The sequence below is a fragment of the Echiichthys vipera genome, assembly GCF_963691815.1.
Source record: "Echiichthys vipera genome assembly, chromosome: 16".
Classification (NCBI taxonomy): Eukaryota; Metazoa; Chordata; class Actinopteri; order Perciformes; family Trachinidae; genus Echiichthys; species Echiichthys vipera.
In genome coordinates this window covers 26,210,906-26,282,386 of record NC_139841.1, presented here as the reverse complement: position 1 = coordinate 26,282,386, position 71,481 = coordinate 26,210,906, and the positions used below count along the sequence as shown (strand labels likewise).

General features: G+C 44.3%; 5 protein-coding genes across 5 annotated transcripts; 4 read left to right on the top strand and 1 right to left on the bottom strand.

Annotated features, from left to right (window-relative positions):
* Positions 1-12,582: 12,582 nt before the first annotated feature.
* Positions 12,583-16,965, top strand: LOC310959064 (proteinase-activated receptor 1-like). The gene is made up of 2 exons (XM_083930274.1): positions 12,583-12,743; positions 13,936-16,965. The coding sequence occupies exons 1-2, from the start codon at positions 12,674-12,676 to the stop codon at positions 15,189-15,191; spliced, it is 1,326 nt and encodes a 441-aa protein (XP_083786400.1). The 5' UTR covers positions 12,583-12,673; the 3' UTR covers positions 15,192-16,965.
* A 1,939-nt stretch (positions 16,966-18,904) lies between these two features.
* On the top strand, positions 18,905-22,414 carry f2rl1.1 (coagulation factor II (thrombin) receptor-like 1, tandem duplicate 1). Its single transcript, XM_083929632.1, has 2 exons — positions 18,905-19,035; positions 21,015-22,414. The coding sequence occupies exons 1-2, from the start codon at positions 18,957-18,959 to the stop codon at positions 22,070-22,072; spliced, it is 1,137 nt and encodes a 378-aa protein (XP_083785758.1). The 5' UTR covers positions 18,905-18,956; the 3' UTR covers positions 22,073-22,414.
* Positions 22,415-28,188: 5,774 nt separating this feature from the next.
* On the top strand, positions 28,189-32,339 carry f2rl1.2 (coagulation factor II (thrombin) receptor-like 1, tandem duplicate 2). Its single transcript, XM_083929631.1, has 2 exons — positions 28,189-28,305; positions 29,598-32,339. The coding sequence occupies exons 1-2, from the start codon at positions 28,239-28,241 to the stop codon at positions 30,686-30,688; spliced, it is 1,158 nt and encodes a 385-aa protein (XP_083785757.1). The 5' UTR covers positions 28,189-28,238; the 3' UTR covers positions 30,689-32,339.
* A 4,875-nt stretch (positions 32,340-37,214) lies between these two features.
* Positions 37,215-38,111, bottom strand: ch25hl2 (cholesterol 25-hydroxylase like 2; the record flags this gene model as incomplete). Its single annotated transcript, XM_083929525.1, has 1 exon — positions 37,215-38,111. The coding sequence occupies one exon, from the start codon at positions 38,109-38,111 to the stop codon at positions 37,215-37,217; it is 897 nt and encodes a 298-aa protein (XP_083785651.1).
* Positions 38,112-54,928: 16,817 nt separating this feature from the next.
* Positions 54,929-59,922, top strand: s100z (S100 calcium binding protein Z; the record flags this gene model as incomplete). Its single annotated transcript, XM_083929256.1, has 2 exons — positions 54,929-55,072; positions 59,767-59,922. Exons 1-2 carry the CDS (start codon positions 54,932-54,934, stop codon positions 59,920-59,922), a joined length of 297 nt encoding a protein of 98 aa, XP_083785382.1. The 5' UTR covers positions 54,929-54,931.
* Positions 59,923-71,481: the final 11,559 nt, after the last annotated feature.

The window sequence follows — 71,481 nt, the reverse complement described above, 5'->3', positions numbered from 1 at the left end:
AAGCTTGTCCGAACACGAGCGGTTTTGTTGAGTCTTCACTTCCCCCGCTTTTTAAATGTCATATTTTGGTTCATGACCCCCTTCAGAAGTCGCACGCTGTTGCATCAGTTGCCAAAAATTCCCTGCTAACAGGTTTATTTTTATATTCCTCTGCAGCTGCATGCGGGTAGATGTCTTCGTTCTGATGTAGATATGTTCTCATACAGGTTTTCTGCTTCTCTTCATCTTGGTTTTATATTTACGGGGAAACTTCGTGTGCTTGAAAAACGGCGCGACCTTCGGGACAAACACAGTTTAAAGTGTTATTTAAAGGTCTCATACTGGAAAAGGTGAGATTTCCGTGTCTTTTTTTGATTGTAAAGCAGAATAAACTGTGAAAGTAGGAAAACACATCAATCCATAGAGAAGTCCACACAGCCCGTGTTCTGAAACCGTGTCTTTAAACGAGCCGTCAGGACTTCCTGTACACTTGTGATGTCACAACTACACTATATAAAGGCAGTGTCGCGGGGAATAGCAGGAGCGAGCAGGTCATGGAAAACACCGACGGACATCCAGAAGTACTGAAAGCTACGTTCATCGTCAACTACGTTATTTCAGAAAACCAATGTCTGGAATTCCCCGTCCACACTCCCGCCGCCGTCCACAACACTGCCCGCCATTTTGCCTCCTTCTCAGTAGATGCATGATCGTTATCGCCTCCGTCGTCGCCATGTTTGCTCTTGTCATAACCTTTTTTTTTTCAAACTTTTTGGAGAAACTTTTCAATCTGAATGACGTTTTTTTCACGTTTTTGGGGTGTATTCATCCGTTTTTAGTCGTTTCTTCATGTTTTTGTGGTGTTTTTCATTCGTTTTTTCAGGTTTTTGTGGTGTTTTTATCTGTTAGTAGTCATTTTCTCACTTTTTGTGGTGTTTTGCGTCTGTTTGTAGTGTTTTTTTCACGTCTTTGTGGTGTTTCCATCTTTCTTTACTAAAAACAAAAAAAGACGGCAAATGTGCACGTGTTCCCTTCTCTCCAGATGTGTAACGTTGAACCTTTCCAGTGCAGGTCCTTGTTCTTGTCGTGGTGTTTCTTCTGTTTGATTCTTTGGTTACAGCCACGGTGACAAACAGCTCTTTACCTTCACACACAGATCATCTGCTGAAAGCTCCTGTCCTCCATCTTTCTTTGGGTCGTTTTTGGGGAGGGGTGGATTCAGTGTGTCTGCAGAGACTGGTAGCATGGATGCTCATGTTTGCTAACAGAAAAGTAGACGTGTATGTGATTTATACTCACGGGCCAGCTCTCACAGAACCTTGATATGATCTTGCGGGCCAAATATAATTACACCCCGGGCCAGATTTGGCCCACGGGCCTGAGTTTGACGCCCCTGCTCTAGAGGATGTTTTGCTCAGCGTCCATTGATGTTTAGAACGTCGATTACGTACGTCTCTATTTACACACGAAATGGGAGCAGAATTGAGCCTTTACAGGTATATTCAAACACACAGTATGAGAAACTACTCACACTGCTCAGCCTCCCTGGTAAAGTCTACTCCAAGGTGCTGGAAAGGAGGGTCCGTCCTATAGTCGAACCTCAGATTGAAGAGGAACAATGTGGATTCCGTCCTGGACGCGGAACAACGGACCAGCTCTTCACTCTCGCAAGGATCCTTGAGGGGGCTTGGGTGTATGCTCATCCAGTCTACATGTGTTTTGTGGATCTGGAGAAGGCATATGAACTCAGAGTAGAGCCGCTGCTCCTTTGCGTTGAAAGGAGCCAGTTGAGGTGGTTCAGGATCATCTAGTAAGGATGAACCCTGGGCGCCTCCCTAGGGAGGTGTTCCAGGCACGTCCAGCTGGGAGGAGGCCTCGGGGAAGACCCAGGACCAGGTGGAGAGATTAGATCTCCACACTGGCCTGGGAACGCCTCAGGATCCCCCAGTTAGAGCTGGTTAATGTGGCCCGGGAAAGGGAAGTTTGGGGTCCCCTGCTAAAGCTGCTGCCCCCGAGACCCGACCCCGGATAAGAGGCTGAAGATGAGATGAGATGAGGTAAGTATGAGAAAAGGAATGTGTTTTTGTTTTTTAACGTTACAGCATCTAAACATGTTCTGGTAGAAACCCCCAAAAACAAGTATGAACCTGAAAATGAGCGTGGCCTTTTGAGTATTTTTATTTACACATTCCAGAGACCTTTTTCATATTTCTGTTTTAATCTGAGCATCCAGCTGATCACAGATGTGACCTTTTACTTTGTTTTTTATCTGATCTGTTTATTGTGGGAAGAGACGTTTTCAGTCCCCGTGTCTGTTTGACCCCCCACCGCAGACGATCCCTTACGTGGAATCCTCTTCCCACCCGCGACGCCACTGCTACATGAAACTAAAAACATCAGATGACTCAAACTGAGATCAAATAAACGCGTCTGCTCCACGGTGCAGTTCACCATCACCCCAAACCACAGAACAAGAGAGGCTACATAAAGTCAGAGAGGTTAGTTTTGTTTACCGTAAGACACAAAAAGGAGCCATCCATGTTCGACACAAGTTAACGTATTTAACGCAACTCTGGTTAATGAACCTGCACACAATTTAAAGGTGCAATGTGTAAGACATGGCCAGCTTTAGGTTCATCTCATCTCATCTCATCTTCAGCCTCTTATCTGGGGTCGGGTCGCGGGGGCAGCAGATTTAGCAGGGGACCCCAAACTTCCCTTTCCCGGGCCACATTAACCAGCTCTAACTTTCAGTAAATGCAAAAAACATTATCAACACAATGGGAAGAAGCAACAGTTTTGATGTTGCACCAAAGACGTGTATGCATTGTGTTGCAGAGCTGCTGTATCTACTGAAAGGAGCATCGCGTACAGACGCAGTGACTGTTGCTATGATCATCACTCAGGTCAGGAGAGCATCAGAGACATTGATGGTAATGTTTAAAGCTAGAAACAGACAGAGTTTTAGCTTCAGTGAGTGAAAAAACATCAACAGAACAGGAAGGAGCAACAGTTTTGATGTTGCACCAAAGACGTGTGTGCATTGTGTTGCAGAGGTGCTGTATCTACTGAAACGAGCGTCCCGTACAGACGCAGGGACTGTTGCTATGACCATCTCTCCGGTCAGGAGAGCATCAGAGAGCCAGCACAGAGAAAGCACAGGCCTGAACTAGACTCTCCACGGATTCATCCATCGCAACACCCACAATCTCAGTTTGGTTCTCTCACTTTCTCACTCGGCGGGAAACCAGAGGGTCGCCGGCTCGAGTCCCTGTGTGAAATATAAGTGGAGCGTGGACTGGTGGCTGGAGAGGTGTCAGTTCATCTCCTGGGCACTGCGGAGGTGCTGCTGAGCAAGGCACCGAACCCCCAACTGCTCGGGGCGCCGATCCATTGTCAGCCCCCTCACTCTGACATCTCTCCATTAATTGCATGAATATAGGTCCTGTTTGTGCATGTGTGTGTATTTCTTCTTCTTCTTCTTCTTCTTCTTCTTCTTCTTCTTCTTCTGCCTGTGTGTGTGTGTGTGTGTGTGTGTGTGTGTGTGTGTGTGTTTGTGTGAGGTGCTGTTGAGCAAGGCACCGAACCCCCAACTGCTGGGGGCTCCGGTCCACTGGCAGACCTCTCGCTCTGACATTGTGTGTGTGTGTGTGTGTGTGTGTGTGTGTGTGTGTGTGTGTGTGTGTGTGTGTGTGTGTGTGTGTGTGTGTGTGTGTGTGTGTGTGTGTGTGTGTGTGTGTGTGACATGAATAATAACAGAGTGAAAAATTTCCCCTTGCAGGATTAATAAAGTAATTCTTCTTCTTCTTCTTCTTTTTGTCTTAGTTTAATCACATTCGACACATGATGTTTGAAAGTAAGTTTGTCATCGACCCAAGTTCAAAGGCATTTGTCCTCAGAGACTCGTTAAAGACGAGTATCTCATGTAAGGATCCTTTAAATCTCCCATAACACTTTTCAGGTTAGTTTGTATGCTGGTCTTCTTTTAGCTAAAAATGTAAGAAATGTTTTCCCCACAAGAGGGCGACATTTCCCATCATTAGAGGACCTTTTCCTTCCCCTGCTTTTCGTCCATTTTAGAAAAGTATAAACCACTTCACGTCATCTTTCCACCAGGTGCCAGAGTCTTTAGACCGCCATGTGAGAGGGATCCTTCACGTCTCCCTACACTCCCTCAGGACGCAGTCGTCTTTCCTGATCCTCACAGATGGCTCAGATAATTTGTGGATGATTTGGGCGGTTTCCTGTTCTGCTCTTTCATGCTTTCTGCAGCGCTTCTATAAACACCATTAATCTCTGCTGTGAATGGAGGACGCATGTGACTTCTTCTCTGAAATCAGTCATTTTGGGTTGCACAAACAATCCCTGTCTACAGATGCATGGACATCAATTCAGACGATTTTAAGTGGCGAATGGACTTATACATATATATATATACTTATAAAGCACCTTTCTAGTCTTCTGACTACTCAAGGTGCTTTCACAGTGTTTGTCACATTCACACTGATGGCAGTGGACATCTACAGACCATCTAATCCATGGGTGTCAAAGTGATCCAGTAAAGGGCCGTGTGGCTGCAGGTTTTCATTCCAACCAAGCAAGAACACACCTGACTCGACTTACTCAATCACCTGAACTGTCTTCACACAGTTGATTTGTTGGACCAGGTGTGTTTTTGATTGGTTGGAATGAAAACCTGCAGCCACACGGCCCTTTACTGGATCACTTTGACACCCCTGAGCTAATGTAACCATTCACACCACATATACACACCCATGCGCAGCACGGGGAGCAATTCGGGGCTCAGTGTCTTGCCCAAGGACACTTCGACATGTGGACCCAGGGGAGGTTGGGATCGCACCTCTCGAATGGAGGATGACCCACTCCTCCACTGAGCTACAGTCGCCCCACAGTTGATTTCAACATGAAGTGTCTCTCTAGACTGACTCGTCTCTATCCGTACCCACTAACCTCGGTTTAACCTTGTTTACTGTTGTCCTACTGCTTCTCTCACACCGCTTAATCTCTAATTGTGATTCATTGCATAAGTGTGCGGTGACTGTCGTGAGAGGGGAAGGAAAAGTGATCAACGTTGCAAAGCACTTCGTCATCCCCGCGTTGTGTCACCGCGGTCGTGTCGTGACTCTTCGAGGTGTCCCAACTTTGTCTTTCGGCTGAGACTTTTAACCGTAGAGCGAGTCAAAGAGAGAAATAGAGATTCAACGTCTGAAAACTCAAGATCATAAATGAAAAAGTGCACGTTCCTCTAGAGAAGTTTCCCTGAGGTCAGCGCTCTTTTGATTTCCTTTAAGACGCCAAACATTTCCGGCATAGTTTAATATATATTCATGATCGCTGTCATGACAGGAAATTAATAACATTCAGCAGAAGCTTAAAGCAGAACAGATGCAGACATGGCTTTACGATGACTCTGCAAAACAGAACGGGGCACAACTGTCTGTCAGCGATGTAAGAAAGTATCATTTACACAACAACTGCGCACGTTTTTTAGATCGAATGCTGTTTTACACGACACAAAGTTCCAGACGACAAAACACAAGTGACTGATGGGTTCATGGACAAGAGCAGAGTCGTATGAAGGGTTTCTCCTCCTGGGATGTTCATTATTTCTACACTCACTGTCACTGTTTAGTGAATAACGACTTGTTTGGGACTTGCTTGACTTGCTAGACATTCTACTTCCTGTTTACATCCCAAAAGCCTCACTGTAACTACAGTTCATGAAGGTCAGAGCACGATTACCCCCTCAATAATAACAGGAGTGACAAAACCTTTAATATTCACTCTTTACCTTGTATCTATATTTGCAGCATGCACGGGGTCCCCTGCTAAAGCTGCTGCCCCCGCGACCCGACCCCGGATAAGAGGCTGAAGATGAGATGAGATCTAAATACTTCTTTTCTTTCTCCACTCTGTTTCTAAATAAGATACTAACTCCAGTACGGCTGCACCCTCTCAGTGGATTAGTCGACTTATCTGTGGTTTTAGTCGCTTAGTCATTTTTTAATGCTTTTTTCATGTGGAGCGACTTATTTCCAAGGAACTTGTTAGCACATCTCTGGCAAACACGAGAAACATGTGCTGTTGCATCATTTGTATCTTTGTGGAGAAGCTCAGTTTTAAAGTCCAGCCATTCATCTTCAACAGCTTGTCCTTGTCGGGGGCCCCAGGGAGGCTGGAGCCGATCCCAGCTGACATCAGGGCGGTGTCCACCCCGGACAGGACACCAGTCTATCACAGGACACATAGAGACAAACAGAGACAGACAACCATTCACACCTACGGGTGATTTAGAGTCATCAATGAACCGAACACCTGCACGTCTTTGGACTGTGGGAGGAAACCGGAGAACCCGGAGAAAACCCACGCAGACACGGGGACAACATGCAAACTCCACACAGAAGGGCCCCAGCTGGGATTCGAACCAGGAACCCTCTCACTGTGAGGCGACAGTGCTAACCACAACAAAATCATATCTGTGTGTTAGTTAACTAATCGTTTCTTTAATCAAGGCATGACATTAAATGTATCTCCATGGTTACAGCATGTGTGACTGTTGCATTTCCCCCACTGTCGTTGAAGAAGTGGTTTAAAACGTGCCTATTTTTATCAGCAGACACCTCTGTCTGTCTGATGCACTGAAATACATAAAGTTCCTCTTTCAGAAGAGGTTTCATTCTACACACACACACACACACACACACACACACACACACACACCTATACACACAATGATGCATCCTATACCTGACCGCTGGTTTTCGTTTCACAGTTGTAGGTGTGAATCATACACCAGATGGTAATATCTGAGATTCTGTGTTTGCGTGTTGAGTCAGTCTCTCTCTCTCTCTCTCTCTCTCTCTCTCTCTCTCTCTCTCTCTCTCTCTCTCTCTCTCTCTCAGCTGAAACACTGTCTAAACTTTGCCTGAGAACAGAGCAGTCCTCTGTGCCTGCCTCATTCTTAACAGTTTAACACCCTATTGTTGAATCCCCTGCACCGTCCTGATTGGACGATGCCCAGAGAACGATAAAATGTGCTAAAGTGGATACAGACAACAACAGGAATTAAACTGGCCTGGATCTGTGCCACTGTCTTCGCTCTGGAGCTAATCTCCCACAGTCTGTATCCTGCCTCCCCCCTAAGAGCAGGAATGGGCTCGTGTTAGTTTAATGACGCTCAAACTCAGCGCGCTGCAGGAACAACACAACCTCTGCTGTGGACACCGTGTCCAGCTGCACTTTCTCAGGACACAGTTTAACGCAGCTATAAGCAATAATTCTAACTTCATAGTATCTTCCTGCTCTTTGATTTGGTTTTACGGCCCTGCAGCTTTACTGTTTTGGTTCACTCTCACTACCCTCAGAGGCTACGCTCACACTGCAGTAACAAGTGACCTGTATCCGATATTTTGCTCTTATCTGACCCATGTCTGACCCATATCTGACCCGTATCTGACCCATATCTGACCCATATCTGACCCATATCTGACCCATATCTGGCCCATATCTGACCCATGTCTGACCCATTTCTGACCCATAACTGACCCATGTCTGGCCCATATCTGACCCCTATCTGACCCATATCTGACCCATATCTGACCCATATCTGACCCATATCTGACCCATATCTGACCCATATCTGACCCGTATCTGACCCATATCTGACCCATATCTGACCCGTATCTGACCCATATCTGACCCATATCTGACCCATATCTGGCCCATATCTGACCCATATCTGACCCCTATCTGACCCATATCTGGCCCATATCTGACCCGTATCTGACCCATATCTGGCCCATATCTGACCCATATCTGACCCATAACTGACCCATATCTGACCCATATCTGACCCATATCTGACCCATGTCTGACCCATATCTGACCCATATCTGACCCTTATCGGACCCGTATCTGACCCATATCTGGCCCATATCTAGCCCATATCTGACCCATATCTGACCCATTTCTGACCCATAACTGACCCATATCTGACCCATATCTGACCCATATCTGACCCATGTCTGACCCATATCTGACCCATATCTGACCCTTATCGGACCCGTATCTGACCCATATCTGACCCATATCTGACCCATATCTGACCCGTATCTGACCCATATCTGTCCCATATCTGACCCATATCTGACCCATATCTGTCCCGTATCTGACCCGTATCTGACCCATATCTGACCCATATCTGACCCATACCTGACCGCTATCTGACCCATATCTGGCCCATATCTGACCAGTATCTGACCCATGTCTGACCAGTATCTGACCCATGTCTGACCCATATCTGACCCATATCTGACCCATATCTGACCCGTATCTGACCCATATCTGACCCATATCTGACCCATATCTGGCCCATGTCTGACCCATATCTGACCCGTATCTGACCCATGTCTGACCCATATCTGACCCATATCTGACCCGTATCTGACCCATATCTGACCCATAACTGTGTGTTATTTATTGTTTATTTGAATATTTAGGGTCAATTAATAGACTTTAATTGTATAAATCAGGTCTTACTGGAAAGCTGAGACCCATTTAATTACACCATTTCATTGAAATTAGAGAATTTAAACTAAAATTAGCTTTTTGTGACCTGTAGGATAATCGCAGCCTCATAAAACTTTACAAACACAAACATAAGACCCAGGGTCATCGACAGACATACACTCAAACACATGCCACCCTTGCATAAGTCAGTGCCCTGCTTGGGCCACCCCAGTCAAATAAAGCCTGGCCTTACATGGAAGTATAGTGGGTTTGACATGAAACGTATGTTGGGACATAAAGAGAGCTTAAATTAGCCTTAACGCCAGAAGTTCAGGAAGGACGTGACGTGTGAGTGAGCTTAGAGATGCCTCAAGGCCGATTTGTTTCCTACAGTCGACGAGAGCCAGGCTACAGCGGTTTCCCCGTGTCCAAAAAGATCCTGACCCTACCTTCATATTAAACACACACGTCGATCGCCTCATCTTAACTCTTAACCAGAAAGTGAGAAAGCATATTTCCTAAACACGTCGAACTATTCCTTTTGAGAAACAACAGAAAAGGAAGTATCTGTAATCTCAAATGAAGTTAAGTGCAAAAAAAAAAAAGCGGCGTTGAAAATAAGAAACAGATCATGGTGACAAATATTATTGTGAGGAAATGGGTTCAGTCTGTCCGTCTGTGAGCTCCGATACTGAGCCCCTGTGGATTCAAAGCTCAGGATGAATGAGTCAGACGACTCCCACCCCATCCTGTCCCTCTCTCTTTTCACCTCACACATCCTTCTTTCTAACAAACACGCTCTCTGCCCTCACTTCAGTGCTTAACTTCAGACCACACATTAAATGCATCAACTTTAGAGGGCACTTTAGCACACGTTCTGGCTCCTAGAGGGCACTTTAGGACACGTTTTGGCTCCTAGAGAACATTTTAGCACACGTTTTGGCTCCTAGAGGGCACTTTAGCACACGTTCTGGCTCCTAGAGAGCACTTTAGGACACGTTTTGGCTCCTAGAGAACATTTTAGCACACGTTTTGGCTCCTAGAGGGCACTTTAGCACACGTTTTGGCTCGTAGAGGGCACTTTAGCACACGTTTTGGCTCCTAGAGTGCACTTTAGGACATGTTTTGGCTCCTAGAGGGCAGTTTAGCACATGCTTTTGCTCCTAGAGGGCACTTTAGCACACGTTTTGGCTCGTAGAGGGCACTTTAGCACACATTTTGGCTCCTTAAGAGCAGTTTAGCACACATTTTGGCTCCTAGAGGGCACTTTAGCAAACATTTTGGCTCCTAGAGGACACTTTAGCACACATTTTGGCTCCTAGAGGACACTTTAGCACACGTTTTGGCTGCCATGAGGGCACTTTGGCACACATTTTGGCTCCTAGAGGACACTTTAGCACACGTTTTGGCTGCCATGAGGGCACTTTAGCACACGTGTTGGCTCCTAGAGAGCACTTTAGCACACGTTTTGGCTTCTAGAGGGCACTTTATGACATGTTTTGGCTCCTAGAGGACACTTTAGAACACGTTTTGGCTCGTAGAGGGCACTTTAGCACACGTTTTGGCTCCTAGAGTGCACTTTAGGACATGTTTTGGCTCCTAGAGGGCAGTTTAGCACATGCTTTTGCTCCTAGAGGGCACTTTAGCACACGTTTTGGCTCGTAGAGGGCACTTTAGCACACATTTTGGCTCCTTAAGAGCAGTTTAGCACACATTTTGGCTCCTAGAGGGCACTTTAGCAAACATTTTGGCTCCTAGAGGACACTTTAGCACACATTTTGGCTCCTAGAGGACACTTTAGCACACGTTTTGGCTGCCATGAGGGCACTTTGGCACACATTTTGGCTCCTAGAGGACACTTTAGCACACGTTTTGGCTGCCATGAGGGCACTTTAGCACACGTGTTGGCTCCTAGAGAGCACTTTAGCACACGTTTTGGCTTCTAGAGGGCATTTTAGCACACGTTTTGGCTCCTAGAGGACACTTTAGCACACGTTTTGGCTGCCATGAGGACACTTTAGCACACGTTTTGGCTCCTAGAGGGCAGTTTAGCACACGTTTTGGCTCGTAGAGGGCATTTTAGCACACGTTTTGGCTCCTAGAGGGCACTTTAGCACACGTTTTGGCTCCTAGATGGCATTTTAGCACACGTTTTGGCTCCTAGGGGGCACTTTAGCACACGTTTTGGCTCGTAGAGGGCATTTTAGCACACGTTTTGGCTCCTAGAGGGCACTTTAGCACACATTTTGGCTCCTAGAGGGCATTTTAGCACACGTTTTGGCTCCTAGAGGGCAGTTTAGCACAAGTTTTGGCTCCTAGAGGGCACTTTAGCACACGTTTTTGCTCCTAGAGGACACTTTAGCACATGTTTCGGCTCCTAGAGGACACTTTAGCACACTTCAACTTTAATCTTGATCTTTACCAGAAACAGTCTTGCTATGTGCGAAGAAACGTAAATAAATAGCAGGTGACCTTATGGAAAGAGAGGCCATTAGATATGAGTAAACACATATGTTAAGAGACATAAAAGGGAAACAGCTGGTACAGATGGGAGGGCTGGTTGCTGTCGTGTGCTGAGATCATCGTGATACTCTTTCCCAAGTTTTGCTGTAGTTAAAATAAGAAAATATAACTGCTCAAGTTATCCCAAAGGGTCAAACGAAGTGTGCTCTTCGTCATCAAAGTTATCATCTGTTTCTAAAACATGTCCGTCTTTGTTTATGTGATAGGATCTCAGACAGTAGCAGGAAGATCTTTAGCATCTCCAGGGATTCCCAGTCAAACATGTGATGTGTTTATTATTTACAATCTGTACTCCCACGTCCCCCGAATGAGCGTCGGTGGATGTTTTTTCTCCCACAAGAACATTCAGACACCACGTCAACTCGTCCACATTATTCATGGTTACATCACTTCACATGACTGAATGAAAGAAGTGGCAGGTTTTATTTTGAACATGCGACGGTCTACTGTAGTTAAAATGATCATTATAAATGTATATTTTCAGATATTCACACGATGTAGAAGGTCACTGGTCCACCAGACCACACTTAGATAAATGCATGTGAACGTTTTGGCTTCTAGAGGGCACTTTAGCACACGTTTTGGCTCCTAGGGGGCACTTTAGCACATTTTTTGGCTCCTAGAAGACACTTTAGCACATGTTTTGGCTCCTAGAGAGCACTTTAGCACACATTTTGGCTGCTATGAGGCCATTTTGGCACACGTTTTGGCTCCTAAATAGCACTTTAGCACACATTTTGGCTCCTAGAGGGCACTTTAGCACAGGTTTGGCTCCTAGAGGGCACTTTAGCACACGTTTTGGTTCCTAGAGGGCACTTTAGCACATGTTTTGGCTCCTAGAGGACACTTCGGCACATATATTTTAGCTTTTGGCTCCTAGGGGGCACTTTAGCACATGTTTTGGCTCCTAGAGGACACTTTAGCACACGCTTTGGCTTTTAGAGGACACTTTAACACAAGTTTTGGCTCTGAGAGAGAAGTTTAGCACAGGTTTTGGCTCCTAGGGGGCACTTTAGCAAATGTTTAGGCTCTTAGAGGGCACTTTAGCACATGTTTTGGCTACCATGAGGGCACTTTAATACACGTTTTGGCTCCTAGAGGGCACTTTAGCACATGTTTTGGCTCCTAGAGATCACTTTAGCACAAGTTTTGCTTCTAGAGGGCACTTTAGCACAGGTTTCGGCTCCTAGAGTGCACTTTAGCACACGTTTTTGAATTGAATGAGCCTGTGAATGTTCTCATTTGTCCAGGTCAAAGCAATTTCAGTCAAAAGCAACTTGAGAGGATTTTGACTGGAGTTGCTTTGGGGACTGTAATGGATGCCACGTTTAAATAAAATGCAAACTACAACAAACAAAGGAACTACAACATAAATGAATGATTAAATAACTAATGTTTCCGTTGATGGCTCCCGCTGCGTGACGGGAAAAGTGACCTCACCCGGTCGGAATGTCTCGGGCTGGAGTTGATAAGTGGACCGGGGGCGTTCCGGACCCGCCGGACTGTGGGCGGACACTGAACACGCACTGGAGCATTCACTGGACACGGACACGACGCGCAGGACGCACCAGAAACACGGAGAGCTGAACCGCGGATTATAGATTCATATTTCATATTTTCCCACCTGAGTTTGGACGGCGACATGTTTCCAGTGTGTCCCACAACCGTGCTGCTGGTTCTGGCGTGTGCTGCCTCGGCTGCAGCTAGGAATGGTAAGAAGAGTCCCTTTCTATTTCATTAAAATATGATTTTATGGGTGTATGTGAGCTGTCTGTGTCCAGTTATACAGTGTGTATCATTTCATATCATGCACTGTGTATAATAATGTGATAGCACTGAAAATATCAGCTGTGCAGCCAATTAATAACTGACATTTCCATGACAAATTAATAGTTTCAGTCAATTTTAAATAATAATTATAATAATAACAATAATAATAATAAACATTGTCTGGTTCCAGCTTCTCCAATATGAAGATTTGTGGCTTTTCTTTGTCATAATTAATCATAGTAAAAAAAATGAATGTGTGTGTGTGTGTGTGTGTGTGTGTGTGTGTGTATATGTGTGTGTATGTGTGTGTGGGTGTGGGTGTGTGACGTCACATTGATCTCTGGGACTGAATTGATAGAGTAAGTTGCAGCCCTGTAATAAACATATGATAATAGGAGATAGGGTGAGGATCAGATTAGTTTTATCATGGATTGATGATGAGTTCAAGTGTCATGAAAAAAGTGGGAAAAAAGGTCAAAACTCCCCAGAGACCAAAGTCATAAGAATCCATGTGTTAGTAGATGATGAGAAAAATAAGTCCTAACTATGTTGATAACAGATTAATGGTGATTTTTCATGCAGAAAAGGCTTCAAAACGCTGTTTCAGCCCTTAAAATGTGCACATTCCCTGAGTGCATCTGTTGTATCACAGTGGAACTACACATCTGGACTCTGGACCGACACAACGAGATGTTTACTGATATTTTATAGACGCAACTTACCTAATAAATAAACATTTATATTTGTCTTTTTTCACCATTTTTGCTCGAATAATTGCTGAAACCAGCTCATTTTTGCCTGTTGATCATCTCATTGATTTAGTTCTGAAAGCACTCCGCCTTTAATTTAAGCACTAATTTAATTCTCTACCTTTAATTGTTTTGTCTGATATTGACTTTAACAAAACAAAACATATTTACATTTGAGGATTATTGTAATTTTTGTGAAAGAAAATATAATAGAAATGAATCCATCGTCAAAAATAACAGCTGCCTGTAATCTTTCTGCGGATTGATTCATTTACAATAATTATAATTTATCACAATGTGAAGAAAAATGCGTTTTAATTCTCTGATTAAACCTTTCTCCTACCACTTTCACCCTGACACGTTCTCTCTCTCTCTCTCTCTCCAGTCAGTGCACGAGGGAGGACCTTTTCCTTTTTCGACCCTTTGGTTGAACCCTTCCCTGAATACCAGGATGGGCTTTTTGATGGCGATGTCGCCAAATCGAACCGCTCCACAGGTGGTCGAGTGCGTAACGAAACCATCTCCATCGGGCCGGCGATCTCAGACCAGGCGCTGCTGTTTCTGACGGGCCCCGTGTCCACCGTCCTCATACCTTCCTTCTACACGCTGGTGTGCCTCGTCAGCGTGCCGATCAACATCTGCGCCGTGGTGGCCTTCGCTCGGAGGATCCGGCCCAAGAAGCCTGCGGCCATCTATATGCTGAACCTGGCCTGTGCGGACCTGCTCTTCGCCGCGCTGCTCCCCTTCAAGATCTCCTACCACTTTGGCGGCAACAACTGGACATTCGGCCCGCTCATGTGCCGTGTGGTCACCGCAGCCTTTTACTGGAACATGTATTGCTCTGTTCTCCTCATAGCTTGCATCAGCGTGGACCGGCTCCTCGCTGTAGTCTATCCCATCGACTCCCTGGCGTGGAGAAGGCCCCGGAACGCAAACATAGCCTGCGTAGCCATGTGGATACTGTCCCTCGCCGGTTCGGTGCCCCTCGTCCTCTCCGACCAGACCGTTCACCTGAAGGAGTTGAACATCACCACCTGTCATGATGTCCAGCGCACACATGAGCTAATCTGGCACTACAGGATCTACTTCATCGCCCTCTGCTGCGCCCTCTTCTTCCTGCCCCTGCTCGTCACGGTGGTGTCCTACGCCCGGGTGATCTGGTCGCTGAGCAGAGTCCCACGTGGTGTCCCAGGACGCTCGCGCAGAAGAAAGAGAGCGGTGGTGATGGCTTTAACCGTGCTGGTGATGTTCGTGCTGTGTTTCACGCCCACAAACTGTCTGCTTCTCGCGCACTACCTGCAGTTTAACGAGGGAGTGAAGACGATCCGGGAGGCCCCCGATGGCTCCTATGCGGTCTATCTGGTGTTTCTGTGTTTAGGAAGTCTCAACTGCCTCCTGGATCCTCTGGTCTACTACTTTGGATCGTCCCAGTGCCAGAGACAACTGTCCAGCGCCCTGAGGTGTCAGAAGATCACAGAGGGAAGCAGCAGCAGTCACTCGTCGTCTAATTCATGCAGATCCAGCAGCAGAACGATTCTGAAGTCCAGCCGTACAGAAAGCTCCAACATAAACACTCCAGTCACCAAAATGGACTCTTTCCAAGCAAATCTCAACAGCCAATACAAGAAGCTGCTGGTCTGAGAGACTCACACTGAGCTGACATTAATCTGAGTCATGGACGGATCACAGAACGGGCCTAATGGGGGCAGGGGGGCCAATAAGGTCAGGGGCCCTGACTCACAAAATGTTGCTGTTACACAAAACAACAACAAAGAGATGCTTAACGGATTTATATAGACACAAAATGGCCAAAAACATAAACATGAGGACTACAAAGGGACACAAAACAACAACAAAGAGATGCTAAATGACTGAAAACAGACTCAAAACAACTATAAATAACCCAAAAGGACTACAAAGAGACACAAAACAACAACAAAGAGATGCTAAATGACTGAAAACAGACTCAAAACAACAATATATAACCCAAAAGGACTACAAAGAGACACAAAACAACAACAAAGAGATGCTAAATGACTGAAAACAGACTAAAAAACAACAACAAAGAGATGCCGAATGACTGAAAACAGACTCAAAACAACTATAATCAACCTAAAAGGACTACAAAGAGACAAAAACAACAACCAAGAGATGCTTAATGACTGAAAACAGACTCAAAACAACTATAAATAACCCAAAAGGACTACAAAGAGACACAAAACAACAACAAAGAGATGCTTAATGACTGAAAACAGACTAAAAACAACAACAAAGAGATGCCGAATGACTGAAAACAGACACAAAACAACAACAAAGAGATGCTAAATGACTAAAAAAACGATGAAAAACAACTATAAATAACCCAAAAGGACTACAAAGAGACACAAAACAACAACAAAGAGATGCTAAATGACTGAAAACAGACTCAAAACAACAACAAAGAGATGCTAAATGACTGAAAACAGACTCAAAACAACAACAAAGAGATGCCGAATGACTGAAAACAGACACAAAACAACAACAAAGAGATGCCGAATGACTGAAAACAGACACAAAACAACAACAAAGAGATGCTAAATGACTAAAAAACAGACTAAAAACAACCATAAATAACCCAAAGACTACAAAGAGACACAAAACAACAACAAAGAGATGCTTAATGACTGAAAACAGACTCAAAACAACCATAAATAACCCAAAATGACTACAAAGAGACTCAAAACAACCAAACACACACATGACAGGGTGGGGGACCGCCTCCACGTCTCAGCCCAGGGGCCCCTTTGTCTCATAATCCATAACTGACTCCTACCTGTGATTTTAAAATGAAATATCTTATTTTGAAATTCAAGTGACAGCAAGTAAAGAGCCCAGAGTGAATCTGCAGTTTTAAGACAACTCATTGGACCGAAGGGAGGACGTGAATATGTAAAATGTGCAATGGCAGCGAGTGATGGATGATTCAGAGATTAGATACGATGTGCTTTCTGTGTAGAACAATTGTGCTGAACGTGTGATGCTATGAAATGCTTTTATTTTGGCACTGCGTGTGTGAGAGCTTAGCTTATAAGCTACAAGTGAATCTGTTACATTTCATGGAAAGAAACCACTTATTATTTTATTTTTTCTTTGTTTGCGTTATGAAACTTATTTTCAAGCACATTCCAAAAAAAATGTATGTTTAACAAAAAGTATTATACAGTTTTTTACCACCTTTTATAACTATGTTAGATCACACTGTATAATACACTGTACATGAAGTGTAACGGGCACTTTGTTCCATGCTGCCCTCTGCTGGCTGGAAATGTGACGTGCTTCCTCTTCCCCTCCAGCAGGTGGCGCCACTGTAGTGTTTATAAAAGGTGACCTGAGGACTCAGACGCAGAGTCCTGGGACAGTGTACAGCAGCTACTGACTGAATAAACACTTTATGAATCTGTTAATCAAATCTAAACGAGCCTTTTGTTCCCGTCGGATGTTAAATATTGTTTTTAAGCCTGTGAATGTTCTCATGTGTCCAGGTCGTCGTTCTCCCCAAAGCAATTTCAGTCAAAAGCAACTGGACTAGGAAGACGTTTCACCTCTCATCCAAGAGGCTTCATCAGTTCATGTACGCATCTGACCAGGCTGGGACTGGACCAGGACCAGGACCAGGCTGGGACTGGACCAGGACCAGGACCAGGCTGGGACTGGACCAGGACCAGGCTGGGACTGGTCCAACTAACTGGTGTGGAGACTCAATAGAGCACTAACGAAGTCGAAACCAACTTCCCACCAACGACGGTCGTTGGCACTTGGAGCACAAAGGGTTTCAGTGACATCATCGGCCTTGTGAGAGGTTAAATACCTGGATCTCACACCAGTTAGTTGGACCAGTCCCAGCCTGGTCCTGGTCCTGGTCCTGGTCCTGGTCCTGGTCCAGTCCCAGCCTGGTCAGATGCGTACATGAACTGATGAAGCCTCTTGGATGAGAGGTGAAACGTCTTCCTAGACAAATAACCAAGTCCAGTTGCTTTTGACTGAAACTGCTTTGGGGTCATATATTGTATTGTCTGTCTTGTGTCTGTTCATATCCCACGTTTGTATCTCGTGCTGCCGCCCGTCTCAGCCAGAGTCCTAATCTCAAAGGGACCCTGTATGGTGATATTGAGGTTACATAAAAATCAGTAAAGGTGTTGCATGGACTAAGAGATTTAAAGTAAAGGGCAGCCAGCGGTACAAGCCACGCATCCAAAATATAAAGAAATAAAAACAGATGTATTAGTAACATTTAACTTCTTTCTTATGGTAGTTATGGGAACCAAAAACAACATTTCCCCAAAGTAAAATCAAATCTATCGTGAAATAGATAAGTAAGATCAAAGCCAGAACGAAAGAACAACTGTCTCTGGATGTAAAATACAGAAAGAGCAGTTCATATTAATGTCCTCTTTAAATTCATATGCATTTAATGATTGGCTGGAGAATATTTGTGTATGATTTTGTAAGAAACCTCCTTAACTGGATTTGAAACCATTCTAATAAACAGTAACATTTGGGGTAGAAATGATATATTTTTGGAATAAGGCACACACTTTTTTATTCTTCTTCTTTGGGGTTAGTGAGAAACATCAATCTCCTTCTGGGGAATATGTGACACATTCATAGATTCATGTCTACATGAGGATGCACAGCTGTTTCTGACAAAAAGCCTCTTTTACTTTGAAGTGCCGTCACACTTCCGGTGTTGTGCCGTATTCAGCACCCCTGCCGTGAAATGCACCCACCCATTAAAGGTGATATTCTGCATCAGAAGGCTGTTGTTTCCACCTACAGGAGTAGTTTATAAACAGGTAACCACGTTAAAAACACACTTTTGAACCTATGAACTGCAAGAAAACTGAGATTTTATTTAGAAAACACTAAATTAAACACATTCAACTTGCTCTAAAGATCCATTTCATTCATTTTGTAATTATGGCTGCAGTATATTTCCACAGAACATACAAAAAGGTGTTGTCTTGTGTTCACTATTACCAAAGTTTGTGATTTTAAACGCTTTAAAATAGTTTAAAAACTGTAAGTAACCAATGTTCTGACCGTTACCATGGGTTACCTGTGTATAAACTACTCCTACAGGTGGAAACAACAGCCTTCTGATCCACAATATCACCCATAATGTGTGTGTGTGTGTGTGTGTGTGTGTGTAGGGGTGTGCATTTCACGGCAGGGCTGCTGAATACGGCACAACACCTGGGGCGCTTCTCGATTGGCTGCGCGTGGTCAGGTGACTGTGTGACGTCACGCAGGTGTAATGCCCGGCTATAAGGCGAATGTGATGGCAGTGGAAACCCGCACACACACATACACACACACGGTGAGAGCCACACCCGCGGACATCGGTGCGTGTTGTTGTCCGCAGTCACGATGACTCCGAGGGCGCGAGGGTTTCACCTGCTCCTGCTGCTGCTGCTGGGCTGCGCGCACAGCTGCCTGTCACAGAAAGGTAAAGACCCACGGGGTTATTTCCCCCATCTGTTGTTTTTAGTGTCTTTAAACGCGCAGATCAGATCAGATTAAGGTCCGAAATGATGCTTTACACAGCTCCAGGCGTCGAGTCCAGTTCACCACCCTGTTAGATTGGTGCTTATGGGGTGTGACTGTCTGCACTGGTCCCTGGTCCCTGGTCCCTCTGGAGCAGTTTGATCCCATTATATAATAAAGTTGTGTGTGAAGTGGATCTTGGGAGGCAGGTGACTCATGCACAAAGGCCTAAGTATGAGTAGAGTAGGTTAAAGAGGAATGTAAGCAAGTACATTTACTCCTATACTTGTATTTGACCACTTTATTCTTGTACTCAGCTTCATCTCACAGGTGATTTTTGTACTTTTTACTCCGCTGACAGCTGTAGTTACTCTTCAGGAGGCAGTTTTTCTTTCTCTTCCTGTCCAGAGGAGAGTTAGGGCTGTGCCTGATTTAAATAAACTCTTAATCGTGCAAAAGCACCGCTTTAAAACCTGTATTTTATATAAAATAAAGCATGAAAATGACTCATTGGGGGAGCAGCCGTATTAAAACTGTAAAGCATTCAAAGTTGTTTGTCGTAGGATGAAGTTAATATATTTAATTTATCCTCCTTCTTTAGTTAAAAGTCTTTTAAAGTGATACAAACATGAGCAATACGCATTAATGGCTAAAATCATCATTATCGCCATTATTCTGGTCAATAATGAGATGACGATCATTTAACACAATTCCTTATTCACTTTCTGTTTATCTGAACTTTAAATGTGTTTCAAATGAAACATAAAAATATATAAATCAATCAAATTAATTACATACACTTAAATAAATAATCTAAAAATAATAAATAAATATGGTATTACTGTTTTAATATTAAATATATTCAATTTAATAAAGTTTTATCTGATTAAAAATACGTCGATCTGATCAATATTTGACATATTTCAGGAAAGGAAAGAGTGCGCAGGATTTATAACACAAGACACAATAAGAGTCACAGTGTGTGTCACAGTGAGTGTCACAGTGTGTGTGTCACACTGTCACAGTGAACCAGAGTGTGCTACAATCAGGTTTTATCTCTATCACCTATTATCATTGTTGAAATGAGCTGATTTGATAGAGAATATGAAGCATTTCTGAAGATGAAACTGCCTTAAAGTGCACAAAGGAGTTAAAATGAGACGCCTGCAGCAGTAAACTGCAACAAACTCATTAATGCAGCAGAGATATGAATCCACCAATGAGCACTTACACGCGTACCTTTGCTTGGTTAATGCTGTAAATGCAGGACTTTCACAGTGCGTGTTAATACTTTTACTTAAAGCTGCAGTCGGCAGGTCCGTCACATCGAGTACCAACTTGTGTTTCGAACGTTTACAACTCTCACGCCCCTCCCCACTACCAACGCGCTCCTCCGCACCCTCCCATCGAGCGCTCGTCAGTGCGATGAGAGAAGACACGGGCGCGTTCACAGGAATCTGGTGCACGTGCACGTGTCTTCTCTCATTAGACAGAGGTAGGCTGGCTAACCTTCTCATAGATAGCAACCGCTAACGCCATTTAGCGTACGCCTAGCATGAGGCCTGTGCCTGTGATACTGTAACATGCGCGAGGGGGGAGGTGGGGTCTATGGCGTGTGCACGAACTGTGAACTGCACTGAGTGGACAGGATGACACGGGCGCAGTGGATTTTTGCAAAACAAACAACAAACTCTAGCACGTAGAGGCGCGTTTCTTTTCTAAAACCGGCTGGTTTATGTTGTTCTATCGGAGCAGAGTCGGTTTCAGTGAATACGACCAGAAAAATCTTGCCGACTGCACGTTTAACTAAGGTACCTGAGTTCTCCTTCCACCACTGACTGAGCCTGACAGACTCTCACCTGTGTAGAATGATTCCTGCATGTGTTGCACACCTGTTTTACTTCTGCTTTTCATACGATTTCATATCAACATGTGACGCAGATGAAAGAGGCTTCACCGGAACGGAGACCGACAAAGGGGTGTGGGTCAGCCCCCAGGCCAAAAAGGTCCTGAGCAGCAGCCTCACCACCGTCTTCCTCCCGATCGTCTACATCGTCGTGTTCGCTGTGGGGCTGCCCACCAACGCCATGGCCATCTGGGTGTTCCTCTTCAGGACCAAGAAGAAGCACCCGTCCTCCATCTACATGGCCAACCTGGCGCTGGCTGACCTCCTCTTCGTCATCTGGGTCCCCTTAAAGATAGCGTACCACTTCAACGGCAACGACTGGATCTACGGGGAGGGCTTGTGCAAAGTGCTGGTGGCGTTTTTCTACGCCAACATGTACTGCTCCATCGCCTTCATCGCCTGTATAAGCGTTCAGCGTTGCTGGGCCGTGATCTACCCGCTCTCCCTGCAGGAGAGGAAGAACCGTGCAGCTGTCCTCGTCTGCCTCGCCATCTGGGTGGTGGTCTGGCTCGCCACCGTCCCTCTCTACCTTTACGACCAAGAGGTCCGCATAACCAACCTCGACATCGTCACCTGCCACGACGTCACCAAGCCCAGTCAGAAGAAAATGGCGGCGGGCTACTTCCTGACGATGGGAACCGTGGGATTTGTCGCCCCCACCATCGTGTGCATCATATCCTACGTCCTCATGCTCAAGGCCCTCAGGAACAGCATGGCGGACCCGGCCATCGCCAAGAAGCGCAGAAAGGCCGTGGTCCTGATCGTCACCGTGCTGGTGATGTTTTTAGTGTGCTTCACCCCCAGCAACGTCATGCTGCTGGTGCACTACATCCTCCTCTTGGGCGAGGTGAACAACAACCTGTACGGATTTTACATCACCACGCTGTGCTTGGCGAGCCTCAACAGCTGCTTGGACCCGTTCATCTACTACTTCATCTCCGAGGACTTCAGGGAGCACGTGAAGAACACGTTCCTGTGCAGGAGTGAGAGGACGGTGGAGAGGATGAGGGTCTCCTTCAGCGCCCTCAAATACTCCAAGAAGAGCAACACGTACACGTCTGACTCGGGGAACACTCGGAGCACTGAGTGCTAGTTAAACTCCTCGCGAGTGTCAGATACTGTTGATTTCTTGCGTCTCTGTGGGGAAACTTACGGGACCTCTTAAGAAGCCGAGCTGTCTGAGTTACTGCTTTTTTTCCTGCTATTTACCGTCTGTAAATAATTTTTAATTTTTTTATATCCTCAAGAGCACAACTGATATTTAACGCACTTTTATTTTATTTGTTTCTGACATGATTGACCGGACTTTGGTCGGTCGCTCAGGTTTTTAATGTGCCTCACTCGTTTTACTGAGAGAAATCCTTTGTCAGCATTTTTGATGTGCCAGGAGGTTTTAAAACCTAAACTTTAGCGTGCGGTTCGATGCACGACACAAGCTTGACATGCGTGTGTATCTTGTGTGTTTAGTTTATTTGAAGTAATCGTTTTTATTAAGTGTGTCAATAAAACTGGATGTAAACGTTTCCCCTGTTACGCTGTAGAGCTTTGATCCTCTGCCAGAACCCGATGAGGTCCGGTTTTTGTTTGTTTGTTGATGAATCCAGATTTTATATCCTGTGTAATGTCATGAATAACGTATGAGCTTTGTGGAACCGCCATCTTCTATCTCAGGGGTGTCAAACTCAGGCCCGTGGGCCAAATCTAATCATATTTGGCCCGCAAGATCATATCAAGGTTCTCTGAGAGCTGGCCCGTGAGTATAAAGCACATGCACGTCTACTTTTCTGTTCACAAACATGAGCATCCATGCTACCAGTCTCTGCAGACAAAGTGAATCCACCCCTCCCCAAAAACGACCCAAAGAAAGATGGAGGACAGGAGCTTTCAGCAGATGATCTGTGTGTGAAGGTAAAGAGCTGTTTGTCACCGTGGCTGTGACCAAAGAATCAAACAGAAGAAACACCACGACAAGAACAAGGAGCTGCACTGGAAAGGTTCAACGTTACACATCTGGAGAGAAGGAAAACAGGCACAATTGTAGCCTTTTTTCTTTTTTTGGTAAAGAAAGATGAAAACACAACAAAATGACTAAAAACAGACGCAAAACACCACAAAAACACGACAAAATGACTGAAAACAGACGCAAAACACCACAAAAACATCACAAAATGACTGAAAACAGACGCAAAACACCACAAAAACGTGACAAAAATACCAAAAACAGATGAAAACACCACAAAAACATGACAAAATGACTGAAAACAGACGCAAAACACCACAAAAACATCACAAAATGACTGAAAACAGACGCAAAACACCACAAAAACGTGACAAAAATACCAAAAACAGATGAAAACACCACAAAAACACGACAGAATGATTGAAAACAGATGAAAACACCACAAAAACACGACAAAATGACTGAAATCAGATGAAAACACCACAAAAACACGACAAAACGACTAAAAACAGATGAAAACACTCCTAAAACGACCCAAAGAAAGATGGAGGACAGGAATTTTCAGCAGATGATCTGTGTGTGAAGGTAAAGAGCTGTTTGTCACCGTGGCTGTAACCAAAGAATCAAACAGAAGAAACACCACGACAAGAACAAGGACCTGCACTGGAAAGGGTCAACGTTACACATCTGGAGAGAAGGAACACATGCACATTTGCCGCCTTTTTTTTTTTTTTTTTAGTCAATATTGAGTTTGGCTGCAACTTTGTCCCAGTTTTTAAATTTGGCCCACTGTGAATTTGAGTTTGACACCGCTGCTCTAGCTGATTGAATTACACGCATGGTTAAAAAATGCAGTGGAAATTCTGGTTTCATTCAGCCTCGGGCTTTAAACTGCTGCCGTGGCTCGGATCAGACTCTGATAGAAGCTGTGCAGGTTCACGCAGGGTCGGTCCTGATCTCATGGCTCTGGTCTGCGAGTCTGGACATGCACTGAACTCAAAGAAGCTTTAAGTTGAATTTACAAAAACTATTTTCCCATTGGTAGTTTGGGTTTCTGTTCCTACTGTTCTGTTGTATTAACCGCCATAACATATGAGTCATATTCACGTTACTATAGATATTATTATAGTTACTGTAAGTGTCTCTGTCTCTCTCTGTCCGTCTGTCCGTCTTTTCTCTCTCTCTCTCTCTCCTTCTCTTCCTCTCTCCGGTGCAGACAGATGTGCGTCCTCCACAGAGCTGGGTCTGTCTGACGTTCCTGTCTGTTATAGTGAAGGTGTTCGTCTCCACCGTACTCTACGGGGGAATTGTTGGGTCTCTGTAAATCCTAAATAAGTCATAGAGTGTGGTCTTTACCTACTCTGTAAAGTGTCCTGAGATCACTTTTGTTTTGGATTTGGCACTGAAAATAAAATTGAATTGAATTGAAATTGGATTTCAGGCTGAGGAGGCGTTCTACTTAAAGTTTCTAGGATAGTTTGACAGTGAGTCGTGCTGAGCGCACTAATAAGGCCTGGGAGTCTTTGCTCAAAGTAAATTTTGTTGTGCTGTACGTTGGCAGGGCGGCCCGGTGGTGTGGTGGTCAGCACGGTCGCCTCATAATGAGAGGGTTTTCGGGTTCGAATCCTGTCTGGGGCCCTTCTGTGTGGAGTTTGCATGTTGTCCCTGTGTCTGCGTGGGTTTTCTCCGGGTTCTCCGGTTTCCTCCCACAGTCCAAAGACGTGCAGGTGTTCGGTTCATTGATGACTCTAAATCACCCGTAGGTGTGAATGGTTGTCTGTCTCTGTTTGTCTCTATGTGTCCTGTGATAGACTGGCGTCCTGTCCAGGGTGGACCCCGCCTCACGCCCGATGTCAGCAGGGATCGACTCCAGACCCCCCCCCCCCCCAACAGGGACAAGTGGTTGAAGATGAATGAAGATGAACTTGCCTGTAATAGAGGTCAGAGAGCTGCAGCTGACTCACCCCAATAACTGTGCTGAACTCCTTCTTATTGGCTGGATTCACAATGACAGACTCAACACTTCTACGGGACAGAGGCATCAGTGTAGGTCTGTTTATTCCCCTTGACGTCTGTCAGGTTAGGTGTGAACTTCAATCATGTCCTTTTGGTTTTCGACACGTTAACCTCCAGAACAGACTCGGTGTCACTGAGGTTGAATCCCGACCTCCACCCTCACGGTCGGCGCATTAGTAAATCCATGAGGGCTGATGCCTGAACACTTTCTGTGAGTCTGCAAATATGAACACTTGCCTGAGGGAAATACCCACAACTCCTAGTGATGTGACATGAAACACAGGGTACGTTTTTTTGTGTTTATTTGTTAAGTGGTAAACAAGGAGGACTGGCACTTGGCTGTCAGCGTGCACGCCTGGTTTATTCATCAACCATTTCCTTTCATTTTTGCTTAATGATGCATTATTTGATGTTCAACTCTTCCTCAGCTGTAAAGAAGGTAAAAATATATAAAATAATGTTATGCCGTTGTCAAGGTAACGTGATATGTCGCCACAAAGGGCTGTCCCATTCCTGTTTAGGCCATTTTCAGCCCTCAAAACTGTTTCCAGGTGACGTCATTTGAATTAAAAACCAAAAAAGGTATTAAACTGCTTTCTGTGTGATATTAAAAAAGAGTTTTCAAAAGTCTTAACTTGACATTTGCTCTGCTGTTTTTGTCAGACAGGCGACTGTAAAGGTCATGCCGGGTGTTCCTTATTTTCAAAACACTCCTCGTATTTAACCTTTGGTCGTAGTTCGTTGTTCATGCGTCGCTCTTCCAAAAGTCCCCGTGTGCTCTGCGACCGTGTGACACCTTTTACACTCCACATAATACAACAAATAAGACGGAGACAGGATCAGTGTTCAGTGTGAACATCCACTCTGTGTTCTCTAAAGTGGAAACGAGATTTATCCGGATGATAAACTGTATTTAAGTGGGATGTGTTCAACGTTAACTGGATTGTTAACTCCAGGTAGGGAATGAGTCCTGACCCCAAGTGAAGGAGTTCAAGGACCTCAGGATCATGTTCACGAGTGAGGGGACGATGGAGCGTGAGTTTGGCCGGAGAATCGGAGCAGCGGGGGCGGAGCTGCAGTCGCTCTACCGCACCTTTGAGACGAAGGCAAAGCTCTGGATCTACCGGTCAATCTTGGTTCCTACCCTCAACTGTGGTCATGAAAGCTGGGTCAGGACTCAAAGAACGAGGTCGTGGGTACAAGCGGCCGAAATGTGTTTTCTAAGGAGGGGGTCTGGAGTCTCCCTTAGAGAGAGGGGGAGAAGTTCAGCATCCGTGAGGAACTCGGAGTAGAGCCGCTGCTCCTTTGCGTTGAAAGGAGCCAGTTGAGGTGGTTCAGGATCATCTGGTAAGGATGAACCCTGGGCGCCTCCCTAGGGAGGTGTTCCAGGCACGTCCAGCTGGGAGGAGGCCTCGGGGAAGACCCAGGACCAGGTGGAGAGATTAGATCTCCACACTGGCCTGGGAACGCCTCAGGATCCCCCAGTTAGAGCTGGTTAATGTGGCCCGGGAAAGGGAAGTTTGGGGTCCCCTGCTGGAGCTGCTGCCCCCGAGACCCGACCCTGGATAAGAGGCTGAAGATGAGATGAGATGAGATGTGTTCAACGTCACAAAGAAAGGTGTGTTTCTCAAAATATTAGACGTACAGTTGGAGTTTGTGCCTCTGAAAAACAACTCCTTGAAGGTCTTAAAACATATCTTACAAGATGATTTAATAATGTTGTAATACTTAAATGATGTTGCACTCCTGCATACAGTTCAGGTTCTCACAGGAGTAAAACAAACATCACATGAACACGTCGGTCAGTTACATATTTACACTGCTAACCCGTCAGCGTCAGTGTTGTTTTTAAGAGTGAACGCTTCCTCTTCTTCATGATGAGGGCGGTTCTGACAATGAGGAAGGGAAGACAGAGAACATGCTCTTTAAACTACCAGATGGTGTCTTTTTAAATCTTTGATTTACAAAGACAAATGAGAAAAGAGGTTAGTGCATACCAGAGGATATTTAGTCTAATAATGTTCATAAAATAGAACGTTATTTCTAAAACTGCTTATTTTTCTTTCTTTACATCCATGGTGCCTGCTGAGAGTGTAATAACATGTTGAAAATAGAGCTGAAATAAGTAGTTAATTAGTCCGTTAACAGATAATTAATCTGCCATAATAAGTGATCTAACGTTATAAGAAAAAAAAGCCAGTATTCCTAATGTTGACAGCGTCTTAAAATGTGTCAACTTGCTGCTTTTGGGGCGGCAGTAGTTCAGTCCATAGGTAACTGGGCTGGGAACCGTAGGGTCGCTGGTTCAAGTCCCTGTGTAGACCATGTATGGAGCGTGGACTGGTGGCTGGAGAGTTGCCAGTTCATCTCCTGGGCACTGCCGAGGTGCTGTTGAGCAAGGCACCGAACCCCCAACTGCTCGGGGCGCCGGTCACTGGCAGCCCCCTCGCTCTAACATCTCTCCTCAATTGCATGTATATAGGTCCTGTGTGTGTGTGACATGATTAATAATAAGAGTGAAAAAAAATTCAATTTCCCCGTTGCGGGACTAATAAAGTAATTCTTCTTCTTCTTCTTTACTTGTCTTACGTGACAGTGAACAGGATTTCTATGGAGGAAAACAAGATCACTTTGGGCTTGAGGACGCTTTGACGGACATTCTTCAATATTTTGTAATGTTTCAAAAACTGGTTACTCAATCATCAGATGTATATTATAAATAATCGTGTAAATAATCATTAGCTGCAGTGAAAGTTGCATAAAATTAGCAACTGAATCATAGAGGAGAGCTCAGTGTGCACATTGTTTCCAATAAAACTGCACGTGTCCACGCAAAACAAAGAATACAGAAACCAAGCATCTGCATTTAACTTAAACACTTCTTTTAAAGGAGAACATTTAATATAAATCTGATTTTTTTTAAAACAGCATTTATTGCATAAGACTGAGGACTTACAAAGTTTTGCTGCAACAAATTGTGAAATGTTTGAAACATGTTTCCTTCTCCTGCGGCAAGATTTAACAGAAAAAACCCGAAATACAGATATTAATACAAGTTGGTTATTTCTTTAGTCCTTCTTCTTCTTCTTCGTGAGTCCTCTGGTCTCCATAGAAACCTCTCACAGGGGGGGGGCGTGGCCCCGGTGACGTCAGGCGCACCGACAGGTAGTCTCGGGGTGCGGCCTTCACGGGTTCAGGACTCCTCCGACATTTAACGCGCCGCTGGAGGGAGAGGCTGTTAGAGAAGAGTGAAGCCGAGGGACCGTGAAGAACTCCCGCAGACATGGATCTAACCCGCGGCCTGTCGCTGCTGCTCCTCTGCTGCTGCTTCTCTGCCTCAAACGCTGCAGGTGAGACCGGAAATGTCCTCTGGTTATTGGCTCAAAGAGCTCGCGCACATACCGAGCTCACGAGACGGTATTAATAAGAGAGAGGATATTAATACAAACATCTAATATTTAACTTTATTCAGCTGAATGTTTTAAAACAAACTTTTTGACGGGAATTGTGTTTTTTATATTGTGTAAAATATTTCATAAATAATGCAGATATCGTGTGTCAAATCTCGTGAGATCAGGGGAAATACGTCTTATTTCCGTGTAGCTGTGTTGTGATTTTATAACCTTACATGTCACTAATTCACCTACAGGGATAGTTTTTAAAAATATAATAATGCTTATTAGTGGATTAATGGTATGGTTTCAAACATGTAATTGTCTTTAAATGTCTTGTTTTGTCACTTCAAACCCCAAATATACTTTATTATTGAGGGGGTAGAACCAGTTTTAACTTATTAATATTATTAACTTAATATTATATGAGTCATCTCTTCATTGCTTTGAATTCTGAGGATCCCATCTTTTTTATTTTTGCATTACCTTTTAATGCTAATTTGCTTTATTAAGTTTAAAATGTTCAGTAAAGATTAAACAAAAACATGTGAAGCAGAGAAAAGCAGGAAATGTCACATTTGAGAAGCTGAAAACAGCATTTTCTGCCATTTTTGCACGACAGATCACTTTAAACGATTCATTTTTAACAGAATAGTTTGCGATTCTTTTTCTGTTTGTTGACAAAATGTTGTTTTCACCCTCTGGGACGTGGAGATTTCCTATTTTTCTTTGTTTTCATATCATAATGAACTGAATATCTTTGAGTTTTGGACCATAAAAGACATCACCCTGGACTGGGACAGACATTTTTGGCAGAAGAGCTGCAACGATTCGTCGACTAAGATCAAAATCATTCATTTGTTTAACCTAAAAGTGTCTAAAATGCCAAAGTTATAGCATGTTGTCTGATCAAAAGCCTAAAATTATGATTTAAAACAAAATATTGTAGCATGAAAAATGGCTTTAACGATTAATCTATAATCACAATAGTTGCCAGTTATTTTCCTGTTAAAGACTAATTAATTAGCTGACTAATCGTTGCAGAAATAACCTATTTCTTTAACCTTTAAGTGTCAAATATCCGAACATATTCAGTTTATAATGTATATTTATAAAGCAGAGAAAAGCCTCTAACCCTCACGCGTAAGAAGCTGAGAATATTTAATAGTTTGGTTTGATAAATTACTTAAATAGTTAATCGTTTATCATTTTTAGCCATAATATGTGTCTAATTTGTTGTATTGTTTTAGGGAAATCCCGAGGATTTATCGCGAGTAAGGACCCTGAAAACTCCGACCAATATATCGTTGATTCGTCGACGTCCGACACACTGAAGAGCGACCTCACCACCGTCTTCCTCCCGATCGTCTACATCGTCGTGTTTGCTGTGGGGCTTCCTGCCAACGGCATGGCCATCTGGGTGTTCCTCTTCAGGACCAAGAAGAAGCACCCGTCCTCCATCTACATGGCCAACCTGGCGCTCGCTGACTTGCTCTTCGTCATCTGGACGCCTTTAAAGATTTCCTACCATTTCAACGGCAACGACTGGATCTACGGCGAGCCGCTGTGCAAAGTCCTCGTGAGCTTCTTCTACGGGAACATGTACTGCTCGGTGCTCTTCATCGCCTGCCTCAGCGTGCAGAGGTACTGGGTGGTGGCTCACCCTCTGTCCCAGCAGAGGAAGAACAACAAGGTGGCCATCGGCGTCTGCGTGGCCATCTGGGCTTTCGTGTGGCTCACCAGCACGCCTCTCTACCTGTACGACCACACCGCCAAACTCAAAGACCCCAACATCACCACCTGCCACGACGTCAACATCATCGAGGACCGCCTCGATCCGTTCCCTTCTGTGCGGCTCCCGTACTTCTACTTCATCTTCATGGGTCTGGTGGTGTTCCTCGTCCCGTGTATTGTGATCGTCGTGGCCTACGTTCTGCTCCTCAGGGCTCTCGGGAACAACATGGCGGACAGCACGGCCTCCAAGAACCGCCAGAAGGCCGTGGTGTTGATCGTGACCGTCTTGGTGACGTTCCTCGTGTGTTTCATCCCCAGCAACATCATGCTGGTGATCCACTACTCCCTGCTGAAGGACGGCGTGGCGAATAACGGGTACGGCTTCTACATCTCCACGCTGTGCCTGGCCAGCCTCAACAGCTGCCTGGACCCGTTCATCTACTACTTTGTGTCGGAGGACTTCAGGAACCACGTGAAGAACACGCTGCTGTGCAGGAGCAGCAGGACTGTGGAGAGGATGAGGGTGTCGTTCAGCTCCATGAAATACTCCAGGAAGAGCAAGTCGTACGTGTCGGAGAGCGGGAACACACAGAGCAGCTCCTGTTAGAGATCAGATAAAGACTTGGGATTTTCATGCCTGTGCTCGCTCTGTGCTCTACTGAAAACACCACGGTACAGACGCTGTGACGCTGAGAAACAGTACAACTGTGTGATAACGTAACCAGGTAACCTCAAAACAGCAGCTAACCAAAGATGAACTCTTAATGTGAAGATGTATATTGCGTAATTATGAACTATTTCAACGATGAATACATATTTTCTGTGTGCGTGTACATATAAAAAAGGAGGGAAGGCGCGTTAAAGACTGTAGTTATGTTCTCTTTGCTGCACAAAGGTGTTTTTCCCCCCCCCAAGTTTTTGACTGACGCGTTCACTGCACTGAAGAGCATTGGAAGCAAATGGACGAACAAAATGAACCTGAAGAGTTCGCTCTTCTTTCAGGCTCCCTGCTTGAGACCTTCAGGCGGAAAAGACATCTGTAGAGTAAAGAACAGCGAGAGACAAAAAGCCAATTATTACACATATGATGTTTTTCAATTTAGAACATACCTTTGCATGTCCCAGTTTGTTGGAGGTTTGTCGTATCACCACATGTGTGAAACCGCTCCGTGAACTACATCTATGGTCGTGCAGAACAGCCACAAACATGGGACGCCTTGCAAACACGGCTCCAACAGGCAACTGTGTAAAAAACATCCGATCTGTTTTGAAAAATGGTTAAGAGGCACACTTTATTGTACCAGAGGCTAATGTGAGGCAGCACATCTTCTTCTTCGTTACCTGCAGAAACGACCGCATTAGCATTTGGCAAAACTCTACATGCACTCGGTGAAGCCACGCGCTACTGACGGAGTCTGTGCAGCAGTTAAAGAAAAAACCCGCTGTGCGCCGCCCGCGTACGTTGCTCATCCGTTCGCCGTGTATTTAAGCTGTAAATCACCTTGCTCTCTAGCTAGCTAGCTTAGCGAGCTAACTTAGCTATGTTCCTCGACACATGGAACGTTTTCATCAGCTGGAAAGCAAAAGAATGACACGACTTTCTAACATTTGTGTCTTTCTAATTGCGTTTTATCACAGCTCCTACGCTTCAACCGTTTTACGACAAACTGCTACTTTCTTGACTTTCTTAACTTTGCAAAATTGTCTTTTAAGTTGAGAAACATCACGTGTGATTCCTGGTTCAATTTTAAACGGCATCAAACTATTGTTTCTCTCTTGCCATTTAAGCTAGCTAGCTAGCGAGCTAACTTAGCTATGTTCCGCGACACATGGAGCGTTTTTATCAGCCGAAGAAGCGAAAGAACGACACAACTTTCTACCCTTTGTGTCTTCCTAATTGCGTATTATCACAGCCTTACGCTTCAATAGTTTCACGACAAACTGCTACTTTTTTGACTTTCTTAACTTTGCAAAATTATCTTTTAAGTTGACAAACATCACGTGTGATTTCTGGTTCAATTTTAAACAGCATCAAACTCTTAGTTCTCTCTTGCCATTTACTATTATTCATATATTTTTCTGAAATAAGGTCCCATGGTGGTCCAGCTGAAGAGCAGGAGAGAATATCAAGTAGCTGTACTCATTAATATATAATTGTTCTACTTCCTGTCGCCATCATGTTTTATCCTGTCATTTTAAAACCACCTGTGCTAAAGAAGTTGATTTGAATTTTGAGAGTGATGAGATAAGAGGTGGCGCTGTTACATAGTTTCTTTATAATAAACGATAAAACAACAGGATGCAGTTTCTGTGAAACTCCTTCTTTAATGTGACGTAACCGATTGAATTCCTGTGCCGTGAGCTGCGACAGTGACTCACCGTCGTCACGCAGCTGCAGAGCGGAGTCAGACACACTGTCAGGGATCGTTCTCTTGGGGAAATGTTAGGAATCCATGGAATGTGTCGTGGTTGTTGTTTGTTTTTTGGTAGTTTAGCGATGACTTTAATTGTTAACCACAGTGTTTCCTGAGTGAACAGCAGGAAAAGAGGGTCTACGTGGAGGAGGTGAAAGAATGTGTTAGAGCGGGATGTGACACGTCAGGAGGGTGACCCAAACAGGTTGTTGTGGTTTCAGTGTTGCACCACGTTTCACCTTCATATCCAAGCCACACAGCTCGCTTTCCCATTTACCTGGTATTTCCTGACCCACACACACAAGTCCTTTCACTCTTTAGGTCTTGATGCAACCTTTCTCTTAATTCTTATTTAACTTCACACAGTGGGTTTTAGCCCTACATTTGATTGTCATTTCCAATCTCCTTCATCCAACAACTGCAATGATTAAGAGATTAGATGTCAGTCCATTGAATCAATCGTCAACTATTATGATTTTCACGGGAAAAAAGGCTTTTTTAAAGCTTATTTTCCGTCTTATTTCCTCTTCTGTGACAGTGAACAGAATATATGTTGAGTTGTGGACAGAAAAAGGCATTTGAAGGTGTTGGGAAACACCATTTTCCACCATTTTATGGACCAAACAACTGATGAATAATCAAGAGAGTAATCAACAGAGGAATCGGCAATGAAAATAAAGCTGATCCTGCTTTAATACCAGGTGTTTTCTTCTTAAAGGACACTGTGACCCAAAGTGAACGCTTCTTCTCTCTTATCTCTAGATAAGAAGTGAGTGCAGTGGTGTGTTTTCAGGCAACAGCCCCACCCAAAGAGCCGTCCCCCTCCCCCAGGTCCGCGCACACACACTGAATGGAGATAGCTTCCCGTTTGATGACTGGTTGAGGCAGAGCTCACATGTAAATGATTGTTGTGCAGGTGTCATCTTACCTTTTGTCAGCGCCCTGAGTGGAATGCCTTCTTTTCAGACGTCGGGGACGGAGCCGCTCCCCGCCCGTGTTCCATTTACACAGTAAAAGACCGTGTGACCAGGGCAAACAGAAACTCTCGTGACTCGTGTTTGATCATATTACATTACGGTACTTTGTGAAGAACGCAGGGCTCGTTTTTTAAAAGGCTGTCGAGCATAAGTGCCAGGAGTAGAATCAGATTAATCATGGATTATAAAACTGAGAAAGGAAAGAGTCAGTTTATTGGGTTGGGATTTTCTTAAATATTCGGTACATCGTGAATTATCCAGTGAGTGAGAGAGAGAGAGAGAATCCATGACCATGAATAATGATATAGGATGGAATTGCAGATCCCTTAAAGGTCCTGTAATATGCTCATTTTCAGGATACATACCTGAGGTTTCCACTAGAATATCGGTTCGCATCCCGGCCTGGGCCCTTCTGTGTGGAGTTTGCATGTTGTCCCCGTGTCTGCGTGGGTTTTCTCCGGGTTCTCCGGTTTCCTCCCACAGTCCAAAGACGTGCAGGTGTTTGGTTCATTGATGACTCTTAATCACCCGTAGGTGTGAATGGTTGTCTGTCTCTGTGCGTCTCTATGTGTCCTGTGATAGACTGGCGTCCTGTCCAGGGTGGACCCCGCCTCACGCCCGATGTCAGCTGGGATCGGCTCCAGACCCCCACGACCCCGACCCAGGGATAAGCGGTTGAAGATGAATGAATGATTATATATAATAATATGTTAAATGTTCAAAAAGCACATTATTTTTCTCCTACTGTCCGTCTGTATTCACTCTCTGTGTCTGAAACGCTCCGTTTTAGCACCTGTCTCTTTAAGGGCGTGATCACACTGTCCTCCCGGACCGAGACCCGGACTTTAGGGTACTTGTCCCCCCTCCCTCTCCCCCCGCGCCCCAGCCCCGTTTGTACTCACACTACCTGGGCCTCGGCCAATGCTTCTTGCTGTCCATACGCCATCACGCCGTAACACGTCACACGCATTGACCGCGTGTGTGTGGCTTTGTTTACAAATCTTTCCGTAGACCTCGGAGTTTTTGTGCGTCTTGTCGACTGTTTTTGAATCTTTTCATCGACCAAATCTGCAGTAAACACTCCACCTCCGCATCACACCAACGTGAACCTTTCACCGCCATTGTTGTTGTTGTTAAATGTCCGCGCATGGTCCCTCCTTCTATTTTCTATGTCCGAACAGGCGCACATAACGCCACTGCCGTAGGGCTCGTGCTCATACACGTGCGCACGCTCGTGCTCGTACATGTGCAAACGGCTCCGCTAAAGCCCACCTCTTTCAAGCGGGCCGTGGACGGTCCGCTGGCCGCAGTTGAGCGCGGAGCGGGTGCACTCACATGGCTTAAAGGTACTAGGCTTTAGCTAAAAAAACGGTTTTGGCCGCGGCCAAAAGGACAGTGTGATCACGCCCTAAGACCCCCTCCTGAACGGGCCCAGTCTGATTGGTCAGACTTTCGGGGTCTTATGCATATACCCTATAGACATCTCTATACTGCAGCGGCACTTTCTACCTATATAATATGTAATATATATATGGTATAGTTGTGACATCACAGCGGTACAGGAAGTCCCGACCGTTGAAAGGCACAGTTTCTGAATAACTAACGCTGTGTGAACGCTGAATCTCTAGATTCAGGGTTTTGATACTTTCACAGTATTTATATAGCACTTCAACCTGCCTTATAATAATAATAATTATATATATAATAATATGTGACCTTTAAGGGTCTACGTGGTGCAAGTACGCACATTCAACGCTGTGTTTTTCTCATAACAGCAAACCTGGAGCCTTTGCTCAGCTTTGACAAGAAGCGTTGGTATGGCAACATTAGAAAGTCCTCCATTATTATGAGCTCTGATCACTTCTCATGCACAAATAGTGCATCTTGTTAGTTTACTCCATGTAAAATGCTGTTTTTTAATTAGGGCTTACGTGGTTCCCACTGGTTTACTCTGGTTTTGTTACCAAACAAATGAGATATAACAAGTGTAGTTAAAATAAGAAATGCAGAGGTGCTGGCAGGTGTTTTTTCCACCCTGCGGACAGCTGTTTCCAGTCTTAACACTAAGCTAAGCTAAGCTAAGCTAACCTGCTGGCATGTCTAGCTCAACTTTACAAAGACTCGAGTGGCAACAATCCTCTCTCTTAAAGGTTCAATGTTCAAACTACTTCCGCTTTTACATGGCTGCCTTTATGGTAAAGAAAAGTGTGCAAAGCTGGAGTTACTTCAGCAGTTGCACACTCCTATACGTGTGGCGGTTTGCGTTGCATGTTCCCATGATGCAACATGTACCTTATGCTTTGAGGTTCCAGTAAATTGTGACAATCCTCTGACCACAAGACTGACATGTAGAAGATGAGGTTGCATATTTAATGCAGATTGCAGGACAAATCCCAGTTGTTCACACCTCAACAGACGTCTAAAGAATGTAGTGTTTCGACAGCTTTCTTCCTTAATTATTTATTTAACTTCCTTAGTTATTTGTATTGTTTTTAAGATTTTAACAATGCACCACAGAGACCCGTGCCACTGCAGCATAGGGATAAAGTCTGTTTAGGTCAGTGTAGTAGAGTAATTGCCATGCAGACAGTTCTGCTCAAGGGGTCGTCTGACTGCAGTGTGTCTAAAATAAGCACGACCTGTTGCAACAGTCAATTCACTAAACCAGGAACTCGCCAGACCGGTTCTGACTGCCGGTGTTGTTGCCGACAGAGAGTACAGAGAGTCACACACTGTGGGACGAGATCAACACCACACCACAGTGCGGTGACACGAAAAGTGTGTATCTTTTGTCTTGCTGGAGATTAATCTGTCAAAACAGTTACAGTAGACGCTGCTGTGTTTGATGTGTGATGTGTGAAGCCTCTGCTCGCTGATCTGTGTTGGGAGCACCAACAACCAACAGGGACCTCTGCTGTTTGTTTGTTGCAATACAAGTAAGAGGCTGCTGCATAATCATAACGTAATAAACACACTTTTCTACAAAGGTGAAGGAGTCAGCGCTTCATTAGAAATTTATTTGATTTGCATTTGATTTTGTTTCTTTACATTTCTAGTTCGTTCTTTCCAAGATGCATCATATTTAAATACCAGCTGCTGTGAACACGAACTCATAAGTGAAATGTTTCCATTTTCACCGTTGCATCACAGAGATATTGTCTTTTTCCTTTGCAGAGAACTCTTCCAGTAAAAGCCTTTTGTCTCTGAGCGAGGGCGACAGATTAGTATTGCGCCCACGCATCATACTGGGGCGCAGCTAAAAGACCGCTATTCAGGCGTGTGAGGGAGCTTGGTCAGTGCTGAGGCAGAGGGGGACAATGTACGTGCTAATGTGTGTGTGTAATCGCTCTGAAGGATCACACCATCTACCATCTATCATCTACCATCGGCACATGCTCAACGAGAGCTCAACGCACGGAAACTAATCCTGAGAAATAACCTCACACAGCCACATTAAACAGAAACAGTGTCCCAACAGGACAGGAGGATCTATACTACCATTGTTCACAACATAGAGGATCACTCTTCTCAACAACTTACCAGAGTCTAATGTAAAGACTGATAATGGGCTCGTAAATGTGAAGAATTTCCTTTTTCTGTTAGAGAAGAAATGAGTCAATGTGATAATATCAAAAAGACAGACAAGAAAGTGGTTCTGAAAGCACAAGTGTGTCGGAGCGAGAGCCGGTACAAAGGAGGCAGTTTGGGTAAAAAAAAGCGACAGAGTCAATGAGAGATTAATTCAAGCTCTTTGGTCTTTCCTCCCTTTCATCTCGTCATGCTCCCCCGTGGCAGCGTGGCTCGGGGGAGTCGGTGCAGCGTGCGTGCCCCCCAGCCAGTCCCAGTGAGAGAAGAACGGGGCAAAGTTAGTGCTGGGCCGCTGGTGGTGGGTGTCGTGCTTGAGCGCACCCCCCCAGAGGCCAAAGGGCACCAGGTTGTGCATGGCCCATGGGAAGTCGTAGCCGCAGTGGTCCTCGGTCGAGATGTAGATGTTGAAGACCATGAAGCCCCACGTCGTGAGGCAGTGGCACTGGAGCAGGATGGGGTCTACCGTAGCCCAAAACCCCACGCTGAACAACTCCCAGCCGGACAGGTACTCGGTGACGAGGCTGAACGGCTGGTTGTACTGGTGGTGCACGGCGTGGAACGTGCGGTACAGCCACGGTACCCGGTGGTGCAGCAGGTGCCACAGGTAATACTGGAAGTCGAAGACCACCGTGCAGCCCAGGATGCCCAGGAAGAAGCTCCAGAGAGTGGGTGCCTCGCAGGGCAACGGGGTGGGCGGTCTCCACAGCCACTGGGCGACTGTAGCGGGGAAGATGTAAAGCAGGTGGTTGTAGATGGTGACGCCAAGGGTGGTCCAGATGTTCGGCCAGGTGACGGGTCTGTCGGGATGGAGCCTGTAGCGGTTGATGCGGGGCCAGGTGGGAGCCAGCAGGTCGAGGAGGGTGTAGAGAGCCACCAGGAAGAAGTAGGTGGTGACGGAGAGGACCACGGGGAACAGAGGGCTCCTCAGGAGGTCATGGTGGTTCTGGTGGAGGTAGTCCCAAGCAGGCTGCAGCAACGAGCCCTGGGACTGGCCCCCGGTCACGTTACTCGACATACAGGATAAAGTTCTGAGTGAGCGGCCTGTGCTCATCACTGACGCGTCGTGCAAAAGTTGGCAGATCCGCGGTGGATTAGTGTTTCTGGAAGAAAGCCCCAGGAGCGTAAAAGGAAGGTCCAATCAGCTTCCTCGTTTAGGTGAAGCAGCAGCAAATTGTCTGGTGATGCTGTGCCAAATTGGACCGGAGGACTGTCTTTAGCCTCTTATGTATGTTCAAGCCCCACCTCCGCTCCCCCTCCACCCCCCTTGCTCTTTAAAAAGAAGGCGCTCTGTAAAGGCCCCTTTTTTCATGAGCACAGGGACCGCAGCCAGGACTCAGGAGCGGGGCCACAGCAGCGCTCATTTTTGACCCAGATCATGGAGAGAGAGCTTCCGTCCACTTGGGATTTTGACTTTGTCACATAAAAACGAGCTTGTGTGTTTGTGCGTGTGCGTGTGTGTGTATGTGTGTGTGCGTGTGTGTGTGTGTGTGTGTGTGTGTGTGTGTGTGTGTGTGTGTGTGTGTGTGTGTGCGTGTGTGCGTGTGTGTGTTCTTTAGCTGTTCACCTTAACAGAATGAAGACATCAGTTGAAGTTATGTTCACTGCTGCATGTCAATAATCAGCCTGTTCATCTACTCACATCATCAAACGCACAGACATGAACACACACACACACATGCAGGCATAACACACACACACACACACAACGCACACACATAACACACACACGCACACACGCACGCAACATGAGTCCAGAAGAGTAATTAATCACAGAAGAGCTGTCAAACGCGTATTCAAAAGCGTTCTCTGTCACATGCTGGACTGTTATTTGGCTTATTGCTCTGTTTGTTTACAGAAGAGAATATTTCATTGTAGGGAATCGAACTGCGGCAGCGACCCCAGCTCTCGTTTCTATGGTGCTTTTGTAAAGAGCGGAGGTTTTAATAAATATTGTGTGTGATCCCGCAGGCTTCATAGGCACACACATTTTTTTACTCTTATCAATTATGTTTCATTAGATTCAGAAGAAACCGCAGTGCCAGTATTCTGTGTGCTTGTTTTGGTTTTCTTTATGGTCTTTCTATGTGCACTTTTAGTTGTTTTGTATGTCTTTGTGATGATTTTGCATCTGTTTTTCGTAATTTTGCGTGTTTTTTGTGGTGGTTCTGCATCTATTTTTTGTCAAATTTGCATCTTTTTGTGGTGGTTTTACATCTAATTTTTAGACATTTTGCATCTTTTTTTGGAGGTTTTGCATCTATTTTTTAGTCATTTTGCTTCTTTTTGTGGTGGTTTTTGCATCTATTTTTAGACATTTTGCGTCCTTTTTGGTGTTTTTGCATCTATTTTTAGACCTTTCACATGTCCCTGTCATCATCGTTTCTCTCTATGTGGTAATTTTGTGTCTTTTTCCAGTCATTTAGCTTCTCTTTGTGGTTGTTTTGCATCCCTATAGTCATTTTCTGTCTCTTTGTGGACATTTTTGGTCGTTTTGTGTATACAAGGGGTCATTTAACATTGTGGTGGTTTGCATCTATTTTTAGACATTTCACATCCTTTAGTGGTGGTTTTGCATCTTTTTGGTGTCTTTGTCGTCACCTTTTGTCTCCATGTAGTTATTTTGTGTCTTTTTCCAGTCATTCAGCATCTCTTTGTAGTGGTTTTGCATCCCTACAGTCATTTTTTGTCTCTTTGTGGACATTTTTGTGTCTTTTTGTGTATACAAGGGGTCATTTAACATCTCTTTGTGAGCATTTCATGGGCCCTGACTTTATGGGCCCATGGGCCTGTGCCCGGTAGGCCCGTTCACTAATCCATCCATGGTCCTTCAGATGGTGAAAGCCTGATTCAGAGGCAGAAAATCCTGCAGAAAAAAAGTTGCTATTCCAGCATCGGCAAAAACTGCCTACAGCAAAACAACCCGAAAAAAGAAGACAATTCTCCCAAAGAGAGTCTGACGATAAACGCAACAAAACACATATGAGCAAATCATTTCAAAGACCGTTAAATGGTGCTAATAATTTAGCTTCTGCTAACCGTAAGAAACTTGTTGCCATAAAACCGCATCTGAATCTGAACCACGACGCATATGATTGATATGAATGACTGGTGCTTGTACAGGTATGAAGGGAGAGGCTGAGGACAGAGAGGGAAGAGCTGCAGGAGGAGGGATATTTGTTTTGCCTTTTCCAGAAAAATGCCTACCTCAGCTTTAATGACACTTACTATACTTGTATTATTGCTTTACATACAATTTCTTTGTCATGGAGAGGAAGAAAGTCACGTCAATGTTAATGACAAACAGAAAGTGGCATTACCAGGACAGTTTAAAGTGCACACAACCTTCACTTCACCATAAGATCTGATGCCACTGATCCGCCAAGAGAGGGCAGTAAAAATCAAGTCTTCACCGCGCTTTAGACGACAGTGACAGAAGATATGAAAAACATGTATGTGAGGAGGTAAAATGCAGAAGGCCTGTGAGCTTCCAGAGGTCAATGAGTCACAGTGAGACTCTGATGCCATCGGCCTCAGGGATTACTGTAACGTCGAGACGAACCCAGGTGAAAAACTATAAATAACTATGATCCTTCTTTAAATATGTGTACTGGTAAAAAGTCCTACAGATATGCAAATATTAGGATATTCTTTCTCTTAAAGGGATAAATACTATTTCTTTCAATAATTATTTTTTCTCCAGATGTTTATCACTATCAACTGAGCATTACATACTATATACATGCCAATCCTGTATATATATACAATGCTTTCCCACATATATACAGTATATACTTTATACATCCACAACATATTAATGTGAGTGTTTTATTTTTGAGTTCATCATGTGCTCTGTCATATATCATGTATCTATGTCAGATGTTTAGTGGCCACTGTGTGTTGTTGGAGCTGTCTGTTTTATTTCATCCTTCAATTTCAATTCAATTCAATTTTATTTACAGTGCCAATTCATAACAAACGTTATCTCAGGACACTTTACATATGGAGCAGGTAAGGACCACACTCACACACTCTATGACTTATTTATGATTTACACGGACCCAACAATTCCCCCATGAGCAGCGATCATGTGCACATCTGTCTCTATACAACTGTGTATGAACTTCTGTCTCAGTAGAGTCGACCCCCATCGTGTCTGTATGGTGGACTGATTGATATTTGATCTGTGTTGTTTTTTACCTGCAGAGGGAGCACTTGCATATCTCCCATCTTGCGCATGCACAGGTTGAGTATTTATATTGACACAGTCACATAGGACCCTGTGTGACCCTGGCCCATGGGTGTAATGGAGGGTCTACGCAGATATACGGAGTAGTTTGCAGTATACCCTTCTATCAGCCAAAGGGACACTGGAATATATAAGTGTAAAGTATCTTTTTTTTAAATAATGGTCAATAGTTGTGCTGGACATGATATTTTTGCATGACACAACAATAGAAAATGTTAGTTTACCCATTCCTTTCATGGTTACATACTCATCTACCTACATACAGTACCCCGACCTCATGAACTACCACTGCCCCTGGCTCAGGTAGCCTTTAACTTCCATGTGTCAGACACAAGATCATTTTCTAATTCAATTCAATTCAATTTTATTTATAAAATTCTCAGGACACTTTACAGAGTAGGTAAAGACCACACTCTATGACTTATTTATGATAAACATAGACCCAACAATTCCCCCGTAGAGTACGGTGGCAACTACTACATAATCGTATCGCAGGTTCATGAGATTCAGAGTGAACTCTGGCGGTCATCCAGGGGCCGGTTTCACAATGATAGACTCTGACTTTGGCTTCGATCGAACTCCTAAACAGATGTCTAAATTCAACCTATAACATGTGTAGATTCATCATCCAGAAATGAACAATCATCTTTGGGATGCCCGTTGCACCTACACATGGTTCCTACTCCACAGTCGGCCTGGGGAAAAAGGTGGCTAACGTTTCTAATCTGTCTGGACCTAGCTAGCCGTAAAGACCAGTCTACAATATCTTTGTGAAACAGCAGTAGCTCAGTAGCTGCAGAGGTGCCAGTTCTCCTGGGCACTACCGAGTTGCTGTTGAGAAAGTCACGAACCCCCAACTGCTCGGGGCGCTGGTCACTGGCAGCCCCCTCGCTCTGACATCTCTCCATTAATTGCATGTATAGGTCCTGTTTGTGCATGTGTGTGTATTTCGGGCCTGTGTGTGTGTGTGTGTGTATTTCGGGCCTGTGTGTGTGTGTGTGTGTATTTCGGGCCTGTGTGTGTGTGTGCGTATTTCGGGCCTGTGTGTGTGTGTGTGTAATTTGGGCCTGTGTGTGTGTGTGTGTGTATTTCGGGCCTGTGTGTGTAACATGAATAACAATAATAGAGTGAAAAAATTGAATTTCCCCGTTGCGGGACTAATAAAGTAATTCTTCTTCATAAACCCCGGGATTCATAGAACTGTAGTCACACTTGTAACTGTCGAAAAGCGTAATAAAAAAACCCCAAAAAAAACAAAAGAAAAGTGATTTTGATGTGGAAGACCTTGACGCCGACTCGCTGAAATAAATCACCTCTAAAAGAATCCGCCCTTTTGAGAAATGGAGTACATTTGTTGGCGCATTGTCAGTTTGATAAGATCCCAAAACATTTGTGGTTCTGTGTTATCGCTTTTCCAGACAGGTGTTAGCACTGATACGCCAAGCTTGGTGTCTGAGGAGACGATGATGAGGCGTGAGACTCCTCAGTTCACTCCTGAGGGAGAGAGAGAGCACACATCCCTGGGCTCTGCTCTCCAGAGTCCACCTGCTCTCTGGACCTCACTGTGTTTTAATGTTCAAGACGGTTCGGTACTGCACATGTGGTCCTTTGACCATGAAGTGTTTGCAGACACATTCAGCACAGGGAATTGTTTATGTCTTTGTCAGTTTTATAGAAATGAAATTCAGCTAGAATCTGTTGTTTGGACTTTCTTTCAAGAATGAAGACAAACGCGGCAGTAGCTCAGTCCAGAGGTGACTTGGCTGGGAACTGTAGGGTTACTGGTCCAAGTCCCGGTGTGGGCCATGTATGGAGCGTGGACTGGTGGCTGGAGAGGTGCCAGTTCATGTCCTGGGCACTGTGAAGGTGCTGTTGAGCAAGACACCGAACCCCCAACTGCTCGGGGTGCCGGTCACTGGCAGCCCCCTCGCTCTAACATCTCTCCTTAATTGCATGTATATAGATCCATGTGTGTATTTCGGGCCTGTGTGTTTGTAACAAGATTAATAATAAGAGTGAAAAAATTCAATTTTCCCGTTGCGGGATCAATAAAGTAATTCTTCTTCTTCTTCTCTGTCTCTCGTCTTTATTTCAGGAGGTAACTCAACTTGTCAGGACAGTGAGAACTCCTCCAGCGGGTGTTTACGCTCACCCTGACAGGGCGAGAGTCGCAGCGAGGGTGACACCTCAGACTTGTCCCTGACCAAAAGTCACACTTTATCTTCCCCGTAGGCTTCACTTCTCAGGCCCCGGAAGCCACGTTCATTATTTTAACAACAACAATCTTTGGTAGCAACTCCTGCTGGCACAGTTCCAGGGCAGTTAGCCGCAGTTTAATTGACATTGTTATCCAGTCTGTCAGATCTGTAATCAAGCAAACCACTTTCAGAAATGTGCTCCGCAGATGCCCTTTCTGCAGCCTAATCTGCACGTTCTATTTTTACTACAGCTGTTTGTGAACATTGTTTATAATTTCAGATGTTAATTTTGTTTTTTCTGTCATCAGACGACTGTTAATCAAGCTAGCCATTATGCCGACATTAAAGCTGCAGTCGGCAACATTGGTTTGATCGGATTCACTGAAACCAACTCTTTGCTCCGGTAGAACAACATAAATCATCGCAATCTCAAATCAGAACAACAAAAAAACGCGCCTCTGCGTGCACCTGGAGCCTGTTGTTTGTTTTTGCAAAAAGAGGCCGCGCCCGTATCGTCCTGTCCACTCAGCGCAGGGCCGTGTGAGCGCTGACTGCGAAGTTTGTGCACACGCCACAGATCCCCCCTGTTGCTGGTCTCCTGCTGCCTCCATTGGTTTGTTTGTTTTATTTTGTGTCTTTGGTGAATTAAAAAGTTAGGAACTGACAAAACTAGAGCAAAGTAAAGCTTTAATGTCCCTGAGGGGCAGTTTTTCTTGACCTCAACATTCATTTACACTGTGACCTTTTTCTGACATAACAACAGAAAAGTTCAATACCATTTTATAACTGTGGATGTTTCACTTTGCCGATCTCAGCGTTATAGAAACAAACTCCCAACACCTTCACTACAACATGTCAGAATAATGTATTAAGAAATATTTCACTTACACTGTTAATTGGGATTGTTTGATCATATTTCCCCAATTTAAACCTTAAATATCTTCATGTCACCTCTAAGTTTATTTAATTATTTGTATCCTATGATCACAATTGATGACCAATGAGTAGTTTGTGATGGTGATGGTTGGTGATCGTTGTTTTTTAATGTTAATACGTAATGTTTCAGGTCATGACTTTAATTTTAAGGCATGTTTTTCATATTAAAACATACCGTCTGAATATTTACACTTCTTAAAGCAAATCATAAGAGAGATACAGGCATCGTCTGTTATTTGTTTTTTATTTTTTATTCTTGTTTGTTTTTTATTCTTCCCAGATCAACCGGTACTGAATACATACAACCAGTGCACCTGGCAGAATATACTCAACCAGTTCATCTGGAAGAAGTCGACCAGTGCACCTGGAAGAAGTCAACCAGCTCATCTGGAAGAAGTCAACCGGCTCACCCGGCCCTGAGTGGTGGACGTGTCCCCTATGTCACACCTGCCCCGCATCTGAAGACATTGGCGATGGCTTTGCGCGCGGAGCTGAAGAATCTGCTGATGCCGTTCCGTGTGTTCGCTGGAGTCGTCAGGTCATTTTTGACGAAGGCGGCGATGTGGTTCTCCAGTGCTGGTTCCCCTGTTTTCATGGCGATCAGCACCAAGTCTGCACCGCCCCACTTCTTGCACAGGTCCTTGAAAATGGCCTTGTCCAGGTTTCTGAAGGTCTTCGTATTGTGGTAAAAGTTGATCCCCTCCACTTCGGCCCACGTTCTTTCAGACAGACGCCTGATGATGTCCTCGGGTTTTGCGGCGGGTATGGTCACCTTGTTTTTCTTTAGCACCCGTGTGTAAAGCTTCTCCGCCAAGACCTCGACTGCCATTCTGTTTTTCTCTTCCTGAATGGCTTCGAAATGAGCGCGTGTGTCCGAATTTCTCTCTGAATGTGTTTCCGAATTTGTCTCCCTACGTGTTTTCGCTGGTCTCTCCGCACGAGTCGTTGCACGTGTTACCGCAGGTGTAATCGCAAGAGTATACTCTGGTGTATACTCGGGTGTCTTCATACGTGTCATTGCACGGGTTAACGCAGGTGTAATCGCAAGTGTATACTCTGGTTTATACTCGAGTGTCTTCATTCGTGTCATTGCACCGGTCGTCACAGCTGTCTCCGTACGAACCGGCTCAGGCGATGCTGCAGTTGGCAAAGGCTCGTTCTCTTCCACATACTCCGGTAACTCTTCACCCATTATCAGGGTTGTCACCCCTTCACTGTGTTTCGTGGCCTGAGTCTTCACCCACCACCTCATCATTTCAAGGAAAGTCCACACATTCATCCGAATTTCCGAATACATGTCTGCGTGTGACTGAGGAATGGCCACTGTCCTGCAAGTCTGATTGCTTCCTGTTGGTTCTGCGGTGAAATCGGCCTTCGTCCCCTGAGTGACGTAGCTGTATATGAGATCGCTGAGTAGCTGTGTCATCATCAGTACTCTATCAGGGGACATCTTTGCAAACCTCTTAGGAATACAAAGTTCCTTTCCCTCAACTGGTTTTTCCCCCTCCTCCATGAGCAGAGATTGAAAACTCTGCATGAAGGAGTGAAAGGACTCCCTGCTTTCCTCTTTGGGAGTCTTTTGGAATTTGGCCTTTAGTTTTTGCAGTAGACCATAAAGCCGTGATTTGGCGAAGAGGTTTCCAAACAGGGCCTTGATCTTGTTTCCTGCTTTCTTCCTGCACTCTTTGGTCTTCTCTTCCGACTCTTCAGGACCTGTCTCCTCCAACTCCTCCAAATGTTCGTCAACAAGGTCGGCGATGCTTTTTGCAACACTTTCTGTGTCCCAGGAGTTTTCAGAAGACAGAACCTCACTTGTTTCGGGTACATCCTCCAAGAGAGGTCCATTGATGTGTTCCCACTCTTTTATGAGGATGTCTTTGATCGATTCAAACGAGGTTGTTGAACCGATGTCCTCTGGTTCATCAGTTTCTGAGGCTTCTGGCTCCACAGGTGTGACCGCTGTCGGGGTCCCACTGTGTTCTGCCTCCATGTCCCCGGACTTTGATTCTTTAGGGGAGGCGGTCTTCCCTTTTTGTGGTCGCGGTTTGCAGAAGATCTTCATGTTTCCTATTAAGATCTTCACCATGTTGCAGGCGTGGCCGACCATGGCATTGAGCTTGCCTGCAGGAGTGATGTGCTGACACATCGTTGGCTCTGCGCTGAGCAACGTAGGTGAGAGAGAAGAGTTGATACTCTCTGTGAGCTCTGCACTGAAAGAAGTTGACAGTTTTTCAGAGCTTTCCGATTTGACATGTTCCTTCGCATCCAGAGCCTGGGCGAAGCCCAGCGCAATCGCTTCTCCCAGACTTTCCCTCATCATGTCCACAGACACCTCTGCAGGTCTGTTTTTGAGACCTTTCAACACCGCGTCGGACACGGCTGTCAGTATGTTTAAAAGAAGTTCGGCCATCATGACCTTTGTGGCAAAATCAGGGGTGCCTGCTTTGAGCAGTTCCCACTGTTCTGTTGTAATCCTCTCGACGAAGGATTGGATTAGCGGGAGGATGGTACAGATTTGAACCTGTGGCACATCCTCCATCTGTGAAATCCCTTCGCTTGACATGACGACTGTTGTTGCTTCTTGGTTCTTCACAAAATAGTGCGAGGTTAAAAGCAAAATACCGCGTTCGCTGGTTGAATTCAATCCTTTTACGCGAATGTTTCGGTCCAATCTTCGTTCTTGAACTGAAAAACGTTTTAGTCTGAAACAGAAGAACCTGAAATTTTCAAAAATTCAAAATGACGGCGCGATAAATCCAACTTCTCTTGGCGGTGGCTCGGGGAAAATGTGTTTCTGATTCAATGGGCTTCCCCTATTTATACCTTTTTCCAGATGATCAGATGATGCGTCAAAGGCATCATTTTAGACGATGACATCATCAAAGGCACGGAATCATGACGATGACATCATAAAGGCAGGTTTCATAAGCCCCTCCCACTCAGGGCATTCAAAAGCAGCATAGCAACCGTTGCTAACGCCCCAGATGCAGAATGAATGCTTTGATAAAAAGGTTTTTATAAGTTACTGATTTAATGCATTTAAATGGAAATTTATGCTCTTATAGAGAATTTAACCAAATCAGTAGAGCTTTTCCACTTCCCTTAAAAAAATACATGATTAAAAATATCCTCACACACTCAAATGTTTCTGTTAAACTGTTTAAAATCTGTGAATTTGGTGAAAGAAAATGTAACAACAAAGGACTCAGAGTGTGTTTAAAGAAAAGCTACTTCACAATATCATAAAGTCAATGAAAATAAAGACGACAGATAATGAAGCGACGTTCATGAAGACTTACTGTAGCGATCTTCAACGTCCAATTTCACCCAAAGTAAAAGAAATTCAGTTTAAATGAAGAAACGATATTAATCCTGCTGCTGAAACTCTGAGGAAAAGGTTCAGTTTTGAAGAAAGTCCGTGTGTTTTCTGTCCGACAGAACAGGAAACAATTGATCTTTATTCTTCTCTTGTTCGGTCACAATCATGTTTTTGGAAAGATGTCTATCGATGGTTAAATATCGGGATTTACAACTCATTTTTTTAACAAATCCCAAGTGATGATATATACAAAAGGTCTCGATTCGTTCTCATCTCATCTCATCTTCATCCGCTTATCCGGGGTCGGGTCGCGGGGGCAGCAGCTTTAGCAGGGGACCCCAAACTTCCCTTTCCCGGGCCACATTAACCAGCTCTAACTGGGGGATCCTGAGGCGTTCCCAGGCCAGTGTGGAGATCTAATCTCTCCACCTGGTCCTGGGTCTTCCCCGAGGCCTCCTCCCAGCTGGACGTGCCTGGAACACCTCCCTAGGGAGGCGCCCAGGGTTCATCCTTACTAGATGATCCTGAACCACCTCAACTGGCTCCTTTCAACGCTAAGGAGCAGCGGCTCTACTCCGAGTTCATCACGGATGCTGAACTTCTCCCCCTCTCTCTAAGGGAGACTCCAGACCCCCTCCTGAGGAAACACATTTCACACGCTTGGACCCGCGACCTTGTTCTTTCGGTCATGACATGATTCACATTGTGGGAAAATATCATGTACACAAGAATAAATGGAATAAGAGCAAACGCACCATAAACTGTTTTAAAACTATATAACATCCCTAAAGGTATCATGGGAAGAAAACCAGTCTATGGAGCAGCAGTAGCTCAGACCATAGGTGACTTGGCTGGGAACCGGAGGGTTGCTGGTTCGAGTCCCTGAATAAATGGAGTGTGGACTGGTGACTGGAGAGGTGACAGTTCATCTCCTGGGTGCTGTTGAGCAAGGCACCGAACCCCCAACTGCTCGGGGAGCCGGTCACTGGCAGCCCCCTCGCTCTAAGATCTCTCCTTAACTGCATGTATATAGGTCCTGTGTGTGTGTGTGTGTGTGTGTGTGTGTGTGTGTGTGTGTGTGTGTGTGTGTGTGTGTGTGTGTGTGTGTGTGTGTGTGTGGTGTGTGTGTGTGTGTGTGTGTGTAACATGATTAAAAATAGAGTGAAAATCGAATTTCCCCATTGCGGGATGAATAAATGAATTATATGAAACAATGTCAAAGTCTGTTGCTCTTTAATTTACAGTCCTTTGTTCTTTTAACGCGCCTTAAGCACCTTTGTACAAATGTCAACCCTGTGATTATTTTATCTTATTTTATTTTTACCTTGTTAATGTGTTGTAAGCTTGTGTTGTTTCAAATGCAAGCAAATGTTTCCTTAAATTAAGAATTTAAATGGAAATGTGCGGCAACTGTGATAAGAAATAAAGTTTGGGAAAAGAATATGCAGCATAGCAACCGTTGCTGTTATTGTTATTAATGCTAGAACATGTTTTTATTATTATCATTATGCCTTATTTTCAACTTATTAAGATTAGATAAATGATTTAAAGTAAAATACAAACAGGAGAGAAAGTAAAGTTTGTCCAACAGGTCAAACACATTGACCAATCCATCTGTCTCATTAATACATTCCTCACATTAGTAGATTGATTAATCCATTTGCACTCTAAGTAAAGACGTGTTGTTTTCTGACACAATAAATGTGTAAAAATCAAAATAACACATTGTGCGTTGTTTTATTCACATCATGTGTTGCAGGGGGCACCTTCATCGACCAATCAGAGTGCGTATCTGCCTTCTACACTGCTCCCGTCCTCAGTCTCACCTCCGTCTCGCTCGGCAGCTTTTAGTAAAGATTCTATAGATTCAACGTTTAAATCTAACAATATCAGACCTTTCATTTAAGCTGACCCCAGATAGAAATGAAATAATTACTTTTTTTATTTACATTCTTTAAAATTGTCCTTTCTGCACCTTTGTTTAGGTCGAACCATAAAAATGGACGTAGCGTACCTGTCAGGGTCCGTTCTCTCAACTTGATCCAATCGTCCTCACCTACATCTGGTTTAACATGGGGGTCAATGAGAAACATGCTCTTTTGTGAAAACTAAAAAAAAACCCTAGTGGAAACTTACAGAACTGCAGTTTCGGCCACTTCCTGATTGGATCAACCAGGAAGTGGCTGTGGTGGGGGCTTGGGTTGCACTGTCAGTTGCTCAGTTTTTAAAGTGTATTGCTATGATACATGTGTTATGATTATGATTCTTATAATTCTGATTATTCTGAAATGGTGGGAACAACTTCCGGGTCATGGAGGTGACTGGAAGTTAAGGAAATGAACACCTGGGGTCACCATATCCAGGTACTGCTTTGATACTTTAAGCCATTTCTATTTGTTGTCAAGTTATGTTGTTTATTTCTAATGAACACACATTAATGGCTCTTTGACATGGCTTGTCTCCCCTCCCTGCACTTAGGTACAGACAGCCAACTCTGAGCTAAATGCAAACATCAGCATGCTTACATGCGGATGTTTAGTAGGTGTAATGTAATGATCAGGCTTAACTGTGTTTTCAAATGTACATTAACTTCTCAAATGCAGTCAAATGGACAAATGTTGGCAAAAGAAACAACAAGAATATAAAATAAGATCAAATATACACAAATTTGAACACAATCATTAACACACACAGGGATTTACCTTGTTTGTTTGAAATTATAATGCATGAATTAATTGTTTTGGTTAGTTTTAGATAAAAAAATGATCTTTTCAAATGTGTGAATTGTTTTAAAAGATCTATAGTAACTTATAGAAACTATAAATGTCTACACAGATAGAAATATTATATTATTTGTCTTAGAGATATAGATCATAGAGCTGCGCCTCTAGCATTATAGAAACTTAACAGCCGCTACAAAGTCAGAATAAAATAAGTATCCATGCTTAAAGTGTAAAGTGTAAAGTGTCAGATGACAGATGATTACATTTAAAACAAAAAAGACTAGAATATTATAAACACGATGAGTATCTGCAGTATTAGATCAACATGTAAATTACGTATAACAGTAAAAAGACAAATATACTGTAAATGGTAAAGTGCACAAACTGATGAAGTGTGGAAATAAACTTGTAAATCCAAAAATTGCACTTAAACAAAATGAAAGTTAGCTGTAGACTTACACCGTACACTTGTAGCATGAAAAAACAAATATGTAAACTGTGCAGAAGTGCAGATTTACCTTTTATGAAGCTTAGGTGCAAACGGAAAGGAAGCATCATCTCTTGTTGTTGTTGCAGTGACCTTGAAGATGCTGCAGAGGACCCGCGGGCACCAGGGGACATAAAAATGATCTATCATCCTCATCTATCACGAAGGTAGGAGACAAGCGCCCAATCCCCTCAAAGACGGCGAGCAGGGCTTTCTAAACCCCTCCTTTCCTCCTTTCACTTTTGTCACAGAACATTTATTTTTTATCTAATAGTTGATTTTGGTTGAAGTCTTGTCAAAATCACCTCCAACGATAATTATTTTGATATCACAATTAGAACTTTACCGCTAAATTATGCATGTTCTGGGATGCACGCTCTAACCACTGAGCCACCTGGCCCCAAAACATGTATAATTTAAATTGTGATATCCGTATACAGAGGCTAAAAGTCCTCGTCGCAGCGGCCCCGGGTTCAAATCTGACCTGCGGCCCTTTGCTACGTGGCCCCCTTTCTCTTACTCTCTCCCATTTCCTGTCGATCTCCTGCTCTACTGTCAAAATAAAGACTTTAAATAAATAATTATCATAAAAAATGCATGTTTTGCCATTGGCTAGCGACCGTTACCTTGAATAAAATGACAGATTTCTCTGGTTTGAACATTGTTGGGAACATTTGCAACAATGTAATTGCTTAAAATATGAAAAACATGTTGTTTTTAGACATCTTAATGCAAATTTGATATTATACCTTGTATAATGATTTGAAACCATTGCGGCGCTTGATGTCAGTTGGGTTAAGGGTGTCATGGGTCACCTGCAACACTCACTATTAGCAGCTGTGAATGGGGAAACTGTTTCATCACCTTACGGAAACTTACTTTCTCTGTGGCAGTGGCTGCAAGTGGAGGAAAAAAAGTTGCGGGCACACCTGACAACTAACATCCCTCAGGTGTTGTCTTTGGGGGCTGAGTGTTTTTCTCCACTGTCAGTCGTGACACAGTGACAGAGGAGGGACAATCACGTTTGAGAGCGACCGTCGGACACAAGATGACAAAGGATGAGAGCCGCCGCAGCTAAAAATAAACCCCCACGATGAAAACATGACGATTACGGTCACAAGGTGGGACTGAGAGAATGATGACCTGCTGGCGAAGCGAATCACTGCAAGTCTGATTATCTCACTGATATGAAGTGAAACCAGAAGGTTGTTTTTGAGATAAAAAGAAACATGTTAACAAATCAAACACTCTGTTGAGTCGAGTATACGCAACTCAAAGTCAATGGGCTGTAGATGTGGTCACATTAGGGCGACCATGTCTTATAGAAATAACCCTTTTATGCTCCTAATTGGCTAAAGCTGCATTCTCTCTAATGTCCAGCAGATGGAGACTCCACTTAAAGCTGCATTCTCTCTAATGTCCAGCAGATGGAGACTCCACTTAAAGCTGCATTCTCTCTAATGTCCAGCAGGGGGAGACTCCACTTAAAGCTGCATTCTCTCTAATGTCCAGCAGGAGGAGACTCCACTTAAAGCTGCATTCTCTCTAATGTCCAGCAGGAGGAGACTCCACTTAAAGCTGCATTCTCTCTAATGTCCAGCAGGAGGAGACTCCACTTAAAGCTGCACTCTCTCTAATGTCCAGCAGGGGGAGACTCCACTTAAAGCTGCATTCTCTCTAATGTCCAGCAGGAGGAGACTCCACTTAAAGCTGTATTCTCTCTAATGTCCAGCAGGAGGAGACTCCACTTAAAGCTGCATTCTCTCTAATGTCCAGCAGGAGGAGACTCCACTTAAAGCTGCATTCTCTCTAATGTCCAGCTGGAGGAGACTCCACTTAAAGCTGCATTCTCTCTAATGTCCAGCAGGAGGAGACTCCACTTAAAGCTGCATTCTCTCTAATGTCCAGCAGGAGGAGACTCCACTTAAAGCTGCATTCTCTCTAATGTCCAGCAGGAGGAGACTCCACTTAAAGCTGCATTCTCTCTAATGTCCAGCAGGAGGAGACTCCACTTAAAGCTGCATTCTCTCTAATGTCCAGCTGGAGCAGACTCCACTTAAAGCTGCATTCTCTCTAATGTCCAGCAGGAGGAGACTCCACTTAAAGCTGCATTCTCTCTAATGTCCAGCAGGAGGAGACTCCACTTAAAGCTGCATTCTCTCTAATGTCCAGCAGGAGGAGACTCCACTTAAAGCTGCATTCTCTATAATGTCCAGCAGGAGGAGACTCCACTTAAAGCTGCATTCTCTCTAATGTCCAGCAGGAGGAGACTGCACTTAAAGCTGCATTCTCTCTAATGTCCAGCAGGGGGAGACTCCACTTAAAGCTGCATTCTCTCTAATGTCCAGCAGGGGGAGACTCCACTTAAAGCTGCATTCTCTCTAATGTCCAGCAGGGGGAGACTCCACTTAAAGCTGCATTCTCTCTAATGTCCAGCAGGGGGAGACTCCACTTAAAGCTGCATTCTCTCTAATGTCCAGCAGGAGGAGACTCCGCTTAAAGCTGCATTCTCTCTAATGTCCAGCAGGAGGAGACTCCACTTAAAGCTGCATTCTCTCTAATGTCCAGCAGGAGGAGACTCCACTTAAAGCTGTATTCTCTCTAATGTGCAGCAGGGGGAGACTCCACTTCAAGCTGCATTCTCTCTAATGTCCAGCAGGGGGAGACTCCACTTAAAGCTGCATTCTCTCTAATGTCCTGCAGGGGGAGACTCCACTTAAAGCTGCATTCTCTCTATTGTCCAGCAGGAGGAGACTGCACTTAAAGCTGCACTCTCTCTAATGTCCAGCAGGAGGAGACTCCACTTCAAGCTGCATTCTCTCTAATGTCCAGCAGGGGGAGACTCCACTTAAAGCTGCATTCTCTCTAATGTCCAGCAGGAGGAGACTCCACTTAAAGCTGCATTCTCTCTAATGTCCAGCAGGAGGAGACTCCACTTAAAGCTGCATTCTCTCTAATGTCCAGCAGGAGGAGACTCCACTTAAAGCTGCATTCTCTCTAATGTCCAGCAGGAGGAGGGCAATGCACTGTGTGTTTTCACTTCATTAAAAGTTGCATTTTGGTCGCCTAAAAATGTCTTGTTCAGCGTTCGGTTGCAACCCGCTAACAGATCTAACATTAGCTAGCTAGCACTTTAGGGGAAACCGCAGATTTCGTCTTGGGTTTCAGCTGCAGCCCCCAGAGCTCCCCGCCCGATGACAACTGCTGGTTGAAACCTAGGAGTTTTCCCTCTTAGCGTAGCGCCATTGAAACAACACTGGCTTTGCGCTCAGCTCCAAGAAAACCTAGTTGGTGACGGCCAAAATGCTAAACTTGATGCTTCAAAACAGTAGTGCATAAACCAATGGGTGCCATCATGGTAGCTACGTCCATCTGTATTATACCGTCTATGGTGTACACTTGCATAAGACACACAGTTAACATTAACCACTAATAATTGCTGATGCAAGATGCATCATGGTCATAATAGCACAAAAGAAGATAAAAATGTTTCTTCCGCTGAGATGAATACAAGTAGACTTCTCTGACAGGTCTTAACCCATCCTCACTTCAGGGATGTAAGTGAAGCAGACACATGCGTGAAGGCCCCTGAATGGGCCCACAGTACGATGAATCCCCACGGGGGGCATCAAGGTTACACTGGTGCATGGTTTGTTTTTCACTTATCAGCCTTGATTAGAACCTGGAAAGAAAGAAAGGTTACCATGGGCGTCTCACCTGTGGAATTAATTATCAGCACAAAGATAGAGGAAGGCTCGCTCGGCTCCTTCTCACTTCCTAATAAACAAGCTGTGCCGCGGCGTCGCTCATCACAGTTGGAACGGCTCTCTAACCAGGTAAGAACGCCTCTCCCACAGACAAGATTCCACTCTAATGTGAATAATTTATCCTATTAAATGTGAAAATGTTTGAATGTTTTCATCGACAGTGAAGCTGCAAAGAGTCCTCATCCTTCCAGCAGAATGCCGAGCCAGCTCGAGGGTGCAATGGACGCACTGATAACGGTTTTCTACAACTACTCCGGGAACGACGGGGACAAATACAAGCTCAACAAGGGCGAGTTGAAGGAACTCCTCAACAGCGAGCTCACCGACTTCCTCACGGTAAAGTAGACATTTCCACGCGCATGGTTGTCCTGTTGTTTTTTAAATGTATTGTGTATTTAACTAGAAGTATATTAAAGGAGCTTTGAGAGAAGTCTTCCCAAAAGTAGACATGTGAACTCTGACAGTAGCTGAGTAGGGTTTGAACCAACGGGTTTAAAGAATGAAGGAAAAGTCGGAGCAAAGTGCTGACGGTGCAAAAACAAAAACAGGAAAATCCACATAGAAAAGGGTTTATTTTCATTCCAGCTCACAGTATCATTGTGCTGCTACATCGGTAATCAGTGAAAAGTTCCCTCTAAAATCAGTTTCCGTCACAAAAATCCCACATTGGTCGTAATAATAATCATTCATTTAACATTCACTTATACTTCAGAGATCATTGAGGGATGACAGAAGACGACAGAAACAAAAACAAAGAGATAAAACAGAAGACACGTCCAAAAAAATAACAGAAAGACACAAAAAATAAGGATGAAAATGAGGGTAATTATGAGGTGAAATCAAATATACACTCATGTAAAGAAAGCTCACTTTGCAATGATAATTTGATATTAAAACATAAGATAAAATACAGTTATGTAAGTACAAGTAGAGGCTTGGAGGTATTCAAATCTGTTGTTTATTCATATTCATGGATGGACTCATTCACTGACCCCATAGAGCCATGTTGACCCTTACAACACCTTCACCTGTATAAATCTTATTCCCTCAGTGGATCTATAAGGACCAGTAGTAATTAGAGTAATTTTACTTATTTAGGGTCTTTGGCTGATGCTTTGTTTTCAGGTGGTTTACAGAAAAGCGTTCTGACCTTGTCTGAGGGAATAGTTCTCTCATTGATTGCTTATCCCGCTGGTGGCTCTCACATCTCAACGCTGTGTGAAATAAAGTGGAGCAGGAGACAGATGAGGTCATTTCAGATAAGCCCCGGCCCCTGAGTCCCTGTGATAGCGGCGCTCAGTCGCACACGCCTGCGATTTCCAATGATTGAGACCAACGCGGTGACAAAACTGGCCCGAGCCTGAGAGTCAAACCTCTGACGCCTTCCCATATATATATTTTTTTGTCCTCCCTCGCTCGAATGGGAAGCCTCAGGTGCTCACGCATCATCATCATCATCATCATCATCATCATCATCAGTGGCCCATATCGCCTCCAAATATAGACGCTCCCATGACGTCACCGCATGCCCTCGGGCCGCAGTCACCTCTGAGAATAGACGCAGCCCCAGCGAAGCACTCCGCCTCAGCGTCCTCCCAGAGAAAACACTGACAGGAAAGGGAAGCCGTGTTTGTGTTTGAGTTTATATACTTTTTATTATTATTATTGTTATTATTTTCAATTAAATTCAATGCACTTGTATTTACAGTGCCAATTCATAACAAAGGTTATCTCAGGACACTCGACATGTAGAGTAGTTAAAGACCACGCTCTATGACTCATGCGTGAGTAGTCGACTTCAGTTAATCTGAAGTGGACTCCCAGATCAGGATTTGTGGTTTTAATTCATGTTTATTCTGTTTTTATTTGACTTACTCGGTTTTATTTAGGTTTGAAATGTGACTAACTTTGTTTTTCGAGATGTTGTGAAGTGTCACTGACTATGAAAACCACTCATCTTTTAGTTTGTTTCAGAAACTGAACTAATTCTCCTACTTTTCAAAATAAAGAACATTTAAAAAATAGATTTAGGCTCATACAGTTTTAATTTATAGTGTTTTTGAGTTTATGTGAATTTTTTACGTCATTGTGATTTCTGATTCTCTGATCACTGATCATCTTCAGCCTCTTATCCGGGGTCGGGTCGCGGGGGCAGCAGCTTTAGCAGGGGACCCCAAACTTCCCTTTCCCGGGCCACATTAACCAGCTCTAACTGGGGGATCCTGAGGCGTTCCCAGGCCAGTGTGGAGATCTAATCTCTCCACCTGGTCCTGGGTCTTCCCCGAGGCCTCCTCCCAGCTGGACGTGCCTGGAACACCTCCCTAGGGAGGCGCCCAGGGTTCATCCTTACCAGATGATCCTGAACCACCTCAACTGGCTCCTTTCAACGCAAAGGAGCAGCGGCTCTACTCCGAGTTCCTCATGGATGCTGAACTTCTCCCCCTCTCTCTAAGGGAGACTCCAGACCCCCTCCTGAGGAAACTCTCAACTGTTTTTGCGGAAAAATGCAGCTTCAACAAGGCCGAATGAAAAAAAAGGTTATTGTAGATTTGTGGTTTTCACAGTGGAGCTAAACACAAACTTTGTCACAAATTCATTTAGGCTCCTATATAATATGATATTAGGAAAAGATATACAGATAGATTTTATTTATTTTTCTACATCCTGTATGCTGCAGTTGACTGTGGACAGGGTTTTGATGGATAGGGTAAAGCATAAAAGTCAAATTTTATCAGTAAATATAAAATGTATGCTGTATTTCCCTAAATAAAGACCGGGTCTTGAATAACAGCCGGGGATGTGGTCGACACAAACAAAAGGGTGAATAAGCTCCCAGTGTCTGTCACATTATTCACTCATTCATTCATCTTCAACCGCTTGTCCCTGTCGGGGTCTCGGGGGGCTGGAGCCGATCCCAGCTGACATCGGGCGTGAGGCGGGGTCCACCCTGGACAGGACGCCAGTCTATCACAGGACACATAGAGACGAACAGAGACAGACAACCATTCACACCTACGGGTGATTTAGAGTCATCAATGAACCCAACACCTGCACGTCTTTGGACTGTGGGAGGAAACCGGAGAACCCGGAGAAAACCCACGCAGACACGGGGAGAACATGCAAACTCCACACAGAAGGGCCCCAGGCAGGATGCGAACCTGGAACCTTCTCACTGTGAGGCGACAGTGTTGTTCTGAAGTGTTTGTAATGTCAACGGGACACAGGGAGAGTTGAGTTTGTATCCTAAGCAGCATAACACAGTAACTTTAGCACGGCTCCAGTCCTGTTCCTCGAACAGACAGAGTAACAAACAAAGTCCTGACTCTAATACGCTGCTTTAACCAGAGACCTGTGAGAAAATACAGGTAGTTATTTTGGTTGTGAATTTTCTTTTCATCTCTTAGTGCCGTACTGTCCACTTCAGCACAATTCAGACACAACCTTTGCAGGAAAAAAAAGTTGACTTTAACGAGCCACGCCTAAAGATCAGCGGTGCCTCTGAGGCCCGAGGGTGTAAAAGGAAAGTCGTGTCTCGTTTCTCAATCCTGGAGGAAATGAGCGAAAGCAATAAATGTCGTGTGTGTGATCAGCTGCAGCTCCCGGCTCATTTAGCAACAGCGTCACTCTCTGCTCCCTCTCTCTCTCTGCTGGACGGTCGGCCGCCTTGAGTCAATACGGAGCTTCAATAACGATCGAGACGACTACTGTAACTCATCCTACGTGGACCGATATTTATCCATATCATGATTTAAAATCTACCACGTGTCAGAGGTTTTGCTTTAATTGCTACAACAGGAATATGTCTATATTATTGCCAAGTCAAATTATACAGGAGAATCATTAAGAATGTTGATTTTTACACATTTTTTTAATGCATTTATCTCAAGAACACAAGTTTATCATCTTATGTTGAGGACGTTGTTATCTCATCTCATCTCATCTTCAGCCTCTTATCCGGGGTCGGGTCTCGGGGGCAGCAGCTTTAGCAGGGGACCCCAAACTTCCCTTTCCCGGGCCACATTAACCAGCTCTAACTGGGGGATCCTGAGGCGTTCCCAGGCCAGTGTGGAGATCTAATCCCTCCACCTGGTCCTGGGTCTTCCCCGAGGCCTCCTCCCAGCTGGACGTGCCTGGAACACCTCCCTAGGGAGGCGCCCAGGGTTCATCCTTATCTTGATCGCAAAATATTGTTTCCTCTTATTTGTTTCCTCTTAACGTTAATGAGAGAAGTTCAGATTGCCCAGATTGAGTGACGGGTGCAGGATACACATGTGATTACATCCAATTTTCAACATAATGGGTTAACAAAGAGTGTATAGCCTGCAAAATACAGGAAGTAAGATTAACTGGATCATAGTCACACAACGTAAGTAAGTGTCCTTACTCCTTGATTTAAGGTTTGCTTGATAGGTTTGAACAACAACAACAAACAATCAAGCGTTTGAATGCATTTAATCTAAATGTCAGTGCATACGGGTGCAGTACAGTCGGCGCTAGGTGATTTGAGTTGCACTTGCACGATGGCGTTGCACTCTCTGATAAACACAGAAGAGAAAATCTTTTGTTTCTCTTGAGGGGCGACTGTGGCTCAGTGGGAGAGTGGGTTGTCCTCCATTCGAGAGACTGGCGGTTCTATCCCCAGCTACCCCGGTCCACATGTCGAAGTGTCCTTGGGCAAGACACTGAACCCCAAATTGCTCCCTGTGCTGTGCATGGGTGTGTGAATGTGGTGTGAATGGTTACATTAGATGGTCTGTAGATGTCCACTGCCATCAGTGTGAATGTCTGTGTGAACAGGTGAATGTGACAAACACTGTGAAAGCGCCTTGAGTAGTCAGAAGACTAGAAAGGCGCTTTATAAGTACAAGTCCATTTACCATTTGATAACAGGTTACTTATCTAGAGATGTTTGCTGAAGATAATCAACTTGTGATCTCCAGACAACCATTAAAAAATATATAAAGAGACTAAAAGCTACAAAAATTCCTGTGTGTTGGACTAATTTTTCCTTTTTACCGTCTGTCTTTCAGTCCCAGAAGGATCCGATGCTGGTGGAGAAAATCATGCGCGACCTGGACTCTAACAAAGACAACGAGGTGGATTTCAATGAGTTTGTCGTGCTGGTGGCCGCGCTCACGGTCGCCTGCAACGATTTCTTCCAAGAGCAGAAGAAGAAAACCAAGTAGATGCTCGTAGAAAAACCAGCTGTGAACCAACTGTAAATCTGAAATTGTTATATGTTATATGTCCCATCAGTTGAATCGTTTGTATTAGCGTCCCAATTGTATAGGATTGTGAATTAATATGTATGAATGTAGACACCGTGTCACCAGTTTTCAGCCCGGAGCTGTTGAGCAACTTTGCAATCTCAAGCTTTTTGAGTCATTTTTATATTAGAGTGATGTTTGTCACTAGAAAATACAGAATAAAATGCCCATGGTGTTGTCATTCTCTTTTTTTTATTACGTTTATCCCAAACTTGAGTGCGTTACAGTAAAAAAAACCTCTCCTACAGCGAAAGAAGTACATTCAGGTCATTACTGGCGATTAATTAACCTTTTAAAAAGACCTTTGTCATCGAAAAACGCCCTTCGTCATCGTTTGTTTCTGTCCCTGCTCTAATATAAATGTCAGAGTTAAATATATACTGTACTTGTCTTTTTGCCTGATGGTGCATTTAGTAGGAAACCTTTTAGTCCGTCTCAGTGTCAGGGATCCCCGAGGAGGAACACTTTCCCCTCATGTTGACACAAGCTGCCGCTACAGCCGTGGAAAAAGCTGCTCATGTTTGTCTCAGTGACGCGACCTTTACTCGCTGTGACACTTAATGCTTTTGAAATGTTGTTTTGCACGAGAAGACCATTTGGAGTTACATGTTTCTACTTTACTGAGATATTTAGAGTCTTCGGATGTTTTAAATTGTGACAAACGATCGTTTTTTTAACAATATTTGACTTTTATTTGAGGTTGTTTAATACGACGACTCACAGAAATTTAATTCAAGGTGGCTTTTTTAGTATTGGCATGGAAAACCTAACTTTGCCAAAGCAACTGTTATGGGAAAATAAATGACTAAATTAAGCGTATAGCCGTGAATAAACAGCACTATATCATCTGCAAACAGGAACACGTGACTTTTTCTTGATTTATTGGATGCAAGCGCGGATATTTGGACATGTTTGCATGTGCAGGGGTAGAATTTAGATCCTTTACATAAGTAGGCCTACAAATACAACTTTGTAATGAGTAAACACCCCATTACAAGTCAAATTACTTACTGCGCGCACTACTTACTCCTACTCCTACAGTATGTGCAACTGCTGTGTTGGCCTGACATGCGAGAAAACTGTGTACTAGTGCTTTTCCAATCGATATCTGGAAATCATTTTGGAGTAATGTAAAATTGGCAAACTTGTTCATTTCTGTCATTTTCAGCCGTAACTGTAACTATGGTTTTGAAAATGCCCTGGTTTCGTGGACTAGCTGTTACACCAGTTTGCACGGCAGTGGGAATTACTTATGTACAATGTCTGTTGTGCTGTGTGAACTGATGTTGTTAGTTCACTGCTAACTTGTCTGAACTGCTTTATATCAGCTAGTCATGTCTGTGCCATGCATTGTTAATGGTAAATAGACTTGTACTTAAATAACGCCTTTCTAGTCTTCTGACTACTCAAGGCGCTTTTACAGTGTTTGTCACATTCACCCGTTCACACAGACATTCACACTGATGGCAGTGGACATCTACAGACCGTCTAATGTAACCATTCACACCACATTTACACACCCATGCACAGCACGGGGAGCAATTCGGGGTTCAGTGTCCTGCCCAAGGACACTTCGACATGTGGACCGGGGGAGGTGGGGATCGAACAGCCAATCTCTCGAATGGAGGACAACCCACTCTTCCTCTGAGCCACAGTCGCCCCCTGTCTCTGAGCCACAGTCGCACCCTGTCTCTGAGCCACAGTCGCCCCCCTGTATTTTGGCTTTCATTGAGGTTAACTTTTAAATTCTGGTTTTAGTCTGATCATTGATGCGCCTGACTGGATTTTAGGCAGTGCTTACGCTTTAGTACGCTTTAATATATCTCTGTTGTGCAGTGCCTTTGGGGGGTATGTAGAAGAATAGATTTGTTGCATTTTAAACTAACTAACGAAATGTACTTATAGGTATAAAAAGTAAAACATGTATAACTTGTGCAGAAAAATGCCTCTTTGACTACTGTCTAACATCAGTAAAGTACTTATTTACTTACTTTATAGCGGCTAGATAGTTTAGCCAACTGGTTCCCAAACTAGGGGTCAGGCCCCTCTAAAGGGTCACCAGTTAAAACGAGGGGTCGTGAGATGATTAATGGGCTTTTATATAAACTTGTCTTCATTGTGAAATATTGGATTTTTTTTTTTTATCTCAAACATTATTTAAATGAGAAGGGAAATGTCTCTTGTTAGAAAAAGAAATTCTAATGTACATTTACAATATTTCTCATGTAAAATCTTTACCTAAAAGAAGCTGTCAAATACAAGTAGCAGAGTAAAACTCTCTGAAATGTGACGCAGTAGAAATATAAAGCAGCACAACATGGACCTATCCATTAAAGGGAAGTGAGAGGGAGTGTGTGTGCGTTGTCATTCAGCTCATATCTCACAAGGCTTTTGGGAAATGACCGTGTACCATGTCTCAATGACACATGGCAGTCCCAGTATGCGCGGACCACCTGGGTCCAGCAGCATCAGCCAATCACACGGACGCGTCTTCCCCTCCAGCGGAAATGCTGCTATTGTCACCTTGGGGAGGACGAAAGTGTAGACTCAAGCTGAGGGTTTTCCCCTGTACGTCCCGTTTTCCCAAAATACCCAATCAGAGTTAATTTGCGATGACAATCTCAGCTGTGACGTGGGGGAAAATTACTGGAGCTAAATACAATGGCTGTTGTTGGTGCTTTTAATGCGCGCAGATGGTGCTCGCACAAACCTCCACCGATGCAACGTAATTTGTCCGTGATTGGCTGTAATGGAGCAGAATAATCACCACCACCTCCCGTGGGAAGATGCCATGCAGTAATTATGTTTTTGTTCCTTTATTTAAAAAAAGAAAAGGTTACAATCAATGGGAACCGTCATTAGACGATCTCTAACTGTGGATATTGATATTCACACTCTCCGCTTCTACACACACTCTTCAAAATGAGTGTTTCCTGTTATTAAGCATCATGTTCGTGGGTTCGCTTTTCCCTAAAGTTTGAGTCGTGTGTCGTGAGCATCTCCGATAGTTATCCGTATTAGTGTAATATAATCAGAACGTCCTGTTAGCGTGGGGGGAACTGAAGAAACGCTTAAGACAGGGATGTCAAAGTCAAATACATCAGAGGGCCAAAAAAACTTATTTGCTACAAGTCGAGGGCCGGACTGGTCCAATGTTTATTAAAACATATTAAAATGATTGCATATAACCTGTTGATCCAGGCAAACAGACAAAAACAAACTTCCTCCAAAGAGAAAACACATGTCCTGTACATTAAATGAATAAAGCAATATTTTCTTATGACTTTAGTTATTTCCACAAAAACATTTTCAACAGGCAAAAAGAAAATGTCCTTCAAAAATAAAACATGTTCCTTAATATCAAGATAACGACGAACAGCTGTGTGAACATGTGCTCTGCCTCCCACCGAGCTTCAAACACGCTGTTCTCATCGTCCACCTGACGTTTAGCCGTTATTGGGGAGGGGGGGTGCTGAAAGTTGACATCTGCCCTGAATGCTGATGAATAATGAAGCCGAGGGGCTACCGTTGCATTGTGGGTAATGTAGTTTTGGTGTGTGAAAAACACCAGCAGGCGGCCGTGGCGTGCGGGCCGGTTCTAATACAAATCCAATTTCATCCTGGGGGCCGAGATCATTCATTCCTTGACTTTGACACCCATGGCTTAAGACAAAAATGATTGCACCTGAAGTGTCAATGCAACGCTTACATTTTGAGCATGATGGGAGAGACAGTGTTGTGATATCTGTAGGTTTGAAGGAAGGAGTTTCTGTCTCGACAAATGTTCATCCAGTCGACTTCACTCTTGGCGGTTTGTTTTTTACTGAGGACCCAAGGAAGTGCAGTGTCAGGCACGAGCGTAATAGTGCGTTATGCACAGACTGTGGAGTGTATTAACCCTCCTGTTCTCCTCGGGGTCAATTTGACCCCGTTCATAGATTGAATTCTCTAAACACACGGTTGACGTCATTTCTTTTTTCTTTATATATTTTCTAATTTCATGAGGACAACTTGACATGATTATATTTTGTCCTTGTCCTGTACAAGTACTTGTCGCAGCGTTGTTCCTTTGGGTTCATTTGATAATTGATAGTTTCTATTTTATAATTCAAATATTTAGAAATGTTCGAAATTGTTTGTTTTTCCTGAGGTCAAATTGTACATAACACGCGCTACTGTCCTTGTTAATGGACGTTACTTTCATTCCAAATACTATAAATAAAACTAAATAATACTTACAAATAATATACTTACTTTAAAACACACAAATAATCCATCACTCGTCCAATTTCAGCCCTTTATTCTGTAGGTATTCTGGAGGTACGTATTAGAAGGTGTTTGCGGTCTCATCTCATCTCATCTTCATCCGCTTATCTGGGGTCGGGTCGCAGGGGCAGCAGCTTTAGCAGGGGACCCCAAACTTCCCTTTCCAGGGCCACATTAACGAGCTCTAACTGGGGGATCCTGAGGCGTTCCCAGGCCAGTGTGGAGATCTAATCTCTCCACCTGGTCCTGGGTCTTCCCCGAGGCCTCCTCCCAGCTGGACGTGCCTGGAACACCTCCCTAGGGAGGCGCCCAGGGTTCATCCTTACCAGATGATCCTGAACCACCTCACCTGGCTCCTTTCAACGCAAAGGAGCAGCGGCTCTACTCCGAGTTCCTCACGGATGCTGAACTTCTCCCCCTCTCTCTAAGGGAGACTCCAGCCCCCCTCCTGAGGAAACACATTTCAGACGCTTGGACCCGTGACCTGGTTCTTTGGGTCCTGACCCAGCTTTCATGACCACAGGTGAGGGTAGGAACCAGGACTGAGCGGTAGATCCAGAGCTTTGCCTTCCTCAGCTCTCTTTTCATCACAACGGTGCGGTAGAGCGACTGCAACACCACCCCCGCTGCTCCGATTCTCCGGCCAAACTCACGCTCCATCGTCCCCTCACTCGTGAACAAGATCCTGAGGTACTTGAACTCCTTCACTTGGGGTCAGGACTCATTCCCTACCTGGTGTTTGCGGTGCTGTGTTTAATTTAAAATGCTATTTAGGTCGTCAACAAACACACACACAATACCTGACGTTAACACTTGAGTAACATCTTTAATTAGAATTTTCTGGATGTTTAAATTGCTGGGGTCAAATCGACCCCGAGGATTAACGCTGTTGGTCCCATTTGAGGGGGACAGGAGGGTTAAAAGGGGAACCCCATTAACTGTTCAACGTATTCTCATGAAGAGCTTTGTACGAAAAGCAGTTTGCGTGCAACGGATGCTTTTGCTGTTGTTTAGGTTTAGGCACGAAAACTACGGTTACGTGACGGGTTTTAGCCAACAAAAGGTGACGTTAGGCATGAAAACCACTATGTTAGGATTAGAAAAAAAGGTTGTTGTCTGGTTTAGTACATAGGTGTCAAAGTGATCCAGTAAAGGGCCGCTGTGGCTGCAGGTTTTCATTCCAACCAAGCAAGAACACACCTGACTCGACTTATGCAATCACCTGAACTGCCTCCACACAGTTGATTTGTTGGACCAGGTGTGTTTTTGATTGGTTACCACAGCGACCCTTTACTGGATCAGTTCGACACCCCTGGTTTAGTGCGTCCGGGACATGAACGGAAACAGGAAACAGGGTGAAAGTCATGCATTTGGGACCCATCCACCATCCCAACTTGCCTGCTCGCTACAGCACATTTAAGAACAGATGAAGAAAGAGAGAGAGACTGGACAAGTTTCACTGTAGCAAAACATTTTAACACTTAAACACTAAAATAGCACGGTCCCTAATAACTGGCAGGAAGCTGGAATAGCAAGGAAGCTAAGGGGCACAACTATGTCATGGCAGGTGCAACAAACGGCAACAAACAGGCACGTGTTGAACTGCACTAGTCAGACGTTAAATACAGTAATTATTCTGTTATTTACTGTAAATGTATAGTCAGAGGTCTCTTTTATAACTTGAGGAATCCAGAAACTGTGACGGCTGTGTGAGAGAAAAGCCAGGAAGCTTCTTAATGAAGTAAAAAAGTGAGGTTGGTGAATCATTGACACCTCAGAGAGCAGGAGGTTAGGGACGTAACTGGAGGAAAAGACTTAGAAAGTCTATCCTGATGTTGTGTCTTACATGCCACAAACACGTAAAAGCAGATATAGTTGATGAAATGTCCGATAAGAAAAGAGTGATGGAGGAGGAGCGAAGGGATGAGGGACCTGGAGACGCCTTTAATGAAGAAACATACTTCTGTATTGATATTTGTGAACGATTTCAGGCAGTTTCACTTCGAGTGTCCGATTGATAAATTAAGCTGCTTCCTGCGACGTATGTCTTTAAAAAGAAAACACGCCTCAGGCTCTTCTCTCCCACATGCTGTCCGTTCTGCAGTTTCGTCACTTTGTGCGTCAGTGTTCATGCCATAAATCCTCATTAGGACGAACCTGCGTGTGTGTGTGTGTGTGTGTGTGTGTGTGTGCGTGCATGCGTGTGTGCGTGTGCGTGTAAAGGGAATGTGATATGGTCCTTATGGATTAAAGCATTTTACAGAACAGGGGTTAGGCAGCTGCAAATGTGTGTGTGCGTGTGTGCGTGCGTGCGTGCGTGCGTGCGTGCGTGCGTGTGTGTGCGTGTGTGTGTGTGTGTGTGTGTGTGTGTGTGAGAGTGTGTGTGTGTGTGATCTGACATGGAGAAAGTTTATTAAAATGAGAATTCAGACGGGGGCAGTGCTCTTAAGGACTTGGTGAAATAGCTGTGGATGCAGGCAGAGGTGAGGCATTTGTTCGCAGCGTTGCCGGGCTGAAGGCATCCCGGGCCTCATTGATGGATCTTTGATGATTATGAAGATGTTAAGCATTTTATTTGTTTATCCAGAATTTATTCACCCTTGATTAATACATTTATTATTATTATTTTAGTTTGGGAACTTGTAACATAAGGGCTACATGGTGGTGTGGTGGTCAGCACTGTCGCCTCACAGCGAGAAGGTTCCTGGTTTGAATCCCGGCTGGGGTCCTTCTGTGTGGAGTTTGCATGTTTTCCCCGTGTCTGCGTGGGTTTTCTCCGGGTTCTCCGGTTTCCTCCCACAGTCCAAAGACGTGCAGGTGTTCGGTTCATTGATGACTCTAAATCACCCGTAGGTGTGAATGGTTGTCTGTCTCTGTTCGTCTCTATGTGTCCTGTGATAGACTGGCGTCCTGTCCAGGGTGGACCCCGCCTCACGTCCGATGTCAGCTGGGATCGGCTCCAGCCCCTCCGCGACCCCGACAGGGACAAGAGGTTGAAGATGAATGAATGAACTTGTCAAATAGTCTTCCCATTTCCACTCTGCCCTTCTGGCTTTTCTATTTCTATATTTCTATATAACAAGGAAAAGTCCGATCTGTGAAGGTAGATGAGTTACACAGCAACACCGTAGTTCTTTGACAACCACATGAATCCTCATTACGTGTCTGAACACCTTCGGTGCTGCCTAGCAACAGATGGAGGACGATCCTATTGTGAAGCGCAGCACGTGAGGCCAGAGCTAGATTTCACCCTGGAAAACGGTGTGGTCATCCCTCGGGGGATGATGACAGCCAGATCCGTCCGCGCACGGGGGAGAAAACAAAGCGGTTTAGCTCGGCTTTGCATCACTTATGTATGTGTCCTGTGTACGTACCACACTCACATGGTGATCACAGTGTGTTTGCTGCTGTGCAAGAAAATAAAAATAAAATCGAGTAATTTGACGTCATCATGTCATCTATATTCATATAACAGCCGGGCCATTTATCTTCCACTTGATATACTTTACACTGAGTATTTTGCTGATAATACTTCTGTACTTCTGCAGAATCCATGCAGTATTGTCGAGATATTTCAGCCTGTTGTGGGAATTTTGGACATTTGTAATTCATAATCATAGTTGTGTCAGGTCCGACACAGTTCAGTGTCTCCTCTGTCTCACCTTCTTAATAGATAACGCAAATAACTAACTCTTGATGGTATAACGGCATATTTGTGCATCTGCACCCTGTGTTAGAGACCTTGTGATGAGAGAGGTTCAGACTGTTCAGAATTGTAATGTCTTAGGTTTTTGTTTGGTCTAAAGACGTCACCCAACCAAGGCTCAGCGCGTCCTGTCCCTTTCCCTAAAAGACTGAACGTATTTTTGTCTGCAGAAGAAAATACTTTGGCAAAATAAACCACGGAGAAAAAGCTGATCCTGTTTGTTGATCTTTATTAAATAATCCATTTCCACAACAAGATATCTATTTAAGAAGTGAAGTGGCGTTGACAACGGGATGCTTTCAGCTCAGATGTTGAATCGCCGATGCCGTGATGTTGTGGTACGCCACTTCAAGTTAACAGTGGACACATTGGACCTTGTTGGTGTGAACTGTGAAGTGTTCCCAAACCAGTTTCTTCACTCACGCACCAACTGAAATCCGGATGTATTGGTGTCCATCCAGAAATTTTGCATGAGGATTTTTTGTAATTGAGTAACTCAAGTTACTCGTGTCAGTGTTTCAGCCCTAGCTCAACGTGAGTCACGAAAGTCTACCGCTTATTCCTTTATATTTACGGGGGTGGAGCGGAGTGGAGACGCTGTGCAGACGCAGCAAAGCTTCAGTAAACTTGTACGTAACTTCATAACTAGGCCGTCAATTGGTTCATGGTACATTTTGACTGGATGGGTCCACGTATCGATGTTAAGAGCATACAACCGAGTTATTTTAAATATGTTTGCTAAGGAAATGAAAGAAGTCAGATGAAGAAATTTCAATACAAACTTTAAATTCTCAAACATACGCACAGTAAAGTTGCCTTTATCGTTAAAGTAACAAACATTGCTCAAGAACTGTGTCACGGGGATAAAAGTGTGATGGTTCCAGAGCCACAACGCTGGAAATATGTCTGTGTATGAGTGTCTGAATCCGCTTCGAGCCCCCTGCTGCGTGATTGACAAAGTATCGATGATTTTGTCTCTTGGAAAAGGCCAGATTGAAATGTCACGCTTGATTTCCTTAATCTGTGGAGTTCGATCACGCCGTCATCATCGCAATCAACCTGTCAGTCCAAAACACACTGTTACACTGCAACAGCATTCAACTGTTTCATATCGTTAAAGAACAGGAAGTGACAGCTCGACAGCTAGAGACCGGCGGTTTACTGACAGTTTATAGACAACACATTCATTATGTTATTATAGAAAATAACACAGAGCATGTTGTTTTATTCATTTCATGCAGTGAATGCGTCATCGGGCTCGTTCGTTCACCAAGCTGTGACAGTAAAGTTATTTATACGGCACCTTTCACACACAAACATCACAAAGTGCTGTTTATGCATTACATTCATTGAAAAAGAGTCAGATTTAATAATAAAATTTAAAAGTGATAGCCGACAGTTACAGTTACAGTTACAATTGGAACACATGATGAGAACAGGGACGTGTACGCAGGTAAAAAGAGGCAGCGATACATAAGAGAATTGGTAAAAGTAGAGCATTTACTCCTACAGGTTCGCCAAAAGCCTGTCTGAATAAGAACGTTATAAAGTTATAATGTACATTCATCAAATAAAACATACAATGATTCACACATGAGTCTTTGCTGAACCTTTTTGAAGATGTGGTTGGTTTTGACGTTGCACAAAATCATTGAGGTCTATTGTTTTGGTGAAGCGGGACCCTTTTTTTGGGGGGCACTCGAGCTGCTTTAGCTTCACTTTTGGGGCTCTGGCGGGCCGTCCTTATGGACCCCAGTGTTAGAGGCATTACCTAAAATATCCTCTGCCATTTTCAAACAGCTGACAGCTTTCATCTGGTGCTTTACGTTCTTGACGCCAACAGCTAGGTCTGAACCAGCCTTAAAGGGTAATACCTGTACAAAATCATCCCATGGTCTTTTTGGCATTCGACAAACATCAAATAAGCCATTGAAACAGGTTTTTTTTCATGTAAGAACTATTAACAGAGAAATCCTGGAGATCAACTAACATCCGGACGTGGCTAACAGTGATTAGCTCGGGGCAGCACGGTGAAGGCATTCAAAGGTCTTTTTTAACCACTAATGCTGCTGAAAATAACAGTAAACCTCTGCAGCAGCATGAGAAGAGTCCCTACACACAAAACAAAGCAGCAACAGCGTAGTTAGTGAACCCAGAGTTTATTAAAAGAGTGTTTTAAAGACTTACCTACTGGCCCCTGTACCAGCTCCTCTCATAGTAAAGTCCATTCAAGTGGATTACCAAAGTCAATCCCAAAGGAAGGAGCCCATTGCTGCTTTGTTGTGTGTGTAGGGACTCTTCTCATGCTGCTGCAGAGATTTGCTGTTATTTTCAGCAGCATTAGTGGTTAAAAAAGACCTTTGAATGCCTTCACCGTACTGCCCCGATTTTGCGCCGGAATTACACTTTAAAACATTGTTGGTTTTGGTGTTTTAGCAGAGATTTGATGACGAGCACATGTGTTTTGTATCCACACCTTTATTTACTGTAATATTCAAATTAGTGAAAGACCACTAGAGGTGCTTATCACTACAATGTGTATCCCCGGAAACACACACACACATACACACACACACACACACACACACACACACATACACACACACACACAAACACACACAGATTCCTGCTGTAAAGTCGTGGGTCATCATCACACACTCGTACATCACCAGCTGCAGGCGCCTGCAGGTGTCTGTCGATGATAATACACCTGCAGGCTTTTAATCACCGGCCGCCTCATTGGTTCGTACCATTCAAGCCATCATTTTCAGAGATATCACCCGCTGTTGTCTCCGTGGTGACAGCGAGGGGCGCTTATGTACCAGAGGCAGTCATCAGTGACATCATCCCACCTCTGACGGGGTGGTGAAGGGACACACGCTCCTCTGATAACCTGAAAGGTCTCCTGGTTGTAAACAAAGATATGAGCCTTTGACGCTCAAAGAGGATTTCTTATAAACAACACGGAGCAGCTGAAATGTAACCGTAATATGAGTATTATTGCAAATGCATGAGTGTTTGTGAAGTCAGCAGTCAGCTGTTTATTGTGCATGTAGGAGAAATTACAATCGCAGCTCTGTGAGGCGTGTGAGTCCTCAGTGTTTCTCAAATCATGTCTTTACTAAACTGCATACATACAGGAGAGACTCTACCAACAAACGGTTCTCACACAATCTCTCCCTCTCTCCAAGTAGCTTCAACATTTATACAGTTACACCAAAGCACCTTACAAACAAAAGGACCTCAAATTAACAAAAAAACACACTACTCGATGTTTATGACCCCAGTAGATATGATCAATGTTTCGCGACCACCAAATGTCACCATTTGTAACCCCCATGTGACTCCTATCCGCAATCCCCCCAGCACTCATACACAGCTGGACTGTTGCGTTAATCAACACACAGAAACAAAGGATTTACGTCATAGAGCCTTCTCCAGCACCTGTCCACAGCTCGGCTTTTGTGGTAATCAACACACAGAAACCACGGATTTACATCATAGAC

What these genes read in the sequence shown, in the direction of transcription:
- f2rl1.2 (XM_083929631.1), top strand. Translation starts at nt 28,239, where the DNA reads ATGGATCTAACCCGCGGCCTGTCGCTGCTGCTCCTCTGCTGCTGCTTC. An exon ending in CTCTGCCTCAAACGCTGCAG is followed by an intron (nt 28,306 to 29,597) that starts GTGAGACCGGAA and finishes GTATTGTTTTAG; the next exon opens with GGAAATCCCGAGGATTTATC.
- f2rl1.1 (XM_083929632.1), top strand. Translation starts at nt 18,957, where the DNA reads ATGACTCCGAGGGCGCGAGGGTTTCACCTGCTCCTGCTGCTGCTGCTG. An exon ending in CAGCTGCCTGTCACAGAAAG is followed by an intron (nt 19,036 to 21,014) that starts GTAAAGACCCAC and finishes CATGTGACGCAG; the next exon opens with ATGAAAGAGGCTTCACCGGA.
- LOC310959064 (XM_083930274.1), top strand. Translation starts at nt 12,674, where the DNA reads ATGTTTCCAGTGTGTCCCACAACCGTGCTGCTGGTTCTGGCGTGTGCT. An exon ending in CTCGGCTGCAGCTAGGAATG is followed by an intron (nt 12,744 to 13,935) that starts GTAAGAAGAGTC and finishes CTCTCTCTCCAG; the next exon opens with TCAGTGCACGAGGGAGGACC.